The sequence below is a fragment of the Cetorhinus maximus genome, chromosome 10 (genome assembly GCF_964194155.1).
Source record: "Cetorhinus maximus chromosome 10, sCetMax3.hap1.1, whole genome shotgun sequence".
Lineage (NCBI taxonomy): Eukaryota > Metazoa > Chordata > Chondrichthyes > Lamniformes > Cetorhinidae > Cetorhinus > Cetorhinus maximus.
The window spans coordinates 76,928,514-76,992,453 of NC_135888.1; the positions used below are offsets into that span (position 1 = coordinate 76,928,514).

At 40.6% G+C, this 63,940-nt stretch overlaps 2 protein-coding genes across 5 annotated transcripts in view; one reads left to right on the forward strand and one right to left on the reverse strand.

The window, feature by feature from the left end:
* The window catches only part of prelid1a (PRELI domain containing 1a), a 17,938-nt gene extending 249 nt beyond the window's left edge, over positions 1–17,689 (reverse strand). Inside the window, exons 1-6 of one of the 3 annotated variants that reach the window (XM_078550627.1) lie at positions 17,601–17,689; positions 17,003–17,183; positions 15,731–15,953; positions 9,006–9,119; positions 6,358–6,436; positions 1–1,647 (exon numbers count right to left, since the gene is read on the reverse strand). The exon at positions 1–1,647 is cut by the window's left edge and continues 249 nt beyond it. In XM_078550627.1, coding sequence (XP_078406753.1) covers positions 1,508–1,647; positions 6,358–6,436; positions 9,006–9,119; positions 15,731–15,953; positions 17,003–17,094 — 648 coding nt within the window. In that variant the 5' untranslated portion in view covers positions 17,095–17,183; positions 17,601–17,689 and the 3' untranslated portion in view covers positions 1–1,507. Of the gene's footprint in view, positions 1,648–6,357; positions 6,437–9,005; positions 9,120–15,730; positions 15,954–17,002; positions 17,424–17,600 lie in introns of those variants that run through there. The other 2 variants (XM_078550629.1, XM_078550628.1) reach the window with 2 other exon arrangements.
* A 12,974-nt stretch (positions 17,690–30,663) lies between these two features.
* rab24 (RAB24, member RAS oncogene family) lies at positions 30,664–58,748 on the forward strand. 2 transcript variants are annotated; one of them, XM_078550636.1, is made up of 9 exons: positions 30,664–30,851; positions 37,567–37,783; positions 41,177–41,245; positions 43,457–43,535; positions 44,671–44,738; positions 45,255–45,354; positions 50,852–50,902; positions 51,127–51,189; positions 55,809–58,748. In XM_078550636.1, the coding sequence occupies exons 2-9, from the start codon at positions 37,667–37,669 to the stop codon at positions 55,874–55,876; spliced, it is 615 nt and encodes a 204-aa protein (XP_078406762.1). In that variant the 5' UTR covers positions 30,664–30,851; positions 37,567–37,666; the 3' UTR covers positions 55,877–58,748. The 2 variants fall into 2 exon arrangements, with proteins under 2 accessions (XP_078406762.1, XP_078406763.1); XM_078550637.1 differs by having other exon boundaries at positions 50,852–50,898.
* Positions 58,749–63,940: the final 5,192 nt, after the last annotated feature.

The following is a 63,940-nucleotide window of genomic DNA, read 5'->3' on the forward strand; positions in this document are numbered from 1 at the left end:
GGATCACTGACAGCAGCTTCAGTATTTCCATTGCAGATGTTGCAAATTGCTATCAGTTTCAGTTATAACGACAGTGAACACAGGTAATTTTGCCATCATTACAATTGCAAAATTTGGGCCAAAATATTGCTCACCTGACTAAGTTATATTTTTAGGTAGTAAATGCCATGATTCCCATCTGATTAATACTTTATATTCACTGGGTACATGTTAGCTCCATGTATTTAACTTGAGTTTTGTAGATTGTTAAAGAACTGAATCAAGGTCTGTCCTGATACACTTCTAAAGATGACACATGGAAATATTAAAATCAAATGTCTACCTTCTGGCGCAAGGAAGACAGCATTCATGTGGAAAGACACAAAGAAGACACAAAAAGGGTTAAAATTAAATAGAAAGTATTGGTCCCAAAATGAACTGAGAACCTCCACTATTATTTTATGGGGCGTTACATGACATTGAACATAATGGACTGTTTGATTCGTAGTTGCATAGACAATCAACAATGAATCTGTCTCTGCATGATTGCCCCATCCCAAACAGGTGATGTGGAACAAATCAATTATGATCAACTTGGTGATAAGAGTTCAAACGGTCACCTAATACAGGTACCAATCTAACTCATCACAGGGGCAGAGCTTAGGGTGGTTTCTAAATATAGGTGGTCTTTTACTGCATTTCCATTCCTGAGTCCCTAACCTGTCTTGAAAAAATTATTTTTAGATAATCCAGCAGTTTCAAATAAGATTAACCAGATATTTCAAGTACATGATCTATTTTCATTGTCTTTTCTTGTCTCCCCTGCACCCCACAAGATAACTTGTAATCCATGTGGTGCACAAGGACAACCTTGGCTGTTTTGCAACCTACCCTACTTTCTCTGAATTCCCTGCAGAGAAGCAGCTGTTTTTGTTTTCAATGATCAGAGCTCTACTTCTGTCACATTGCAATCCCACACAGCAATGAAGAAAGGTCTTTCAACAACAGTCTAAGTTACAAAGGAAGAAGAAAGCAGGGCCATTTTCTCTACCAAGGTTCACACTGTTCACTATATTTCCTTCTCGCAATTTGTCCACATGTCCTTAAAATAACATTCTGCAAACAGAACAGCTTGATGAGTTTATCCGGGGACAGAAGCATTTTTTTTTTCATTTCTTCTTGGGATGTGGGCACCACTGGCAAGGCCAGCATTTATTACCAATTCCTTTGTTAATTCATTGCTCATTATACTTAACATTGATTCTGTTGGCAGCTTCCATAGAATTCACTATTTAATCTGTAGGATTGTAATAATGATGCTTTACCAAATTTCTGGAAAATTTGATATTGAATGAAATTATGTTTAAAGGTTATTGGTCATATTTGACTGCTCTGCATGGCAGAAGCCAGCACTATTTCAGCTTTGTGTTATGGTGCACACATTTCACATCATTGTGTTGTATAAAAGTTTTATCAAGTACAGACACAGTAGACAGATCTCCCAGGTGGAAGGGTGAAAGCAGAGGTCTCAGACATAATGCTGTTTCTTCTGCGGTCCTGCTTTGCTGGCCAGATCCTTTGCTTTCTCTTTTGCTGCCAGGGCTGTTTCTTTAGCCTTCTCGGTTGCTTCTTTAGCTGTCTCTCTTAATGTCTTCGTAGGTGTTTCACCTGGAGCAATGGGAAAGAAGACACATTCTAGTCAGCTGGGGCATCTCTACAACTATGCAGACCATTAGAAAACCATTCTGCAGCAAAATTCGTTGATCAAATATTACAAAACGCCAAGCTATTATAAAAAGCTGGTACAATATCCAGCCGTTTTTCTCCCCCAATGTTGAAGCAAGGGTTTCACCCTCACAATTCCTTCTAAAATATTAAACAGTCAGAGTTATAATTATAGTTATAACTATCATCTTAGAAAGGGGTACCTATGGGCCTCAGCCTCAAAGATGTAAATATGATCTTAAGTAACCATGGCTAAAACTGTAGGCTAAATATGCTGTTAAAGGAGAATTACCGTACAAGCATGAATGTTATAAATGTTGAAATTCAAGGATCTTTCAGTCTGTCTGGCTCCTGTGTTTTGTGCTTTAAAATTGATCATTATATGCAGCCTGGGAAACAAAAAATCATTTTGTTTTGTTATCTTTAACCATTTATTAGTCATTGGAGCAAAATTTAACTGAAAGTGGTATATTTCAAGATTTTGACTTTTTCTACAAGAAGGATTTATTTTAAAAAAGTTAATTTTAAATGTTAGGTTTAAAACCAAAGCATACAACCAGCCCCAAGTTTAAAAAGAAAGTCAGAGACTGACAGTGATTAAAATACTAACACTCCAAGCTTTAACAGTGCTTTCCCAAAGATAATAAAATGATAAGCAACTAATTTCTCTGGCTCAGAAATTGCTTTGCATCTCACACACATTGTGCTGGAGAGTCACTGGTTCCTGGCATTCAGCTGGGGTAATTTGAAAGGCCTTTCTCTTCTGGCTGAGCACCACGATAAAAGTAAAAAGCATCAGATTTTAAGAGGTATAAGGGAAAGCTTTATCAAGGCTCAGGCAATGTAGGAGGGTGATTAAGAGCTATTTAAATCAAGCAAAACAACCCACTAATGTGCAAAACTACATCATGTTCATTATTTTTGTATACTTACACAAAGACAAATTGTACTGATTGAATTACAGGACTCTGATCTTGACTGTTGCACTGTACATTCACGTGCTGTGAAATAAAACAGCTCTCATGTTGACTGCTCTGTTCTTGGCCCCCTGCAGTGTTCGACCATAGTCGCGAAACAGCACCTAATTTTTCAATTAGGCACTTTACATCCTTCCAACATTGAGTTTAACAATTTCAGGATGCAATCTCTGCCCCCATTTTGTTTTCTTTTTCTATTGTTTTTGCTTTTGTTCATCAACCTGCCATTCATTCTTCCTCTAAACATATCTCTTGTTTCTTTAGTTGTCTCATTACCACTCCCTTAGGCCTTGCACCACCAACTCTTTTGCCACTTAATCTCTCCTGTCTTCCATCCCATCATTGACCTTCTATTTCGTTCTTTTTCCCCATCTTCCTCCCTTTCAATCTATTACATTTCTAATGTTTCCCAGTTCTGATGATAGGTCAACAAACTGAAATGTTAACTCCGTTTCTCTCTTCACAGATGCTGCCTGACCTGCTGAGTATTTCCAGCATTCTGTTTTTATTATTAACACCGCAGACTGTGGCTTATCACCTTACCATGAATGATCCATCATTTGTCTTCACAACAAAATTCTGAAGATACATAAAATGGGCAGGTCTCAACAAAGGAGTCCCTTCATAAAAAGTCTTAAATAGGAGTATATATCTTATTCCCTTAGTTGCGTTTAACATAACTATTGGAATGTGGTATAAACTGAATAAAGAATATTTAAGTTCCAACTCACCTACAAGGGGCAAGGAGATAAGATATGGCATTGATGGCAAAAGATGTAAAAGCAATAGGGTTGTTGTGGTGGGTGATTTTAACTTTCCCTATATTGACTGGGAATCACTTAGTTCTAGGGGTTTGGATGGTGCAGAATTTGTAAGGTGCATCCAGGAGGGTTTCCTGAGACAATATGTAGATAGTCCAACTAGGGAAGGGGCAATACTGGATCTGGTATTAGGGAATGAACCCGGCCAGGTGGTCGAAGTTTCAGTAGGGGAGCATTTCGGGAAAAGTGACCATAATTCAGTAAGTTTCAAGGTACTGGTGGATAAGGATAACAGGAGTCCTCGGGTTAAGGTGCTTAATTGGGGGAAGGCTAATTATAACAATATTAGGCAGGAACTGAGGAATCTAGACTGGAGGCGGATGTTTGAGGGCAAATCAATAACTGACATGTGGGGGGGCTTCAAACGTCAGTTGATAAGAATTCAGGACCAGCATGTTCCTGCTAGGATGAAGGATAAGCATGGCAAGTTTCAGGAACGTTGGATAACGAAGGATATTGTGAGATTAGTCAAAAAGAAAAGGGAAACATTCGTAAGGGCTAGAAGGCTGGGAACAGATGAAGCCTGTGGAGAATATAAAGAAAGTAGGAAGAAACTTAAGTAAGGAGTCAGGAGGGCTACAAGGGGACATGAAAAGTCACTGGCAACCAGGATTAAGGAAAATCCCAAGGCCTTTTATACATATGTAAAAAGCAAGAGGGTAGCCAGGGAAAGGGTAGGCCCACTCAGGGACAGAGGTGGGAATCTGTGTGTGGAGCCAGAAGAAATGGGAGAGATACTAAATGAATACTTCTCATCAGTATTCACCAAAGAGAAGGACTTAGCGGTTGATTTGTCTAGGGAAGAGTGTGTAGATAGCCTGGATCATGTTGAGATCAAAAAAGAGGTGTTAGGCGTCTTGAAGAATATTAAGGTGGATAAGTCCCCAGGGCCCGATGGGATCTACCCCAGAGTACTGAGGGAGGCAAGGGAGGAGATTGCTGGGGCCTTGACAGAAATCTTTGTATCCTCACTGGCTACGAGTGAGGTCCCAGAGGACTGGTGAATGGCCAATGTTGTTCCATTGTTTAAGAAGGGTAGCAGGGATAATCCAGGAAATTACAGGCCGGTGAGCCTTACGTCAGTGGTAGGGAAATTATTGGAGAAGATTCTTCGTGATAGGATTTACTACCATTTGGAAACAAATGGGCGTATTAGTGAGAGTCAGCATGGTTTTGTGAAGGGGAGGTCGTGTCTCACTAACTTGATCGAGTTTTTCGAGGAAGTGACAAAGATGATCGACGATGGAAGGGCAGTGGATGTTATATACATGGATTTCAGTAAGGCCTTTGACAAGGTCCCCCATGGCAGACTGGTACAGAAGGTAAAGTCGCACGGGAAGTGAGCTGGTGAGCTGGCAAGATGGATACAGAATTGGCTTGGTCATAGAAGACAGAGGGTAGCAGTGGAAGGGTGCTTTTCTGAATGGAGAGCTGTGACTAGTGGAGTTCCGCAGGGATCAGCGCTGGGACCGTTGCTGTTTGTAGTATACATAAATGATTTGGAGGAAAATGTTACTGGGCTAATTAGTAAGTTTGCAGTCGACACTAAGGTTGGAGGAGTTGCAGATAGTGAAGAGGATTGTCAAAGGATACAACGGGATATAGATCGGTTGGAGACTTGGGCGGAGAAATGGCAGATGGAGTTTAATCCGGACAAATGCGAGGTAATGCATTTTGGAAGGTCTAATACAGGCAGGAATTATACAGAAAATGGCAGAACCCTTAAGTGCATCGACAGGCAGAGGGATCTGGGCGTACAGGCCCACAGGTCACTGAAAGTGGCAACGCAGGTGGATAAGGTAGTCAGGAAGGCATATGGCATGCTTGCCTTCATTGGCAGGGGTATTGAGTATAAAAGCTGGGAAGTCATGCTGCAGCTGTATAGAACCTTGATTAGGCCACACTTGGAATATTGCATGCAATTCTGGTCGCCACATTACCAGAAGGATATGGAGACGTTGGAGAAGGTGCAGAGGAGGTTTACCAGGATGCTGCCTGGTCTGGAGGTTATTAGCTATGAGGAGAGGTTGGAGAAACTTGGACTGTTCTCACTAGAGCGACGGAGATTGAGGGGCGACTTGATAGAAGTTTACAAAATTATGAGTGGCGTGGACAGAGTAGATAGTCAGAAGCTTTTTCCCAGGGTGGAAGAGTCAATTACTAGGTGACATAGATTTAAGGTGAGGAGAAAACTATAGAGGAGATGTGCGGTGCAACTTTTTTACGCAGAGGGTAGTGAGTGTCTGGAATTCGCTGCCAGAGGAGGTGGTGGAAGCAGGCACAATAGTGGTGTTTAAGAGGCAGCTTGACAAATACATGAATAGGATGGGAATAGAGGGATACGGACCCCGGAAGTGCAAAATGTTTTAGTTGACGGGCAACATGATCAGCGCAGGCTTGGAGGGCTGAAGGGCCTGTTCCAGTGCTGTACTTTTCTTTGTTCTTTGTTCATTGTAATTTATTGACACAAAAGATTAAAATAGCTGACAAAACTTCCTAATCCAGCACCAATTCTCTTGGGAAAAATTCCGATTTTGCTACAGTAAGTTGATCATCAGTCAAGTACTCAGGGCATATAAATGGATAATAATGCTGATCTATCATCTGACTTCTATTCAATCCAACTAGATATTATTTACATAGATATTGCATGACTCAGACTGTATCTATCTGATTGTGCCTAGCTATAGTTCCTTGTATAGCCAGATTAGAAACTATAGATTCCAGTAGGCCACCAGTTGGAACAGTACTGTTTCCTTCGGTATAATTAAGTATTTTGAAATCAGCATTATTTTGGTTCAGCTCAGTTTATGATCATAGTAAAATAAATAAATGCATCTCAGTTATACACATACCTTGCATTCCAGCCAGAACGTACTCAAAACCTTTTATAGTCTTGGTTATGCTACTCTTAAAGCTGGCAAGGCCGCACTCCTGAAGAATGCAAAAGAAAAAGAACAATGACACCCTTGCAGAGAACAACTCTACAATAAATATTTAATTCAATGTTTTCTTGGTGGATGCTTTGCACTCAAAGTGAGAAACTTCAGTTTAAGGAACTTTTGACACTTTACATGCCTTAGAAATGCTTGATGCTGGTGTTAAGACAAGTAAAGAGTAAAAATTGTCCACAAATTCAGATGGGAACTGAGTGTGAATTAGAAGCCTTACAACCAGCATATAGTGCAAAACAAAATATTTGCATTTATAGTTCTCTCAAATCGTTTACTATTTAGTTCAAACATGGTAAAAAGACCTAAGCTCCTGAGGTGAGAGTGAATGCCCTTGACATCAAGGTTGCGTTTTACCAAGTGTGGCATCAAGGAGCCCTAGCAAAACTGGAGTCAATAGGAATCAGGGGGAAAACTCTCCGCTGGTTGGAGTCATATCTAGCACAAAGGAAGATGGTTGTGGTTATTGGAGATCAATCATCTCAGTTCCAGGACATCACTGCAGGAGTTCCTCAGGGTAGTGTCCAAGGCTCAACCATCTTGGCAGCTTCATCAATGACCTTCCCTGCATCATAAGGTCAGAATTGGGGATGTTCGATGATGATTGCACAATGTTCAGCACCATTTGCGACTCCTCAAATACTGAAGCAGTCCATGCCCATGTGCAGCAGGATCTGGACAACATTTAGGCTTGGGCTGATAAGTGGCAAGTAACATTTGTGCTACACAAGTGCCAGTCAATGACTATCTCCAACAAGAGAGAATCCAACCATCTCCCCTTGACATTTTATGGCATTACCATCTCTGAATACCCCACTATCAACATCCTGGGGGTTACCATTGACCAGAAACTGAACTGGACCAGCCATGTAAACACTGTCAGCAGGTTAGAAACTGGGAATTCTGCAGCAAGAAACTCACCTCCTGACTCCCCAAAGTCTGCCTGCCATGTAATGATATAGCAGGTGATATGTGCTAGGTGGACCAAATCCACAAGGGAAACTTGGCCTTGCGATCACAATGGTTTTGCAATTTGTACTTATTATGAGAAGATTTGTGCACTGAATTCTGAAATAACAAGTCCACTAACAACTTGAGATTTTAAAACAAATAAATTAAAACATTTAAGAACAAAAGAATCCAAACACATACTTACAGTTACTTATTATAACAAATCCCCAAAATTCCTAATTAACCTGATTCCCAACTATACACCCCCTTTAATGCAACAGTCCAAAATAGATTTTGAATTTAAATAAGCAAGCCAGCAAGGTTACCACAACACCCACTCGACAGTGGAACTCCAAAGGCTTTTAACACAACTTTAGTTATTGAACACAGCAGGCTTCTGCAAAAGTGACTAGAGGCTTTTCCCCAAGGCTGCTTTACACAGTGTACCTTTCAAAATATTACATGATCACACCCTACATAGCCTTCCATCCTTTATATATGTTTATCTCTCTTTAATATGTAAAATCCCATTGTTCTACATGTCTTTGGAAATTTACTTTTCCCATAATATAAAAATCTTTCATATTGTCAATATGGCCTGTTTCCTTTTGTGAAAATTAAAGATCATAACCTTGCCCTATTTATCTTGTTAGTTGTAAACATCCTAAATCAAACAACTCCTCACTTATCTTAAAATGGAAATTTCATTCACATCTTATCTACTGACTCGGACTCCAGCACATTCATTAGCATTTCAAATACCTTTTTTTACACCTAACCCTTTAGATAATTTCCACCTTGCAGTCTATCTGACTAATTCAATTAAATCAGTCACACAGAGAAAACCATCAACACTCACACCCATAAGCCTACAATAATATTACGAAAAATATTATAATCTCGTGACAGTCATCTACAAGGCACAAGTCAGGAGTATAATGGAATATTCTCTACTTGCCTGGATGAGTGCAGCTGCATCGACACTCAAGAAGCTTGACATCATCCAGGGAAAAGCAGTCTACTTGATTGGCACCCCATCCACCAACTCCAACATCCACTCCCTCCACCACCAACGCACAGTGGCAGCAGTGTGTACAAGGCTCCTTCAACAGCACCTTCCAGGCCCACGGCCTCTACCACCTAGAAGGTCAAGGGCAGCAGATGCACAGGAGCACCATCACCTGCCCCCTCCAAGCCACACCACCCTGACATGGAACTATATTGTCGTTCCTTCACTGTCACTGGACTGGGTCAAAATCATAGAACTCCCTCCCAAACAGCACTGTGGATGTTCCTAGCACAGATGGATGGCAGCGGTTCAAGAAGGTGGCTCACTACCACCACCTTCTAAAGGGCAATTAGGGATGGGCAATAAAAATGCTAGCTTAGCCAGCAACACCCACATCCCATGAACGAAGAAAGAAAACTTCACAGTGGATGAATTTGAAGTGCAAAGCTGGTTGATATGCAAGTGAAACTATATCATAATGTGATTTTTGAGCAAAGAACAAGGCCTGCAGCACAATTCCTTTTTTAACTCACAATGAAGCAGAAGCAATCATTTATGGAAATTAAATGAAAACCGAAACCTCTGCACCAACCTGAATAGCTAACGAGAAGCCGTACAAGTTTGAAGAAATCCAAGCCTCCCGTTTGATTTGAGTCCAGTTTTTATTTTCAGGATGTATGCCATATACACAACACTCTTGTACTACCTGATACAAGATAAAACACACAAACATACATGGACATTAGTGGCTGAGGAACGTTAGAACACTGCCATCATCTTTCATATGGATAAATAGCTTTCACCACTTTCCACCTGCACTGGGCAAAAGACACCAATAAATGGAAGTCAGATTGTATAAACTTGAAAATATTCTGTTACCGATTTTGGCAAAACAAATGGACAAATGACCCAAACTCATCTCTATCTTAATTTGGAGAGCAGGCTTGATGGGCCAAATTATCTTTCCACAATTCATTCTTGAATTTTCCTGATGTCATACATGGAATTACATAGAAATTAAACACAGAAACAGACAATTTGTCCTTTACAGTGTTGCCATTTCTCCTCCACAAGCAGTAATCCAAATCCTAGGTGCCTGCCCTGCTCCCACATGCCTATATTTGCCTTTCTTTCAACCACCTATTGAATCAATTCTTAATTGTTGACATGGACTCTAAATCCAGAACTGCATTCCACAGCTTCACAAGCCCGTGCTGTTATGACCGATGCAGTGGTGCAGCTGAGTTATTGAAAAATCCCAGAGGGAAACTTTAAACAACTGTCATAACCTATAACTTTAAGTGGTATGTTTGAGATGCGACTCTAAATTCAGGAATCAGACCACCAGTTCTCGAGGTTTTACATTAAACTAAATGAAACATTTTATTAATTTACAAAGGTTAAAATGTATATACAAATGGCTACAAATTACTACTATCAGAACTTTTAACAAATTCCCAAACTAATCTCCATTAAGGCAACAGCAACTCAGACTTAACCAAACACCAGGCAAAGCATTTTCACCTTCCGAATTCAAAATGAGGGTCTTATCACTTTGGTTCCTGTGGAGACAGTTGGAGGCTTACAGTTGCCTTTTGATCTCACATTGCCTCTGCTCTGCACACCTGAAAACTGAAGTTATACCTACCACCGCCCATTGAATGTAAATTCTCATTGTATCACTAGTCTCTTCTAACAATAAAACCCCTTTCACAGTACCAATTTTATTAGTAAAACAAACATATTGCTTGGTATCTGCTAGGTAGGTGTCAGTTTTCACCCCACTTCTTGAATGCTCTATTTACAAAATGCAAATACACTTATTTACAAAATGCAAATACACTATCTCTCTTACATGTCAAAACTAGTACACATCAAAGCACCCAGACTAGCTGGCTTTAATCAAATTAAGACACACCCACAGACTAAATCTCTATTTTAAAAGAAAAATATTTTCCAATAATATTATATACATTAATAGCTTCATGACAGTGCGAAAAAAGCTTTATTACTCTCTATCCAAAATCTTTTCCAATTAATATTATATGTCCCCTCAAGCAATACTTTTTAATCACTGAAGACAGTATGTTTCTAATAACCCTGTCTCATGTAATCATAAAAACATAAAAAAATAAGAGTAGGCCCTCAAGCCTACCCCACCATTCAATAAGATCATGGCTGATCTGATCTTGGCCTCCACTCCGCTTTCCTGCCTGTTCCTATAACCCTTCATTCTTCATTTCCCTATTGTTCAAAAACCTATTTCAGCTTTGAATATATTCAATGATCCAGCCTCCACAGCTCTCTGGGGTAGAGAATTCCAAATATTCACGACCTCTGGAAATAAATTCCTCCTCATCTCCATCATAAATGGGCAACCCTTATTCTGAAACTATGGCCTCTAGAATAGATTCCTCCACAAGTGGAAACATCCTATCAGCATCTACCCTCTCATGCCTTCTCAGGATCTTATGTTTCAGTAATATCACCTCTAAGTCTTCTAAATTTCAATAAGTGTAGGCTAAACCTGCTTTCTTCATATGACAACCCCTTCATTCCAGGAATCAACCTATTGAACCTTCTATGAATTGTCTCCAATCCAAGTATATCCCTCCTTAAATAAGGAGACCAAAGTGTACGCAGTATGCATTACTCTACTTGTGGTCTCACCAGCAACTGGTACAGTTGTAACAAAAAAAGTTTACAGGCATTAGTGAAATGGCAGGAATTTTTCTTACTTCAGTATTACCAGTGTTACGATTTCTGTGGAGGTCGATAATGATTTCAAGAAAAATTCCAACTTCCGATTATTAGCTGAAAGGATGACATGTCAAGATTTCACGTTTCAAAATAATTTTTCCTTTATCAATACTAAAGATAAAACTCTATTAATTAAACACTATTAACGTCATAGGCAACTTATACTTTAAACTACCAGAGTCTGCCACTTCCTATTTTTAATTACAATTGAAAACCCCAATTTTGTTACATTACTCAGTCTCTTAAGTATACTTCCAATCTCCTTGAACCAATCTAAAGAGTTTTGCAGCTTCCAAGGGTTTATTTCTGTTCTTTTCCTTTCCCAATACTATCATCCACCATGAGAGTTTTCCTTGGGGATTCTCCCTTTAGCTTCATCTAGGTGAACCCTCTCACCTTGTTTTAACTTCTCACAAACTAGGTGTGAGCTCCCATCTGCATTCTGCGTGGTGAATAATGGAGTCAGCATTTTCTCTGCTCAAGGTGCAGGCCTGGCCAACATCCACCTTCTTGCTCTCTGACCTTCCAATCAGCTGCAGATCACTCAAGACCAAAAACTGCAAAGCCCTTCTGTCTGTGATATCTCTAGGTTTAAAGGGAAGCCTGTTTTCTGATGTCAGATTGGCTCCCTTTACCTTGTAATCCATGGCAACAAGGAACACATTAGCCCCATATCCAAGTAGAAATGTTAATCAGTTCTCTCTAACCATCACTGATTTTCAATCAAAAAACAAAGTACACGTCGCATCACAACTATTTACGACTTGATACTGATAACATCTTTTTTAGGTTTTAGGAGTCTTAGGGTCTCCTTACTGTGGACTTAGAAACAACTGTCATTGTCCCCAGGTGTTAAGATTTGGCACCTCCCTTTCAATAACACAATGTAACTTTCCTTTTGATTTAACAACTAAAGCACCCAGATTTACTGTCAGACAGACTCCAGTATTGGTCAGATGATTCCATTCATTTAACCTACATTTACAATATAGTTCTAAACTATGATAATCTTATAAGCCAAAAGATACAGTTCTCAAACATAATAATCACATAAACATCACACTTGTAACAACAGGGAGGCGGATCAAATGGGCATGACACTGGAAGTCGAGCTTAGAAATGATATAACCATGTTTTAAATAAAAAGGGAAGAGATATTAAATAAACCAATCAAACTAAGAAGAAAAACCCATGGTATGGACAGATTGCATCTCTGCATTCTAGAAGAATCTAGAGAACAAATAGCAAAGGCACCAGAACACATATTTAATACTTTATTAGAGAATGGTTTAATGCCACTCCTCTAACATTATATCTATATTTAATATGTCCAGGGGACTACAGACCAGTTAGCTTATCAGTAGCAGAAAACACAATGAATACCTATGAAAGAAGATGACAGAAAATCAGGAAGCAAAAATATAATAGTCAGCATGCATTTCAAAAAGGAAAGTCTTGCTTTGCCAACCCCACTGATCTCTTTGAATCAGTAACAGAAAGAGTAGACAAGGATAAATTAGATGGAATTTATCCAGATTTCCAAAAGGCCTTTGATAAGGTATGACATAATAGGCTAATGAATAAGGTCAGAGCACAGTGAGTCCAGGGACAAGTAGCAGAATGGATAGCTAGCCAATTGATAGGAACCAGATAGTAGTGGTACAGGGTAGCTAATCAGCGTGGCAGAAGGTGGAAAATGAAGTTCCACAAAGATCGTTGCTCACAATTTCTATTAATAATTTAAAATTTGGAATCTTAAACACAATTATTAAATTTAAGATATCAAGTTGTGAGGGATAGTCAACACTAAAGAGGACAACAACAAAATACAAGACATTAATAAACTTGCAAAATGTGCATAAAACTGGCAAATGAATTTCAGCATAGGTAAATGTGAGGCATTACATTTTGATACTGTGTTGCATATGTAACAAAAAGTACTAGTAGCTGTATGTCTTTGAAAGATGCAACAACTTGCAATAATATGGCATTTTTAACAGGAAAGTGCTCCAAATTGCTTCATATAGGTGACAATGAGCGTGACAGGGTATAAAAGAGATGGCCAAAGATTTGATCAGGGACAGGCTTTGCATAGGCTTTTGAACAAGAGAAAAAAAAGAGAAGATTTGAGGAAGGTTCCAGGATGTGTGGCCAAGACAGCTGAATGGTGCATCATTGAAGGTGGAGCACAAGGAGGACGGGATTAAAAAGAAGATACATGGGTAAAGGATGTAAACTGGCTTCTAAATGTCAAGGAATTTAATTCGACAGACAGGGAACCGGTAGAGGTTGACAAAAACAGGCACAATTGGGAAACAGAACACAATGAAGGACAGATGCAAGTAGCGGATAATTGGACAAGTTAGGATTTATGTAAGATGGAGCTGTGGAGGCTAGTGAGGAATACTGGAGAACAGAAAGGTGTCATGAAGATATTAACGTCTATAATGTTACTGGAAACTATTTTTTAAAATAGAGTTTAGTGGTGTCTATGTGTGTGTCTTAATTGGATTAAAGCCAGCTAGTCTGGGTGCTTTGATGTATAGTAGTTATGATATATTAATTGGATAAACGTAACAAAGTTAAAAGTTAAAGCGAAAATTTGCATTTGTTGAATAAACTATTCAAGAGTGGGAGTAAAATCTTGCACCTAGCTGGGAGACACCAAAGTGTTTATATTATTAATAAAATTGGCGGAATGAAAGGGTTTACTGTTAGGAGAGGTAAAATTAAAAAACCTAGTGATTCAATGGAAAAATTACATTCAATGGGGAAGCTAGGTATAAACAGAAAGGAGTTTGTGTGTGTAAGTCAGAGGCATTTAAGATCTAACAAGTATGTAAACCTACAAAAATAAAAATACCTGGAAGAACTCAGCAGGTCTGACAGCATCTGCGGAGAGGAATACAGTTAACGTTTCGAGTCCGAATGACTCTTCAACAGAACTAAGGAAAAATAGAAAAGAGGTGAAATATAAGCTGGTTTAAGGAGGGGTGGGACAAGTAGAGCTGGATAGAGGGCCAGTGATAGGTGGAGATAGCCAAAAGATGTCATAGACAAAAGAACAAAGAGGTGTTGAAGGTGGTGATATTATCTAAGGAATGTGTTGATATTATCTAAGGAATGTGTTAACAGGTGACATTAAGGGTAGAAAGCAGGATGAGCAAAGTACAGATAGCCCTAGTGGGGGTGAGGTGGGGGGAAGGGATCGAAATAGGCTAAAAGGTAGAGATAAAACAATGGATGGAAATACATTTAAAAATGATGGAAATAGGTGGGAAAAGTAAAATCTATATAAATTATTGGAAAAAAGGGGTTTTGGAAAGGGGGTGGGGATGGAGGAGAGAGTTTCCTTTCTGATCCCCCTTTTTTCCAATAATTTATATAGATTTTTCTTTTTCTATTTCCTACAACTGTGTCTGCAAAGGAACCAAATTGAAAGGAACCTCATTTTGAATTCTAAGATTAAATGTGCTTTGCCTAGTGTCTGTTTAAAGTCTGTGGATTACTATTGCCTTGGTGAAGATTTACCTGGGAGCGATTAATTTGAGGATTTGTTTAAAGTTATTGTGGTAGTAATTTGTAGACATGTGTATGTGTTTAATTTGTTAAATTAACCAATGTTTGATTTAGTTTTATAAAAAACCTTTTGCAGCTCGGTGGTCTTATTCCGGAATTCAGAGCTACATCTCAAAAATACCAATTGAAAATATAGGTTATGACAGTTGTTCAAGTTTCTCTTTGGGATTTAAACAGTTCAGCCCTTACCATCGGCTGTATCATAAACAGGGGTGTTATGTTTAAAGTAACAGAAGTTTTGAAGCAAGCTCAGAAACTGAAACATGACATTGCTCGCTTAAAGTTCATTACGAACAATCTTTGTGAACAGAAATATTTGATGCTGGCTGGTTCTCAAGTAATTCTAAAGATACCGCAGTCCAGGTAAAAGACGCTGGCTAGGCTCCAATTGGAGTACTGAATGCTGCTCTGGGTGCACTATTACAAAAGGATATTAAAGCTATGGAAAGGGTGCAGTGAAGATTTCCTAGAATGACAATACCAGTTATGAGAAGTCATATTTGGAATGCTTCACTGTAAGTCGCTAATAAGTCAGAGAATATATCTGAAAAGGAAATTAAAGCATTTCAAATGAAGATGAAACAATGCATGGAAACAGGATTAGAGTAGATAGCTCCAGTTGAAAAGTTAGCACTACCAGAGTTATTTTATTATACCTCAACTTAAAAATGTCAAACAATCCTCCTTATAGCCTGATGCCCTAGTGTATTAGTGTCCCAAGTGTAAATGATTAGTCAAGGGGTCTATATCTACACTTGTCCACAGCAAGCTCCAGGCTCTCCGAGACAACATGTGAAGACTAGCCATTTTCCCAAGAGAATTCCTATGCCTCCTACCATCTAATGCCACAACCTCATTAAGAGGTATATAAAATATCCACCAGCCCACTGATTCCAGTAAGGAACAGTTGTTGAGGCACTAAATCTAGGTGTAGAAAAATCTACTTTTATTTTTAAAAATTCAAATGCTATGACATACCATAAGTCGTGCATGATTGATGTTCCATGTCAACGTGGTTAAGGTTTTGTGCTTTAAATCCACTACTGAATCTTCTAGAACGAAGGCTGAGTGTGCAACGTTAGTAGGAAACAATCTCTCTGCCCACCGAGGCACTATGCCTGTCTTGGTGAGTAATCGCCGGGAAATCACCTTGTCAGGAGTTACCTCACGGTGGATGACATCCTCCGTGAGAACATGCTTGCTGAGGGAGAAGAAACATTGAAATGGTGATGTAGAGGAAACTGCAGTTTTCATTTAAAAATTGCCAAAATGCTTTTACCTTCCATTACTCCAAACAACCACCATTGTAGAAATATAACTTTATTCCACCCAGGCAAGAAAGCAGTTAAAATATTTTGTTTAAACCAACAGCACTGACTAGCATTCCTTCCTCATTGGATAGCATAAAAATAATTAACTTATCATTCATTTCATTAATTGTGGAACATTGATAGAGCAGAATAACTGCTACGTTTTTCCACAGGACAATTACTACACTTCAAAGATGATCAATTCTCAAGTGCTTGAGACATTTCAATATTTACTGCAAGTGTTACATGTGGAATGTCTTGTTGATATGCCCTGGTCTCATGAACCAAACTCCCAGTTATGGGTGAATAGCTCCACTGCCTAGTACATCCACAGGAGAGTGAAGGCTAAAGGAGTAAGCCCTGACAAAAAAAATCTGGAATGGAGCATAAAGGCAGACTGATGCTTAAATATGTCATCTTTCTGGCAATTCCTACAATGAAGCCATAGCAATCATGACGTTCTGCATTTCTTTGGACACAACCAGGGAGGTCGAGAGAGGTGCCCTGACATTTGGCCACCCCAGGGTATCCATAGAGTTTGACCTGGCTTCTGCCCTGCAGAGGATACTCCAGTTTCATTGAACACCGATTTAAGCACCTAGGCACAAACCATCGTCTCACAAGATGGATGGCTGCTAGAGAGAGGTTTGCACCAATTTGAATTTTTCCATTTTCCACATGGGTCATCCCATTGCCTGTCAATTTGTGTGAAATTAGTGTGGTGTCGTTGTTACATGTACAAAAGGAAGGGTGTTGAGAAATTCACTCCACTTATGGTCATTGCAACCAGCAGAGCCATTTAATCGAATTGTCTGTCATCGATTCAAACCTCAAACCAAAGATGAAAAAAAAAATGTGGCAACCAACTTCCTAGTCCAGTCCCTGTTGTTTCTCACAATTCAAATGAATACATAAACCCTGAAAATTAATTTACACTCACCTGTATGGGTTTGGATAGCGCTGCCAGAATGCAGCAAATACTTGTTCCCATGAACTCTTCAGATCATTCAGACCGAGGAAATACTTCACCATTGTCCCCAGCGGATAGGAATGAACCAACGAAAGTGGAACTTGTGCCTTGGTCGAGTGGGAAGAGATTGTTAGTCCTTGATGATTATTACCTAGATTATTTTAAAACACAATTAACCATAAGGTTACTGCTGTAATTAGATTAATGGCAGTGCTATATAAATCAGGCCACATTTTCGAAATTCTAATCTCCATGTGGCTTATTTTTTTCCTGGTAGCTAACATTCCTCTGCTCATCAATTTTCCTGGAGGCTGCAAACGTTCCAGCATTCCCCCTCCTTGAGGCGCTGCAGCTTTCCCACTGCCGGTCCAGCCCCTCCACGGCCACCTCTCTAGAGGAAGGGCGGACTCATGTTTACCAAGCAACCTCCTGACTCTGTTTTTAATGTTCTCTCTTATTATTGTCCCCTCCCCGCGTCCGTTCAGGTTCAAGGTCGCAGCCGGATCTGCAGAGCAGTTCCCCCCCAGCGGGGTTGGCGTTGCACCCCGACGCCTCGGGCCACTCTCACCTGCCTCATATTCCCTTGCGGCTCGAAGACGCAGCCGCCAATCACCAGCAGCGCCCGCGCTGCGCCGCCATCTTGCTGCCAGCCCGCAACAGATCTACTTCCGGGACAAAGGACGCCGGGGACCGCGCAGGCGCAGCAGTCCCAATGAGTGGCCAATTTCTATAGCGCCAGACACGACCTCAGGTCTGTCCTGTCCCAGTGGCTTTTACAGCCACTGAAATACTTCTGGAGTGTAGCTATTGTTGCAATTCAGGGCACAGTAATTCAGATTATCCCAGTCACCAACTAGTGAAGTGTAGCTAAAAATGTAATGCAAAATCATTATATTATTAAAGGCCAGCAACAGCTCTACCTTTTCCTTAGCTTGGACTTCAATCTCTATCAGGACTGCAGGTCACATCTAGTGGATTACTGCTGATCTACACGGAAATGTATACTTTAATACTTGTTGTATAAACTAAATACTATAAAAACCAATGATTCCAATTGATTATCATACTAAGACTGCTGCTCATGAATGCCTGAACTCCAACCTGATGATGCTGGTGCTGCTTTGCTCAAGTTCTCAACTCTGCAGCACATTGTGGGCATGAACTCCAAGCCTGGCAAAAGTTTTGTGACATCAGAAATTTGTACCCACAACATTTATTAAAATAGTCGTTTGGTAGTACTGGGTGTTACATATATTAATACACAGGGCCCTGTTCTTTGCAGACAGAAAGAACGTACACACATTGCACCTGTTTCAGCTAAACAGAATAAGTGACAGCCATTCGCTAGTTCATTCCCCAGGGCAATGGCCAATCAGAGTTAAGCTTCCTAGTTTAAATCTCAAACAATGCTTGGCAGTTAACTCTCAGTCACCATCAAGTGGTGCATTCTCCATGGCAACGCCTCTACCAATCAGGGTCCACTTGCCAATGAATTAGCACTCTCTTCTCATACAGTATAAATTGTTGTTCCCTTTACATTTAGTATTCTTGTGAATTGTCCTGATGAGTGCAAGATGAAAAGCTTTGCCAAAAAAATCTAATTTTTCAGCAAGACATGTATTACCTCTCCAATGTTTTCACATCCTTCCTAAAGTGTGGTGCCCAGAACTGCACACAGTACTCCAGCTGAAGCCTAACTAGTATCCTATACAAGTTCAACATAACCTCCTTGTTCTTGTACTCTATGCCCCTATTAATAAAGCCTAGGATACCGCGTGCTTTATTAATTGCTCTCTCCGCCTGTCCTGCCACCTTTAATGACTAATGCACATATACACCCAGGTCCCTCTGCTCCTGCACACTCTTTAGAGTTGTACCCCTTATTTTATATTGTCTCTCCATGTTCTTCCTACCAAAATGAATCACCTCACACTTCTCTGCATTGAACTTCATCTGCCATCTATCTGCCCATTCCACCAACTTGTCTATGTCCTTTTGAATTTCTACACTGTCCTTCTCACAGTTTACAATGCTTCCAAGTTTTATATCATTCCCAACTTTGAAGTTGTCCCCTTCACACCAAGATCTATATAATTAATATAGATGAGGAAAAGCAAGGTTCCAATACAAAACCCTGGGGAACTCCACTACAAACCTTCCTCCAGCCCAAAAAAAACCCATTAACCATTACTCGCTGTTTCCTATTACTCGGCCAATTTTGTATCCACGTTGCTACTGTCCCTTTTATTCCATGAGCTATAACTTTCCTCGCAAGTCTGTTGTGTGGCACTGTATCGAATGCCTCCCCTGAATATATTGTCATGTAATCCTCACTGAAATATTGTCAAGTCCCTTATTATAAGAATATAAGCATATCCATACTCACCGAAACTTCTGATGACATGCTTTAAAGAAAGAAGTTGAAAAAATACTTCGGACATTCAATTTGGATTTTTGCCCAAGTACTTCACTGGATGCCTTCTAGTCCCAACATAGTCCATTTCAAATATCTTATCGCAATCCACTGTATTTAATCATTTTATAATCCAAAACAGATGTCCAATAGCATTGTCATGTTAAATTGTCAGAGACAAGAGACCCATGCCAGTGTTCAATCAATAGTACATAAACCCCAAAGTACAAAGATCCGAGAATTAAAAATATGATTATAGTTAACCTTTCACATTTCCACTTACTCATTGCTCAGCATCCAGTGTCTCTTTTCAATCTAAGATCCCATGAGATATTTTCTTAAGTCAGTATCTTAGTGAATTGCTGAGGGAAGGTCTACTTAAGGTGGCAACAGAGACTACTTTGTTCTCCACATGGAAGTGGTCCTCAACCACTCAATCCAGCGCAGCCATGTTTTCCAGTCACCTCGGCAAAAATGTTTTTATTGCAAGCTGAAGTAGGAGTCAAGGGAGTAACTGAAAAATTAGCAATTTTTGTGGTGTGTATTGTCATGCCAGCAAAACTATATTGTCATCAAGAAGTTGGAAGGGCAGGTGTGTCATCAACAGCAAACTGGGATTATTGGATATTGTACACAACTAACACGAGGGGAAAAAAAACTCTATTCTTTAAAATACAGGGCAAAATGTCACAATTTCAATTTATTTTTGTGACAATCCAGAAAGCATAAAAAATCAGAATATAGCCAAATTAAATCTTACAACTACAAAATGCATATGCAATCATAAGCCTTCCATTCACAGCATGACATTTTCTTTGCATCTATGATTACTACTGGCAGAAATTGGCTTTGCCTTTATTGAGCTGTAGGTTACCACATTATACCACCAGTAAGTACAACAAAATGTTTAGTTTTCCATTTATTCCTTGTGAAACTTTTGTGTTCTTCCATTGTTTTCCGACAATGTCTTCAGCTGCATTAAATTTATTTACACCCCACCTCTTCTATTTTCCCGCACAAGAAAAAATCAATTTCTCAAATTTCTTTTGCTCCCCTCAAAAAAACTACACCCTATGACCATGATCCTGCCCACAAGATGAATACCCATTCTGATTTGTCAGTCGGATACTACAGCCAAGTTCCATGTGGCCCTGCGGCCTGTCAATCACTTGCTGGAAGTAATTGGCGCAGTTGAACTTGTTGATTAAAGCTGGTCAAGTTTGGTCTCAGGGCAATTCAAGTCCTCCTAGCACTTCCATTCCTATCCAATTTAATAGGCAGTGGTGATAGATCTGGCTTGTTCTTAAGATAAACAAATATTACAGCACTTTCATTATTGTAGACTGCATTGTCTCTCCAAGGAAGATGGCGGGGGTGGGGGGGTGGTTGGTGGATGTGAGAGTGATTGAAAGTGGTAAGGGCCAATTGCAAAGGTCCAAGTTCTGCCACGACAGACAGCTGGGCAACCAATGAGATACAAGAATCAAGGGGCACATTCAACCAATGTCATAATAGGGTTGCCAACTCTGGCTGGACATGTTCTGGGAGCTGTCACAGAATCACATAATCATTTCAGCGCAGAAGGAAACCATTCAGCCCATCATGTCTGCACCGACTCTCCAAGTGAGCATCATGACTTAGTGTCATGCTCCTGCTTTTTCCCCGTAACCTTGCACATTGTTTCTATTCAAATAATAATCTAATGCCCTCTTGAATGCCTTGATTGAACCTGCCTCCACCACACTCCCAGGCAGTGCATCGCAGACTCAAACCACTCTCTGTGTGAAAAAGTTTTTTCTAACATCACACTTGCTTCTTTTGCAAATCATTTTAAATCTGTGCCCTCTCGTTCTCAGTACCTTGATGAATGAGAACAGTGTCTCCTTGTCTACTCTGTCCAGCCCCCTCATAACTAGAACACTTCTATCAAATCTCCTCTTAATCTTTTCCTCTCCAAGGAGAACAGTCCCAACCTCTCCAATCTATCTTCATAACTCAAGTTTCTCATCCTGGAATCATTCTTGTAAACCTCTTCTGCACTCTCTCCAATGTGTTAACATCCTTTCTATAGTGTGGCACCCAGAACTATACACATTACTCCATCTGAAGTCTAACTAGTGTCTTATATAAGCTCAGCATAATCTCCCTGCTCTTGTACTCTATGCCCCTATTAATAAACCCCAGGATACTATAAGCTTTATTAACTGCTCTCTCCACCTGTCCTGCCACCTTCAATGATCTATGCACATGTACACACAGGTCTTTCTGCTCTGCACACCCTTAAGAATTGTACCCCTTATTTTATATTGTCTCTCCATGTTCATCACTTCCCCTATACTTCTGCCATTGGTCACCCAACATGTGCATCATCTCAGATCCCTGCCTTCCCAAGGATTTTCAATGTGTCCCAGTTTTAACCTTTGAAAATTAGGTCACCCTACAGTTGCATGGCCTGAATTTAATGGTTTCTTCATGGCATATGACCTTATTTCTAACTAAACATTCATCCAGCTAAAATCCATAATTTTTAAAAATGATCACACTTTCATTTTCTCTTACTGCTCCTAGTGTGTCATCTGCATCTCCACCCAAAAGTTATATTTTGGATGGGAAGAACTTGCATTTATATCCCAAAGCATTTGACAGGCAATTAAGTACTTTTGGAGTGTAGTCACCGTTGTAAGATGGAAGATGTGTTACAAATATGAACTTTATAGGATAGTTATGCTTTAGGATTGTCTCTTCAATTTAAGGTAAAATGGAGGAATGAAGTGGGTCATGTGACCAGCTCTCAACTCTGCCCAGCAAAAAGCCTAGGTGGTTTGGTTGCTATGGGGACAAGAGAGGCCCAAGTCAAGAGACTTGCTGAAAAGCTGCAAGATGCTCACACTTGTGGACAATGGCAAAAGCATCAGTGCTGACTGTCGGTAAACAGTCTCCAAATCTCACAGGCAGGTGTCAGGAATGTCTGGTGTTATAAATAATTAAAATCAAAATTGACTGTTTCATTCCAAACTAGAATGGAGTTGGGGGTCTAGCATATAGCTAATTCACATTTCTACCTGGATACAAGACCCATGTGTTTTACATTGCCATGGAGATGGACTTTGGGAAGGAAAGACCTCATAGCAAGCCATTGTAGTATCGGGTTACAGGGTTTCCTAATATATCACCGAACCTCACAGACCCAAGTGAGTCTGCAGCCATCTGAGACGAAGAAAGCAAGAAATAGAGTCAGCTAGTCCTGCAGAGAAAATGCTAACACTATTGTTCACCACACAGAACATGGGTAGGAGCTCATGCTCAGAATGAAGACACTGAGTTTGTAAGGAGTTAAAGGAGGCTGGAAGATTTGCCAAGCTTGGGCTTGATGGAATCTCCAGTGTAACCCTCACAGTGAAAGTCCGTTCTTGGATTAGAAGTTACCCCACTGGGATAGGAAAAAAGAAGCAAGGTACCTGGAGCAGAGAATAGCCTTGGACTGGTTCCAAGGAATAAAGCATTTATGTAAGTGACAGCATGAAGTATATCATGGTGGGCATTTTCAGTAGCATTAAAAGTTAAAAGGTGGAAACATTTCTGTTCTTTAGAGTATAAATTGCCTAAACAAGTGTTTTGTCACTTTTGATTTCGGTTTGTTTGTTACAGTAAAAGTCTTAAAACTTGAACCCTTGTCACGTGATGCTGCAATCAGTCACTGGAAATTAAAAAAAAATTTTAAAAGCTATCTGTCTTCACAGGGACTATGTTAGGAAATAGAGATAGTTTAAGTAAGTTATATTGGTATTTGTGGGTGTTAGGAATGAGTTTTAGCTTTATTTGTGTGTTAGGAAAAGGTCAAGTTGAGTTTTAGTTTCACTTTAAAAGGTGCCTGCATTTCTAATGAATGTTTGCAACTGTAAGAGAGGTTAAGCAAACACAAGTGTAGAACAACTGGGCTGTTCCCTAGCAACAGGGGCCCAGAGAGGCAGGACTCCCCACCCTCCCCACCCCCCCCCCCCCCCCCCCCCCCCACCACACACACACACACACACACACACACACACACAGAAAAACTAAAGAAACAGATGTTTTGACTTTGGTTAGGAGCAGCTGCCAGGCAGAAGCAATCTAGAAGGGGCAGATAGCCAGTCCCAAGCTAAAGAAGAAAGTCCCCTATCCAGGGGAGTGGAACAGGAGAAAATCCCAAGCAGGCCTTCTAGTCAAACCTGAAGAACCTGGAAAAGGTCCTGTTAAGTGAAATTAAGAGTGAGGGGCAGGGAAAGGTTCTAAGCTTAAAGCTCCAATCTGCAGAAAGCAGGGTTAAAGCAATATAAAGGCTTGTGAGAAATCACAAGGTCCAAAGTGGCAACTGAAGGTCTGTAACTCTTTGCTATGGGCATGTGAAGGAGTGGTGTACGGTTGACAGCTGAGTCGGTGAGAGAGCTTGCGTGGATGAAAGCTTGAATGCATGTAGTGACCCGGGGAGAGGAACATCAGAAGGAGAGTTTGAAGCCTTGGAGTGGAACCCTTGCGTAAGGTGTCTGAGAGAAAGTGTTGCTTTGGGAGAAGATTCCAAAGTGAGTTCTTGGAAAGCAGAGATTGGAAATCCTCGTGTGAAAGATGGAGTTCAGTGAGACTGGTTGGCTCACGGTGTAACAAACGCTTGGGAGGAGTCGAGGAGAGATCCATAGCATCTGTCTGGGGTGGCATCTGGCACTTGGTTTCAGAGTGTGGTGTGTCTGACCACAGGTTGCCAATTGGTTTACATGAACTATACTTACTGTGAACATTGGAGTGTAAGATAGCTTTTGTAACTTGTGTTATCCTTACAAATCTGTATATATCTGTAAAGGTATAGTTGTGGGTGAAGGAGTATTGTAATATAGTTCATCTTTTCTTGTTTAATAAATGTTTCATGCTTTTGTTAACAGTTCATTAGCTGACTCCGGTGACTCTGTTTAGTAGCCCCTCTCCATGTATCTAAACAAGCAAATAAAAGTTAAGATCTATCAAGCTGGGTTCCACCCTGGGATCAGGTTTGTCCAGTTTTAACATCAGCTGGGATTATAACAAAGTGGGGGCTCTTGCAGGATTTTGAAACGTGTACAGTGGGTGAATGGTCACGGAATAATAATTGGTCTGGGATTATCATTATAAGGTGGCTGTGAATCCTTATAAAACAAGTACATGAAGGTCAACAGGTACTGGACATAGGAATTGGAGTTGCTCTGAGGTATATTGTACAGATTGGAATTCAAAATGATTCTGGACTTTTTTACAGATGGATAATGTAACCCTGACTGGTTTACAGAAATTAATCAAGAGCAAGCTAATGGAATTGGTGGATAAGTTGGAGTTAGAATTACCCAAAGGGGTGAAGAAAGCAGACATGGTTCAGATAATAGCACAGCATTTAAAACTGGGAGGGATACTACAGAGACCAAGTTCTCTAGGGGGGTGAGTCACAGCTGGAGGTTGTGAGACTTCAGTTACAAATGAAGAAGATTGAATTTGACCAAGCAAAGGAACTTTAAAAAACTTGAATTAGAGGCAAAAGAAAAGGAAAAGGAAATAAGAAAGAGAATTGGAATTGAAAAGTCTAGAGGCAAAGGAAAGAGAAAGGGTCTTTCAAAGGGAGCAAGCAGAAAGGCAGGGGAGAGAAAGGAAGCTGGAACTGGAATTTCAAGCAAGAGAAAAGGAACGAGAAAGGGAATATCAGCTTTGAAGGCTGGAAGATAAAAAAGACACTGAGACACTGAGGCAAGTTCTGATGATGAAAAATTCTCAAACCCAAAGCCCAGTGGTGAGATGTTTAAATTTGTGTCAGCTTTCCCAAAGTTTGAGGAAAGGGATGTAAGGCATTCTTTATCACATTTGAGAAGGTGGCTAAGCAAATGAAGTGGCCAAAAGAAATCTGGACATCACTTTTACAGTCTAGGTTGGTAGGTAGATCTCATGAGGTTTATGCTTCACTTTCAGAAGAGGTATCGGTGGATTATGATGTAGTAGAAAAGGCTATTCTGAGTGCATATGAGTTATTCCCTGAGGCACACAGGCAGAAATTTTGGAATATAAGGATACAGCCTGGCTAGACCTATATTGAGTTTGAAAGGGTAAAGCAAAGTAATTTTGACCATTGGACATGGGCATTAAACGTAGGGACAACGTATGGAACTCTTAGGGAAATAATCCTCTTGGAAGAATTTAAAGATTCACTTCCTCCGGTAGTTAGAGCCCATGTTGAGACCAGAGGGCTAAAATGGCTAGAAAGGCAGCAGAGATGGCAGACAATTATGAATTAATCCATAGATCTAAACCCTTTTTCCGTCATCCCCATAAACCTGAAAAGGATAGAAGTTGGGACAGTGAAAGGAAGGCAAGTAGCCAGGGAAGAGAAGGGACAGTTGGGAATTCTCAGCAAGTTTCTTCTGAGACCAGGAAGAAATGTGCTGAAGGTGGCAGTGACATTCAAAAGCCTAAGTGTTTTCACTGTAGCAAGTTGGGACATGTTAGGGCAGATTGCTGGAGATTAAATGGTAGACCTATTGCAGTAGTAGGAATGCCAAAGTAATCCTCAGGAAAGGATTGCATCAGAAAAGGAAATGGTTGTTAAAACTGTAGCAATGGTACAGTTGAAACCTGTTCCCTCAGAACATACAGGAAAGGGGGATATGGTTCAGAGAATTCTTCTTTGATTACTGGTGAAGGAAGTCAGGCTACAGAGGGTCTGGATGTTTTCTATCGAAGGGAGAAGTGTTCTCTTACTCTTCCAACAAAATAAGTAAACAGATCAAAATTTTGAGAGATACAAGGACAGATCAATCATTGATGGTGGCTGATGATACAACTTGTGTTCCGGATAGCTTTATGAGAGAAAAATATTAAGAGGTATTAATGGAATTTATGAACTTGTTTATTTGTGTAAAGTCAACTTACAAAGTCACTTTATAAATGGAATTGTTACGGTGGGAATATTCCTAGATCACCTATTGAAGGGGTAGATTTTATTCTGGGTAATGATTTCACTAGTGGGGATAGTAATATGGTAATGACTGTATTGCAGCAGGTGATTGATCATGCTGATCTTAACCAAATTCAGGAAACTACTGTGGCCAACAATGAGATGCTTGTCACTGATAACGAGAAATTGAAGAAAACCTGATTAATGTAGAAAATCAACTTTCACGTATGAAAGAGGAGTTTGCTAATGAAAAGAGAGAATTGGTGAGAACAATTGAGAATCAGTCACAGAAAGTAACACACTTGACTGAAGACTTGAAATGTCTAAATGATAAACCTGTAGAAGCAAATTTATCAAAGGCCAATCTTCAGTTAAAACTTGATGAGCTTCAAGCATCACTAGTTGCTATGAAAAATCATAGAAAAGGAATTGTTGGAAAATCAGAATAATTGGTTGTGCATAATTAAAAACCAAAACTAACGAACTTTGTCATGGAAAGAGCAATGTGATTCTCAAACTTCAACGCAAACTGGAGAAGATGAAAGAGAAAATTTGTGATATGGAGTGTCACAGTTCGAAAGTTGTTCCTATGAATAAAAATTATTTGCTGAATTGTGGTCCAGTTGAGCAGAGAACTGACCCAAGTAAAATTACTAATATATCAACCTCAGTAATGGACAATATGAAAACAGCTAAAGTGCAAGCAGAATTGGAAATCAAGAATTGCCAACAAAAAGGACTGAAAGTGCAAAATGGCCTGGAAAGGTCAATGCCCAGAGAGACAGGTTTACAAGTGCTTGCTGGTTCTAATATACAAAATGTAACAGTTGGAATCCAGTCAAGTAGACAGTTTGCAAAACACTATTCAAACCTGGAAAAGGGTGGAATTATATAGTTTGTGGATTATGCAAAAGAATTGAAGGGTTGGAACGAACTATGAAACTCCACAGGGAGAATATAATCGACTTTGCTCAAAAAGAAGTGGAAAAGACCTGTTCGAAATGGGATCTGGAGAAATAACAATATCATAAAAAGTTTAAAGATCAAACCAAGCAGGAATACAAAACCCTTTTGTGTGAACACAAGAAGCATCTCAATAGCATCTTTGAAACAATGAAAAGAGATTTTGACCAGAGAAGAAATTAGATGTTAACTCACAAAAATGCCAGTTTGACTTTGTTAAATTGAAATGAGAATTTACCACAGTTGAGTTTGGAAAATGAGCTTGGGGATGGAATTACGCCTACAGCTATTGGGCTGCAGACTTAAATGAAACATTTTGTGCTGAGTTAAAGACTGAGAATAAGAGGAAAAAGAAACATAAGAGCTGAGTTATGATAATGCTATGATGTACAAATTCTACTAAATCTTGTTACATTTATTGACTTTGTTTAAGTGCGTTTTTGTAATCGTACAATATGATGTGAAATGAAATGGAAAAGTTGTTTGTATAGTATGTAATAAGCTATTGTTAGGTTTATGATAAGTTTGTGGGAGGTGTATGTAAGGCCATTGTAAAGAAACCTTCGCTGTTGTGAAGCTTTCTTTCCTCCAAAGGGTTTGTGTTAGGAAATAGAGAAAGTTTATGTAAGTCCTGTTGGTATTTTGTGGGTGTTAGGAACGCGTTTTAGCTTTAATGTTTAAGTTTGAGTTGTATTACTGTAGCTCTGAATTAAGAAAAGGTCAAGTTGAGTTTTAGTTTCACTTTAAAAGGTGCCTGCATTTCTAATGAGCGTTTGCAACTGTAAGACAAGTTAAGCAGATGCAACAAAAGAAAAACTGGGCTGTTGCCTAACAACAGGGTTCCAGAGAGGCAGGACCACCCCCCCACACACACAGAAAAACTAAAGAAATAGCAACTTTGACTTCATTTGGGAGCAGCTGCCAAGCAGAAGCAATCTAAAAGGGGCAGATAGCCAGTCCCAAGCTAAAGAAGAAAGTCCCCAAATCCAGGGGAGTGAAACAGGAGAAAGTGCAAAGCAGGCCTTCCAGTCAAACCTGAAGAACCTGGAAAAGGTCCTGTTAAGTGAAGTTAAGCGTGAGGGGCAGAGAAAGGCTCCAAGCTTCAAGCTTAAAGCTCCAAGCTGCAGAAAGCAGAGTCGAAGCAATATAAAGGCTTGTGAGAAATCAGAATGTCCAAAGAGGCAATTGAAGATCTGTAACTCTTTGCTATGGACATGTGAAGCAGTGGTGTACTGTTGAGAGTTGAGTTGGTGAGAGAGCGTGTGTGGATGAAAGCTTGAATGCATGTGGTGACCCAGGGGAGAGGAACATCGGAAGGAGAGTTCAAAACCTAGAGGTGAACCCTTGCGGAAGGCGTCTGAGAGAAAGCATCGCTTTGGGAGAAGATTCCAAGGCGAGTTCTTGGTAAGTGGAGTTTGGAAACCTTCGTGTGAAAGACGGAGTTCAGTGAGACTGGTTGGCTCACGGTGTAACAAGCGTCTGGGGGGAGTTGAGGAGAGATCCATAGCATCTGTCTGGGGTGGCATCTGTCACTTGGTTTCAGAGTCTGACCATAGGTTGCCAACTGGTTTACATGGACTGTACTTACTGTGAACACTGGAGTGTAAGATAGCTTTTGTAATTTGTGTTATCTTTACAAATCTGCATATACCTGTAAAGGTATAGTTGTGGGTGAAGGAGTATTGTAACATTGTTTATCTTTTCTTGTTTAATAAATGTTTTATGTTTTTGTTAAATGTTTACGAGCTGACTCTGGTGAATGTGCTCAGCAACCCCTCTCCACGTATTTAAACAAACATATAAAACCCATGCAACCGCAGAAGGTGCAACACCTGCCCCTTTACTTCCCTTCTCCTCACCGTCCAAGGGCCCAAACACTCCTTTCAAGTGAAGCAGCATTTCACTTGCACTTCCCTCAACTTAATCTACTGCATTCGTTGCTCCCAATGCGGTTTCCTCTACATTGGAGAGACCAAACGCAGACTGGGTGACCGCTTTGCAGAACACCTTCGGTCTGTCCGCAAGCATTACCCAGACCTCCCTGTCGCTTGCCATTTCAACACACCACCCTGCTCTCATGCCCACATGTCTGTCCTTGGCTTGCTGCATTGTTCCAGTGAAGCTCAACGCAAACTGGAGGAACAGCACCTCATCTTCCGACTAGGCACTTTACAGCCTTCCAGACTGAATATTGAGTTCAACAATTTTAGATCATGAACTCTCTCCTCCATCCCCACCCCCTTTCCGATTTTCCCCCTTCTTTTTGTTTTTTCCAATAATTTATATAGATTTTTCTTTTCCCACCTACTTCCATTATTTTTAAGTGTATTTCCATCCATTGTTTTATCTCTACCTTTTAGCCTTTTTAGATTCCTTCACCCCACCCCACCCCCACTAGGCCTATCTGTACCTTGCTCCTCCTGCTTTCTACCCTTAATTAGCACATTCCTTTAGATAATATCACCACCTTCAACACCTCTTTGTTCTTCTGTCTGTGACATCTTTTGGTTATCTCCACCTATCACTGGCCCTCTATCCAGCTCTTCTTCTTCCACCCTCCCCCTTAAACCAGCTTATATTTCACCTCTCTTCTATTTTTACTTAGTCCTGTTGAAGGGTCATTTGGACTCAAAACGTTAACTTTGCTCTTATCCGCAGATGCTGCCAGAACTGCTGAATTTTTCCAGGTATTTTTGTTTTTGTTTTGGATTTCCAGCATCTGCAGTTTTTTGCTTTTATATTATATAAAAGTTAGGACCTATCAAGCTGGATGCCACCCTGGGATCAGGCTTGTCCAGCTGTAACATCAACTGGGATCATGACAATTGTAACAAATGCAACAGCCAATTGTGCACAAGTTCCCACAAACCGTGTTGTGATATTGATCAGATAATCTGTTTAAGTGGTGTCGGTTGAGGGATAAATATTGGTCAGAACACTGGGGAGAACTTTCCTACTCTTCTTCAAAAACTGCCATAGGATTGGTTATGTCCACCTGTTAGATTTCCAATAATTCAATTTATAAATTAAATAAAGCAATAAAATGATGACATATATACCATATAACACTTAAAAAGACAATCGCATCGCCCCGCCCTTCCACCTGGCCACGCCCACCTCCTTTGCCACGACGAAATAGCCCCGCCCTCGCCTCTCAGCTCCCATAGCCCGGCCCACTCAATGTGGCCCCGCCCACACACCCCGGGCCCCGCCCGCTCCCTCCGGGCCCCTCCCACTTCCCGTGGCGACCCCACTGGCTCTGCCCACTCCCACCTGATCCTGACGGGAATCCCGCGTGGACAGCTGCGCAATTTCCGCTGTTGGCTCCGCCCATTGCGAGGCGCCACCATTGCCGAGCTTTCGGTTCTGTCCCTGTGTAAACGGCGGCGGCGGCGGCGAGAAAGTGGAAGCTCGCTCCTTCCCACCGTCAGCAAGCCTGGTGTCAGCATCTCATCCCTGGTCTTCTCCATCAGCCAGGCACGATCTCTGCTGCGGAGAAGGTGAATGTTTCTGCAGATGTTTGCATGGAGAGTTAACTGAGGGGCTTTCATTTGGTAAAGGGTAAACCCCGGGGCAGACAACCCCCTCACCACACAGCCCCTGGAGGAGTGTGTGGAGACACACCGCCAACTCGATCCGGGGGCGTGGAGACCCCCCTCTCAACCAGCCTTGGGGTACAGGAGGGAGGAGGTGGAGACCCCCCTCACTTCTGGCCTGGGGGAGGGGGGAGGAGAAGCCTCACAGCCAGCTCAGTGCGGGGGGGTGGCCAGGAAAGGGCGTGTAAATCCCCTTACAACCAGCCCCCCACCCCAATGACCTGTGAGGAGTATTTGGAGACCCCCTGCCAAAACCACCCATGGGGAGGGTTAGAGACCCCCCCCCCCCCAAAAAAACACCCCTTGGGGGAGTGCGTGTTGACAGCTCCCTACCCCAATTGACCCGTGGGGAGCATTTGGAGACCCCTTGCCAAAACCACCCGTGGGGAGGGTTAGAAACCCCCCCCCAGACATCCTATGGATGGTGCAGAGATCCCTCCCCCCACCAGCCTTAGGGAGGGTGTGGGGGCTGCCTCCTCCTATCACACCCCCTTTCCCACGGCTACACGGAGGTGCCCTCCAACTATCCCCGCAAAAGGCATGGAGACCCCCTCCCGGCCCGGGGGAGGGCTGGAGCACTGAAGTGCTCACTCTGAGGCTCTACAGCAACTTCAGTGGAAGGTTTAATATAAGGTGATTTGGTATTTACCTCACTTACAAGTGTTGTAATTCAGTGTGAACTATGGCCGGGAGCAGTGGCAGATTACCTACCGGTTAAGGACATTCGGAGTCCAGAGGTTATGATGCATTTACTTCTAATTGAGAGTCAGGATAGTGATTTTGAGCCCTGACTAATTTTACCCCTTTCCAACCCCTGAAAAACCAAAACCATTCCACTTGGAATGGGACCAGCTTCCTCCGCAGGAATTGAACCTGATAATTTGCTGGAACGTCTTCAATGCTTCACGTTGTTGGTTAAATCGTGGTGGGCAGTGTACTTCCTCACTGGGCAGGCAATGTTATTGGCAGGATGGGATGTGTGTTGACCCTCAAGGATCAGTATTGGGGCAGCAATTATTCACCCTATTTATTAACGATTGAGATGATAAGATAAAAAGTGACGTATACAAATTTGCTGATGACAAAGAGAGGTGGCATTGTTAGTGTAGATAGAAGCATAAAATTACAAAGAGATATAGATAGATTTAGTGAATGGGCAAAAGTGTGGCAAATGGATTTTAATGTAGGCAAGTGTGAGGTCATCTACTTTGGACCTAAAAAGGGTGAAGCAGAGTACTTTATGAATGATGAAAGGCTAGAAATAATGGAAGTCCAAAGAGACTTGGGAGTCTATGTACATAGATCATTAAAATGGCATGAACAGAAAATTATGTAAAAGATCAGTGGAATGCTGGCGTTTATATCGAGAGGACTAGAATACAAGGGGGGTAGAAATTGTGGTTCAGCTATTCGAAGTCTAGCACCAGGGGCATTGTCTAATAATTAGAGCTAGACCTTCCAGGAGTGAAATTAGGAAACATTTCTACACACAAAGGGCAGCAGAAGTTTAGAACTCTTCCACAAACTGCATTTGATGCTGATTAATTGGTAATTTTAAACCTGAGATTGATAGATTTTTGCTAACCAAAGGTGTTGAGGGATATGGGGCAAAGTCGAGTAAATAGACTTGGGTCGCAGATCAGCCATGATCTCATTGAATGACTGAACATGCTCAATGGGTTGAATGGGGTACTTCTGTTCTTATATAGGTTGTGTGCTTTCTATAAGTGGGATGGTTATAGAAGGTTGTTTATGATTGAAAGGTTGCTTTTTAAAAATTCATTCAAGGGATGTAGGCTTTGCTGGCTGGGCCAGCGTTTGTTGCCCATCCCTAGATCCCTTGAGAAGGTGGTGGTGAGCTGCCTTCTTGAACTGCTGCAATCCATGTGGTGTAGGTACACCCACAGTGCCGTTAGGAAGGGAGTTCCAGGGTTTTGACCCAGCGATAGTGAAAGAACGGCGATATATTTCCAAGTCAGGATGGTGAGTTACTTGGAAGGGATCCTCCAAGTGGTGGTGTTCCCATCTATCTGCTGCCCTTATCCTTCTAGATGGTAGTGGTCATGGGTATGGAAGGTGCTGTTGAAGGAGCCTTGGTGAATTCTTGCAGTGCATCTTGTAGATGGTACACACTGCTGCTACTGAGTGGCGGTGGTGGAGGGAGTGAATGTTTGTGGATGTGGTGCCAGTCAAATGGGCTGCTTTGTCCTGGACGGTGTCCAGCTTCTTCAGTGTTGTGGGAGCTGCACTCATCCAGGCAAGTGGGGAGTATTCCATCACACTCCTGACTTGTGCCTTGAAGATGGTGGACAGGCTTTGGGGAGTCAAGAAGTGGGTTACTCATTGCACGATCCCTAGCGTCTGACCTGCTCTTGTAGCCACAGTATTTATATGGCTAGTCCAGTTCAGTTTCTGGTCAATGGTAATCCCCAGGATGTTGATAGTGGGGGATTTAGTAATGGTAGTGCCCTTGAACATCAAGGGGTGATGTTTGGATTCTCTCTTTTTGGAGATGGTCATTGCCTGACACGTATGTGGCACGAATGTTACTTGCCACCTGTCAGCCCAAGCCTGGATATTGTCCAGACCTTGCTGCATTTGGACATGGACTGCTTCAGTATCTGAGGAGTCGCGAGTGGTGCTGAACACTGTGCAATCATCAGCGAACATCCCCACTTCTGACCTTAATATGGAAGGAAGGTTATTGATGAAGCAGCCGAAGGTGGTTGGGCCGAGGACACTACCCTGAGGGACTCCTGCATTGATGTCCTGGAGCTGAGATGACTGGCCTCTAACACCCACAACCATCTTCCTTTGTGTTAGGTATGACTCCAACCAGCGGAGAGTTTTCCCCTGATTCGCATTGACTCCAGTTTTGCTAGGATTCCTTGATGCCACTTGGTCAAATGCTGCTTTGATGTCAAGGGCAGTCACTCTCACCGCACCTTGGGAATTCAGCTCTTTTGTCCATGTTTGAACCAAGGCTGTAATGAAGTCAGGAGCTAAGTGGCCCTGGCGGAACCCAAACTGGGCATCAGTAAACAGGTTATTTAGAACCATAGAACACTATAGCACAGAAAACAGGCCATTCGGCCCTTCTAGTCTGTGCCGAAATATTATTCCGCTAGTCCCATGGACCTGCACCTAGTCCATAACCCTCCAGACCTCTCCCATCCATGTATCTGTCTAATTTATTCTTAAAACTTAAGAGTGAGCCCGCATTTACCACGTCAGATGGTAGCTCGTTCCACACTCTCACCACTCTCTGAGTGAAGAAGTTCCCCCTTTCTAAGCAAGTGCCGCTTGATAGCACTGTTGAAATGAAACCTACACACAGGACTACAGTAACAAACTTGCTGCTGTAGAATATGAAACAATGCTGTTAATTAGTACTGTGTACTGCTTTCCCACACGGCTGAAGGAAAGTCAACAGACAAGTCAGAGCTTTTAGTATTTTAAAATTTCTGTATGTATTACTAGTACATGGAAAGTCGTCTTTCTGTTTTTTTGTTCCATGAGTAAGAACTGCAAGAGAGATTTGGGATGAGATGTGGAAGAGAAGCATTGAGTGGTAATGCTAATAAGGTTAGCAACAATCCTATTAATATCCCTGCCCTGAATAACAATCCCTTTCAAGAAGTATAGATCGTAGAAGTTTCAAATCTCTGTTGTTCCTTGACTTGAGTGTCTCGAATTACAACTACAAAACTTCCCAAATGTAAACAGGCCTCTCCCTCACAGCACTGTGGTAGTACCTTCACCACATGGACTGCAGTGGTTAGGAAAGTGGCGCACCACACCTTCTCAAGGGTAATTAGGGATCAGCAATAAATGTTGGTCTTGCCAGAGATGCCCACATCCCATGAACGAATCAGAAGAAAGCTGGGAGTCACAATCATCCACTACAAGTAGCAGAGTGTGGTTTGGAAGTTGTAATTTGGAAGAGGAGGAATTGGGAAGAGCCCAGTATCAGTTATGGGGGAGACCAAAGAATCTCAGATTTTGAGGGAATGAGATTTATTTTGTAAAATATGACATGACAATAGCAAATGCAAGATTCATTTTTCATTAACAATTTTCTATATCCAGAGATAATCAAAAATTCCCCTCATTCCCTTCCCCCAATGAGATGAGCAGGAACAAGCAGCCAAGTCTGGTCATTACCCCTGTGGTACTGCTATGCTGTATGGCCTGATGTCTGCAGCTGAAACAAAAGGAACAGTCTTCTTAGCAGTGGAATGTTCCATGGAGATTATGACCAGGGAATAGAGATGTGCAAGAACTGAATTGAATAAATAAATGTATAATATGGCAGTGCTGGGAAGGCTTCAAATAAAGCTTCATTAGCTGTGCTATAAATACAGGGGGTTATTCGGTGTCTATGCTAACCAGGATAGCTTTTGGATCAGGAATCTGAAATTTATTGGCTGATCCAAATAGTAAATAACGTGTTTACATTCAAAGTAACCCCCTTACCTCCATTGCACTACGTTGCCTCTTCCCCAGTAGAGCTTCCAAGTTCCCTATCCCATTTAGGGTGGATGGATCTGACTGTGCCTCCTAATTTTCCCCTTGTTCAGGCCTATTTGCAGCATTACTGCAATGAGCATTTGGGCAGTTTTCTGTGATAATATGAGGCACTTAACCTATGACTGCATTCTGTATCTACTGAAAGGGTCTGTTATTTAGGACAGGGGATATTAATAGGAATTATTACTAATAGTTGCTGAGAGTACAGAACTTGAGTATTGCTGAAAAAAGAGACATGTTGAAGCTTTTTGTCATGCACTCATGAGGACATTTCACAAGAATACCAATATAAGGGGAAAACAACTTGTACTGTATGTGAAGAGGGTGCTGATTGGTTGGCAAGTGGATTCTGGTAGAGGCGTTGCCATGTGGTTGGCAAGTGGATTCTGGTAGAGGCATTGCCATGGAGAGTGCATCAGTGATGGTGACACAGTTAACTACCAAGCATTGTTTGAAATTTAAACCAGGCAGCTTGACCCTGTCAGTCACCATCACAAGTGCATTCTCCATGGCAATGCCTCTACCAATCAGTCCACTTGCCAACCAATCAGCACTCTCTTCACACACAATATAAATTGTTGTTTTCCTTTTATATTGGTATTCTTGCGGTGTCCTGATGAGTGCAAGACGAAAAGTTTTGACGTGTCTCTTTTTTTCAGCCATTATTACTAACTGTTTGTATGATGTGCTATGACATTTGTTGTGCAATACAAGTGAAGCACAGGATACTTCCAGTTTGGAAGGGCTGATAATTGAGCATAGTTTCAAAATCATCTCTATTATAAAACATGAATATTGTTTGTAACTGTTCATTTCTCCCAACCTCACTTACGCTACAATATTGTACAATGGTTGTGGATTGTAATTGCTCATATCCGGGTTAAATGTAAAGTTCATTAAAAGGTGACACAAATTATATAATTGGGTCAGCAACTATATCTCAACACTTTTGAGAACAATTGCTGTCAACAGAAATCTGTCCGGTACATTAGGCCTTTTGTTTACCAGTTTGTTTACACTAACAGGTCAGAGGTTAATGTTTAACATCAAAGAGATTCTTTATCATGTCAAAATGGTTTTAAAATTATCTTGTAGCAGAGCAACTGCCATATGGTTGTGTAAGATGGATTTCTAACTTTGGTTAAACTCTCTAGTGTGATTGCATCGGTAATGCTTCTAATTATATTCAGGCTTTAGCAATGTAGGTGCTGGTTTGTAATCACAAGCTCTGTAGCTGTGATTATGTAGGTTGGTTTGCTACTTGTTAGTCAGGCATTGCAGCTGTGACTACAAGGAATTTATAATCACAGTCAGATTCTGTAGCTTTGACTAGGTTTTGGTTCTAATCCTGGTCAGGCATCGTCTTTGTACAGTATGGGGCTCTAGTCTTGGTCAAGCTCTTTAGCTGTGACTGTTAGGTGGGATCACAAGCTAGGATGTGCAGTGTGTGATTGCAGTCTTGATTTTGTTGTTGTGACTGTGCAGGTTGGAAGTCTACATTTTGTCTCATCTTGTAACCAGTAACTGGAATGTAATGCACAAGGAACTTCAATGAAATGGATAGTATGTTCTCAGTACAATGAGATTTAGGGTATTTTTGGCTCTATTCTTTCTCACATTTTGAATGTGCTGAACATTAAAAGTTGCAGTAACTGCTGTAGAAGTGCTGCTATCAAACAGGTTGCTGGTGATAAAGCTGAAGGCAGATTGGGCACCGCCTTCTGTGCAGTACAATTGCTAACTTTTAATAAGATTAATTTTATTTGCAGAATGGGGAACTGGTTCTGGAGGCATAAAATAAGGTATTCTATTATGTCTTATTTGGCTTGAGGAACTGAGAATTGCAATTTCCTGTGTGTTCCTATTACTTCTCATCTTTACAACTGGTTTCATTAATCTGCACCTAGCAATGCATGATGAGAGTGTGAGGCAATACAGAAAGGGGCACTTGTAAAGGTAAAGCTGGGGTGCAATTTTATAAAAATGTGTTGAAGGACTTGATAGTCTTCTCTTAATAGCATTCTTTTAGTTACCTGAAAAGGCAATTCCACATATGACCATAACAATCTCCTTTCTTTCTTGTCCCCAGGTGAAGCCATTTTAGCTGACAACCACGTTGCTGTTGTGTATGGTGAAAATTACCCCTCATACTATACCGAACGTAGACTGTGGGCAGCAGAGGTCTCAGAATGAGTGGACAGCGGGTTGATGTGAAGGTGGTAATGCTGGGAAAGGAGTTTGTGGGAAAGACTAGTCTGGTGGAGAGATATGTACACAATCGTTTCCTCAATGGCCCATATCAGAATGTGAGTATGGTTTAAACTGATGGTGCTCCGGGCAAAGTTGAACTGGATGCCTTTATCCATGGACGTGCAGTTTATTTTGGAGGATTGTGCTATAAGAAATGCTGTCAGATTTACTAATGATGCAAAGCAAGTGCCCACTGTGCAGCTGATTGGTAGCATAGAGTGGAGAAATTAAGTAATTTAGGTGAGGAATGGCTGATGGAAATTCATGTGTGAAGACTATAAAGTAATTTATAGTTCCTTGAAACATGTAAAGAAATCTTATTATAGGTGGACTTCTGCATTTTTCAAGCCCAACCCTACAGACGTACATCACCCTTGGCAGTAACCGTTGCTATGCACAGACACTTAATGGATTTGTACCCAATTCCTCCCTGCACTATGTTAATGTAGGCATTAACCCACTTAAAATAATCAGGTTAGTGCTTCTGTTAAAATCGAGAAATTTGCTCCATGTGTTTTGTTCCTGTAATAACAGGCTGCAAATTATTATCATCCACCAGCTTGTAACTGTACCTGCATTAGCCAAAGACATTTCCAATAATTCAGGGAGGGCTTGACTAACCCAAACTGATTGTCCAAAACAAATATAACAGCAACAAAAATGTTGAACTGAAATGATTGATGGTCACCTCCTGGGAAGCATCTTGAGAGCATTGGCTCACAAGTCAACAGTTTATGCTCCCTCAACCGGCAACTTTGACGTTCTGTGGGAGTGCACCAGAGAGAATCGGGGGGGCACATTACCATAGAGAAGTTATTGATGGTGAGGTTAAGATGAATAATCCTTTATTCTAATAGCACATATGCTACGGTATCAAATATAATTTTCAATTGTTCAAAGTTGCAACAACATTCATTTATATAGCACCTTTAATGAAATAAAACATCCAGGATGCTGCACAAAACAAAATCAGACACAATTGGTGTTTCCGGGCTACTGTATCTCTCTTCTTGTATGTCAAGGATTAGTAATTGCAATGATCGTGGTGGTAAATCCAAGATGCTAGTTCCTCTCCCAATCAGACTCCAGTAGTATCTATGTGTCCAATGAAAGAAGGTAGGGAAATTATTGCATGGTAATAAGCTATTTGTGTTTTGTTTGCAATGATTATGGCTCAGAATCTGATCCATTGCAGAGTCTGCTTCCATCTCTGGTATCCGGCAGATAGGCTCGGTTTATAGTGGTGTACTGAGCAGAAGCCCCACTGCGCCTGAAACCTGCCTTCATTAAGCAATGCGCACTGTTAAAATCTGTGTCTGCCTGCTGCACAGAATGACAACGTAATGCCAGAAAAAATTTCATTGCACTGAGAGATTGGAAAGTGCTGTGGGGCAAGGTTTCATTGCCAGGATTAAATGTAGCCTTTGGCCTGTGCCAGATTTAGTCCACCCTTAGCTTCACTTCATAAGTTCACCCTTAGCTTCACTGCATAACACGAGTGTTGAGTTTCGAAAATTCAGTTGGAGGCTTCCATCATGGCCAACTTTGTCAGTCGTTGACTTTGGGGGGGCAGTTGTTATGGCCTCGTGTTCTGGAGGGTAACAGTCATGGTGTTTAAATGGAGTCTGAGTTACAGTTGTAGAGTTTTGGCTCATTTAGGCCAGCAATATCAATGCAATCTGAAAGTGCAAGAAATTGGAGAATTTTAATGTAACTGAATTATGCATTGCATTGGAAGCAGTTCAGAGTTGGTTTATTAGGCTGATTCCTGGGATGAAGTGGTTGTCTTATGAGGAAAGGTTGAGCAGGTTGGGCCTGTATTCATTGGAGTCTAGAAGACTGTCACATGATCTTATTCAAAAAAAATAAGATGTTGAGGGGACTTGACTGGGTAGATGCTGGGAGGATGTTTCCCTTCGTGGTGGGAATCTGGAACTAGGTTCACAGTTTCAAAATAAGCAGTCTCCTATCGAACACAGATGAGGGGGAATTTCTTCCGTCCGAGGTCGTTAGACTTTAGAATCGTTTTCCACAAAGCAGTGGAGGCTGGGTCATTGAATGTATTTAAGGTGGAGTTAGACAGATTTTTGGTTGACGAGGGCGTCAAGGGTTATGGAGGGCAGCCAGGAAAATGGAGTTAAAGCCACAATCAGATCAGCCATGATCTTATAGAATGGTGGAGCAGGCCTACTCCTCCTATTATTATGCCCATATGCGCTTACATTCGTGTTTTCCGCAATCTTCAGCGTTGATTTAAAGTTAATTTCACCCAAATAAGGCCTAGCCCACAAAATTGGACATGTCCACAGAACAAAACCGTGAGGTTGAGCTGGCTTGAGAAAACTCTTCAAACTGAGCTAATTTTCTTACGCACAGGGGCATTAGCACATCAAAACTGTTAACTTCACTAAGAAACTGACAAGTGTACATCAAAGAAGATATTAAATGGTTCAATGTAGCTTTTAAAAGTCATTTCCAGTGACTTTTAAATTGGGTTGCTCATAGGTAGAGGACTGGGCGCTTACTAAAAATGCTTATTTTTGCTGATCAGCCCATTTTCAGCTGTATTAATAAAATTGTGCCAGTTTACCACTCTTAAATGCATCATGCAATACTTTTTAATGGAAAGGTAAGAAAATATCCCATGCCATTCTGTTAACACTATCTAATTGTGTTGGTTCACTGAAGATTTTACATTTGTATTTATGCAAATTCAATTGATTGACCACCTGAACTGTAACCAGTCCAATTTCAAGCACATTTTGGGTGTAATTTCCTAATTGTGCTCAAAGTGGAAACTTAGCCCACGATATTTAGTTTCTTCCAAATTGTTTGATCAAAAGTTGGAAACTCCAACTTCACATTCACCTCATTAAAATTGCAAACCTCAGTTTTGTCTGTCATTCACACTCAGGCTGAGGATTGCTGGTCTTGGGTATTGCCATGGGAGTAATGAAATTAAAGAGAAATGGAAAGGAAAAAAAAGTCAAGTTTCCTCATATACAACCCAATTACAGGCCTTACAGGGAAGCCAAAAAGTGCCTTTTTTGGAACCCTTTTCATCTAAGGATACCACTGGGTGGGAACTAATGAGGTGGGGCCACTGAGCTGTAAATGATGATCTTTACCCTCATTCTCCAGCTGTGTATGTGGTTCATTGGTGTTTCCACATGTTTTAGGAAATTAATGTTTAGCCCAGTCACTTTGTTCTCACCTCAGCAGCATTTCTGAGAGAAATTAAAGTCGGCATCAGGCGTAAAACAGAGTGCTGGAAAAGCTCAGCTGGTCTGGCAGCATCTGTGGAGAGAGAAACAGAATTAACGTTTTGAGCTGAATAAATCGTGTATTCACCAGGCATTTTGAACACAAGGCCGAAGAATGTAAGTTAATTTGTATTTCAGGGGTTTTCAGGGACAGGCCTATCTTTAATCCACTGGTTTCTGTTTCAGACGATTGGGGCTGCATTTGTGGCCAAGCTCATCCATGTTGGTGAAAAGGCAATCACACTTGGCATCTGGGTAAGTTGACGTCTTTAGTTCTGGAGTGGTTAGCATACTGGGTGTTATTATGGAGGGAGGGGGTTAATTTGCTTTGATTACAGAAACCATTGTTAAATGGATGGTTATATTTATGTAGTTCTATTTAATGTGGCTGAGGCTGATTGTGTGACCCCACAAATATGCAGGAGTGAGTGTTCGTCTATCTCATCAGTAAGGTTAAATATAACAGGGAATTCCCTGAAGGGTTTTTTTGGTGAACCTGCGACACTTATCAAGTGTTATTGCTCAAATGTACAATTCATCCTCTAGCAGTGGAGTGTACTGATGAATTTTACATGGAATTATATAGAATGTACAGCAGTATAACAGACCATAAGCGTCGATTGGTCTATGCCAGCGTTAATCCTGCACACAAGTTTCCTTCCACCCCCTTCATTGAACCTTATCAGAATACCCTTCTGTTCCTTTTCCCTCGTATTTATCGAGCTTCCCCTTAAAAGCCATCTAGGCTATTCACCTAAACTATTCTATTTGGTAATGAGTTCCATTATTTAACCACACTTTGAGTAAAAGAGTTCCTCAATTGGACTTATAGTGACTATCTTATATTTATGACCGTAGTCCTGGTCTCTCTCACAAATGGAAACATTTTCTCTCTCTACCCTAGCAAACCCTTTCTTAATGTTAAAGACTTTCACTTTTCTAAAGGAAAGAACCCTGTACTGTTCAGTCTTTCTTGATTAATATAAACTCTTAGTTCTGATATCATGTAAATCTTTTCTGCAATTTTGTAGTACCTCTGTAACATTTCTATAATATGGAGACCTGAACTGTCTTGCATAGGCAGAATGCAATAAGACATAAATTGCAAAAGATATCAGGGAATGATTATTCTCTTCTCTCTCACTCCTCTCCTACTGCTCTAGTTCTTTCAGCCTGCCTTTCACCTCCATTAGCGTATAGTTACACAGGAACCAGCAGCTTCCTGTAACTCACCCAAGTGGCCATTTGTCTTATTTAAGCCTAGAGAGAAATGTGGGAGTACTTGATTGTGGGAATGTATCAGAGCCAAGCCCAATCCATCTCAAGCATGTACTTTGTGGCAAATACCACTGGATAGTGATCAGACTGTGACCTTTGTCTGTGTTATAGCTTTTGGCCATTTCCTCCCTCATGAAAGATGAGACAGTTTTAGTGTTCTTACTGGCACCAAAGGATTGGATAATGTAGCATAAACCATGGATTGATCCTAGGATAATCCTTGTAGATAAAGCTTAGCATGGGTATGCTACTTCGCTACTTGGGAGCACCAGTTAAATTGATATACAGTACCTACAACCATATCAAGTGTTATTTTTCATCTATAAGTCATCCTCCGATAGTGTAGCATATTACTAGCATTTATATAGAATTACATAGAATGTGCAGTACAGAAAGAGGCCATTTGACCCAAGTAATCTAAACTGATGTCTATGCTCCACAAGAACATCCTCTTCATTGCACCCCATCAGTCTGATCTTCTGTTCTTCCCTTCCTTGTGTATATCTAGCTTATATTCAAATTAGAAAAAGGTTGCTTTTAAGGCTTAAGTCTGAGTTCAAACCACTCAGGCATCAGCACCATGGTTTATGCTCTCTTCTGGGCTTTTTGATTGGATTTCTCTGATGTGATTTCTCATGAATGTCCATTATTTGCACTATTCAATGTTCTGGTCATTTTAATTTCCTTCCTTGTTGAAGTAGTGGTTTCTGTGACTGGAGTTTAGAGTTAGAGATTGTCCTAAACCCACTTCCATCAGGAAGACACTTTGGTTAGTTTAACCATTTGTTTTGGGATCCTTGAGAATGTGCGATTGTTATTTAACTTTTGCATCTCCCATTCTGAGATAGTACGATGGTCTTCATATTTACTGGGCTAGCTGCTCTCAACTCCTCTTTTAAGTTTTTGAGGCCATAGGGCCAACTTGCCTACACTGGGCTCTTAATCAGCTGGAGAGGTGTGAGCGGGGTGGCCCTGGAATGATTAGTTGGCATGTCATGCTTCCTTTCTCTCCAACCTCTTTCCCGAAGTTAAAAGTGCTTGACCTGTGCTGTGCTGGCTAACATGACTGTCATCAGGAGCCTCTTGTCTTGATGTCAAGTCTTGCCAAGCAATTACAAGGTAGGGAGGGTGTCCAAATAAGCAATGGTATTTGTTTATTGTAAGTGGATAAATTTTATTCCCCATCAGGACACTGCAGGGTCAGAACGGTACGAATCCATGAGCAGAATCTACTATCGAGGAGCTCGAGCAGCAGTTGTGTGCTTTGGTAAGAAATTTGCAACTGCGCTGTGCTTCTGTTTGTGCTGTACATAATCTCTTAAGTGTGGAGAGTCATAATTTGTAGCGGCCAATTAGGGACTATTCACCAGAAGAAAGCTAGTGAATCTGATGATTTGGCTGTTGTTCATCATTATAAACACCATGAATTTAAATTCATACAGAATCAAAACCTGCTGCTGTTGGTAGGAGTGGTTTGTTCTATATATCTTAAATTCTAGGTTCTTCTCACATCGCAATTGGTGAGCTACACAGTTAAGTTCAGACCTGGCTGTAACTTGAGCCGTTCCAGTTTTTCTTCAAATTATTCAAAAAAGGAAATTAAAGAAAGATGTGACATAAACTACCCCATGATGGATGGCCTGTACAGCTCCTGCATGGGAGTCTGAATTGAATTGAGAGATATGGGGATAGTATGGGAAGGTGAAATTAAGGTAGGTGATCAGCCATGATCTTGTTGAATGGCATAGCAAGCTTGAAGGACCAAATGTCTTATTCCAGCTCCGTTTTCTTATGTTTTCATTGTACTAATTATCTGACCTACCATATTGGAGAAAGATGTTCTGTACAGTGTAATGACTCTCTTCACTGGTGTAGTTATTGATGCAGAGATGCTTAGTAGAGCTGTATTATTCTCGGCCCAAAACATATTTTCCAATGTACTTCAGCGCAGCCTCAATTGCATTAGAAATTGATTAGGATCTGATGTACAGAAATAATTTATAAGCTGATCTTTCACAACCTAAAGCATTTGGGAATATTATGACTTGTTCATTGAAAAGTTATTTCTATTTCCAGAAAACTCATCGGATTGTGTGTTTAATGAGCATGTTAAAGATGCTCCCCGTAGTCACCAGAGAAACCTTGTGTGGCCTTGAAGTGTGAGGATTTATTGATCAGCTTAAGTCTAACGGTGGGAAAGAAACAGAACTAAATTTTAAAATAAATGCTGCCCCTTAAACTATTAGTGTGGGGGAAGATTTCCACTGTGCTGTTAATAACAATACATAAATACGAGTCTTCAGAATGTGCTTACAATTTTGCTGTAGATTGCAAATAACAGAATCCTCCACATTTCTGAAATCCCTTTTATAATGTTCACCTTGGGTATTTCTGTCTTCCAGATCTGACTGACAGTAGCAGCTATGCAAGGGCTAGATTCTGGGTGAATGAAGTCCGGAACTGTGAAGAAGTGAGTTTTGTTATAATGCGGAGGAACTGATTTTAATCCTTACTCTGAATAGATTGGGCTCTTTGTTGTTGGTTTCCAATCATGGGTCATCATTTTGAAGTAACTCATTTGTAGTGTGGACTATGATTCTCTCACTAATAATCTTGTTTTTCATACCAGCGGGTGAAGTTATTGCAGTGTGTGTTAGATTTTCAGGGTTGAGAAAATGCAATGCAGTTTGCACATTGTGGGGATTACAGGCTCTGCTCTTCTTTGGGATTTGTGTAGTGGAGGTACCGTGGGCTCTGGGATTTCGGTAGGAGGCTTACAGTGTGGGTTATGAGACCAACTGGTTTTTGGGTTTGGTTGCTGGATTTACACTGTGGGTTTTGTCTGCTTTAGGATTTGGCATATGTATTTACAGTGGGCTGTGGGTGCTGATCTATTTTGAGATTTGAGTAACGATTTTGCAATGTGGTTCTAGGTTCTTGTGTGTTTGAGTTTACAGCTTGGGTCACAGTGTTCCCTCTCTTTCAGCATTGCAAGATATATTTGTGTGGAACCAAGAGTGATCTTGTACAGAATGATCGCAATGCACGGGGAGTCGATTACCATGATGTTCAAGATTATACAGATGGTAAAGTCTACTATTTTGCAAGATATTCACCATAAGAAGTTGATATGTTATGTTGTTTAAACTGGCAAGGAAAGAGACATTGAGTGGAAATATTATGTACTGGTATTTTCTTAGATTCTCAGTGTGGATTGGTTTAAAAAGAAAACAGAATAAATATTTGAGATGTGAAAATTGATCTGGTCAGGCTTGAGTGATGAAAGGTCTCATTTCCCATTAGTGAGACATATAGGGCAATTTTATGCAGTTCTTTTTCTGTGCTAACAGTAAGCCTAGTAACATTTTAATCATAACTTTCCAGTACTTAAAGTTGACTAAAGGTGTTTTCTACAGCTTGTATTATGAACTCCATTTTAACATCAGCAACTAAGAATTCAATCATTCAGGAGGTGTCTTCTTTCAACTGCAGTTTACTGTGTACATTTGAAAATGTCCTGAAGCTGAATTAGTTTTAAGTGGTATTCTATAATGACCTGGCTCCTCAAATGAGGGAACAGTAATTTAATGGTAATAGTTACTGCATTAGTAATCCAGAGGTCTAGACTAATATTCTGAAGATACAAGTTCAAATCCCACCATGGAAACTGGAGGAATTTAAATTCAGTTAATAAGTCTAGAATAAAAAGCTAGTCTCAGCAATAATGTTCACCAGATTATCGTCAAAACCCAATGTCATTCAGGAGACAAATTCTGCCATCCTTACTCAGTCTGGGCTACATGTGACTCCAGACCCACAGCAATGTAGTTGAATCTTAACTCGCCTAGAAGACTAGTCAGTTGTTTCAAACCACGACAGAAAAGTTGAATAAAAGAATATACCAAATGGACCACCCAGCATTGACCTAGACACTAAACATGACAGTCTGCCCAGTCGACTCTGCAAAGTCGTCCTCACTAACATCTGGGGGTTTGTGCCAAAATTGGGTCTGTTGTCTCACAAACTAGTCAAGCAGCAGCCTGACATAGTCATAATCATAGAATTATACCTTACAACCAATGTCCCAGATTCCTTTATCACCATCCCTGAGTATGTCCTGTCCCGCTGGTAGGACAAACCCACCAGAGATGGTGGGACAGTGAGTCGTCAGCGTTGACTCCAGAGAACATGATGTCTCATGGCATAAGGTTAAATGTGGACACTGTGGGTGCACCTTCACCATGTGGAATGAAGGGTGTTCTTGTGGAAAATGATCACAGTGTACAAGGAATTGATTACCACAGACGATATTCAAGATTATACAGATGGTAAAGTCTTTTATTTTGTTAATGACCATAACAAATCAATATATTGTTACGTTGAACCTGGCGTGGAAGGAGGCAATGAGTGAAAATGGTCTGTCTATCTTTTCTTAAATTCCCTGTATGGATCAGTTTAAAGAAAAGTACAGAATAAAAACTTGAGATATTAAAATTGATGTGGTCAGGGGTTAAATTTCCCATGCGGGCAGTGGAATGCAGCGGTTCAAGAAGGTGGCTCACCACCACCACCACCTTACAGATAATTAAGGATGGGCATGAAAAACTGGCCACACCAGCAATGCTCACATCCCAAGGATGCTCCCTGCAGTTGTGTGGGTGAGTATGGGTGTTTTTTTTTCAATACTTTCTGCATCCTTTCAGTTCTGCACTGAGGAGACTAACCCTTTTAAGTAGGACCTATCATAGGAGGAGTTTAATAATTTTGTTCTCTCCCTTTCTCTCTCTCTCTCTGAGCAGGTATGTATATTTTCTGAATTCCTGAGCTTGAATTATAACATTTTTATTTTGGTGGTATAGCAAGGCACTGCCAGATTCTGAACAGTTTAATGAGCATTTTTGTAACCTCTAAAAGGTTAGCTGCAAGTTCAAGTTGCAACAAATCTCTGTTACGACTGCAATATTTTCGATTCAATCTTTGAGATGAGCTGGGACAGGGAGGGGAATTGGTGTCCGTGATGTTTAAGATAAATCTCAGTACCAGCAGTGTTAGGTACACTATATTTCAATGCTGTAAGTATGTTGCATTGCACTACATGTCCATGAATTTACAGCACAGTAACCTACACACACGAACTCATCCCTTGTTCACAAGCATTCAAATGTAGAGTTACAAACTTCTCTTAACGTTCTCCTGCCCTAGCCCTGAACTCTCATATTTCTCTAGATTCTCTCCTATCTCCCCTTATGTCCTCTCCAAGCTCATCTTGCCCATGAAGACCCACCTCCTTCTCTCACTATATCCTATTCTCTTTAATCTCTGACCATGCAACTTCACCTTCTGGCCCCCATGTTAGCCAATATTGTTAACTGTTTTCTGCTGTTGTCCCCCTCTCCTTCAAATTTTCCATCGTTCCTCTCCTCAAAAAAAGTAATACTTGACCCACCATCCTTGCAAACTAACACCCCATCTCCAACTTCCCTTTCCTCTCAAGTCCTTGATCATGTTGCCACCTTTCAAATCTGTGCCCACCTTTCTCAGAACTCCATGTTTGGATTCCTGTTGTATACTGAAACTGCTCTTACCAAAGTCACAAAGGACATCCTGTGTGACTGTGACAAAGGTAAACCTTCCCTCTTTGCCCTTCTCGACTGTCTGCAGCCTTTAACACAGTTGAACACACCATCCTTCTCCATGTCAAGCAACCTCTCATCCCTGTTTTCAGTTCCCTCCATAGCCTCACCCACCCTATTTCTGTTATCTCCTCCAGCCCCACAACTCTCTGAGATACCTGCACTCATCTAATTCTGGCCTCTTGAGCATCATGATTTTAATCGCTCCACCATTGTGGCTGTGCCTTCCATTCTTGTTCATAAGTCACTGAAAGTTTACATGCAGGTGCAACAAGCAATTAGGAAGACAAATGGTATGTTAGCCTTTATTGCAAAAGGATTTGAGTACAGGAGTAAGGAAGTCTTGCTGAAGTTATTTAGAGCTTTGGTGAGACCACACGTGGAGTATAGTGTGCTGCTTTGGACTCCTAACCTAAGGAAGGATATACTAGCTATAGAGGGAGTGAAACCAAGGTTCACCACACCAATCCCTGGGATGGCGATATTGTCCTATGAAGAGAGATTGAGGAAACTGTGCCTGTATTCTCTAAGTTTAGAAGAATGAATGGTGATCTCACTGAAGTGTGCAAAATTCTTACAGGCTCAACAGGGTAGGTGCAGGAATGATATGTCCCCCTTGTTGGGGTGTCCAGAACCAGGAGAGAGAGTATCAGAATAAGGGGTAAGCCGTTTAGGACCGAGATGAGGAGGAATTTCTTCAGCCAGAGGGTGGTGAATCGTTGGAATTCTCTACCCCAGAGGGCTCTGGAGGTTCAGTCACTGAGTATGTTCAAAGCAGAGGTCGATAGATTTTTGGATACCAATAGCATCAAGGGATTATGGGGATAATGTGCAAAAATGGCATTGAGGTTAGAAGATCAACCATAATTTAGTTAAATGGCAGAGCAGGTTCAAAGGGCCACAAGGCCTACTCCTCCTACGTTCCATTGCCTAGGCCCTAAGCTCTGGAATTCCCTCCCAACATCTGTGTCTCTACCTCACTCTCCTCCCTACATGTTTCCTCCTTTAAGAAACTTTTTAAAGCTTTTGGTCATCAGATGTAATTATTCTCATGTGGCTTGATGTCACTTTTTGTTTTATAATCCTGTGAAGCATCTTGGGACATTTTATGCTAAAAGCACTATATAAATACAAGCTGTTAATCAGTTACTGAACCAGGGTTACTGGGGTATGCATTAGGCAATGGGAAAGCCCATTGCTGGCCCAATCTAAATTTAGGTGAGCATGTGAGAAGGATAGGGAAAAGTTCATGCAGTCACTAACCCCCATCTGATTGTCTCCTTAAAACAGTTGAGCAAGGTTCCGGGAGACAGCAGCAATCCGTAAATTCTCAGCTAACTCTGTTTACCTTCTATAACTGGAAGTGTCCTCTCCTCTCTCGAAGTTGTGAAATTTCCATTTGAAGGGTTCTAAGAGAACCGTACTCAACACACACTTTAGTGATCTGCCTCAGAAGCCAAACATTTTCTGCACTGGCTAAGGATTGAATGTACATGTTCTATAGTTGTACTATCATTCTCCATTCCAAATAACCTACCCATTTGGGCAGAATCTAACCCTTTCACCATTTTAAACCTCAAGCATAACCGGTCCAGTCCTGTGTTGCTCTGTAGAAAATATAATGCACCCCGAAACAAAGTGTTTAATTTTCCTCATTTTGATCACTGCTGACTAACAGACCACTGAGCGCCACTTGAATCTGACCGGATAATTAATTGCTGGAATCACTGGAGCATTTGGAAAAGTCTGTGCATTTTTGTTTGACTCTCTCTGGTTATAAAACACACAAAAACAAATCTTGCAATTACGTTGTGCCTTTTGCATCAGAATGCTCCAAGATGTTTTACAGCTGATTATGAACAGTCATCGATGTTCCACTGCAGCAAATGCAACAGCCAATACATCTACAGCAAGCTTCCACCTCCAGCAGTGAGATGTATGATCAGAGAAACTGTTTGTTGAAGGAGAAATATTGGCTAGGAGATTTATGTGCATCTGAGAGGGCAGATGGGGCCTGAGTATAATAGCTCATTTCAAAGACTGTACATGCAACAGCAGAAATTTCCTCAGTACTGCACTGGTGTTGAGTGTTGAACCATTAGTATTTTTTGGCTTAGAAGTGTCCTTGTACCTGCATAGATGTTGTGGCCCTCTATCTCAGAATTTCAGAATGGTGCATGTATTTGACTAAATTGTGAATGTTTTGTGAATGATGGAATTTGGATTTGTATCTTTCATTATTCTGTTGTTCCTGGGTAGCACCTCAAAGGAATTATAACATATATCTCACTAGACTTCCCCCGGTTTAGCAGTCCTTCTGAGTGAATTTTTAAATATAGGAGAGGATTATATGGAAGGATAACAGTAGAATTAATGGCCATGTACCTTTTCGGGTACAGCTTTACTATGTTTCTTTCGCACAGGGAAATTAACTTTTATATCCAGAAAGGGAGAATGTCCTGTACATTAAGAACACTAATAGCTTCTTTCTGTTAACCTACCTGTTTCTAATCAATTTTTCAGATAGTTTATAGCCTAAGCCACTTTTGACTGTGTTTAACTTACCACTTCTTAAAGCCCAGTTAGGCCCTGTGATAAATCCAGTAGGCCAAATACAACAACAATAGTTTCTGTTCAACTCTTGGGCTTTCTTCTGTTGCCCAGGTACTGAACAGATAAAAGCATGTTCTGTTTTTCTTAGGAGTGAGGCTTGCTTATAGAAGTGGTCTCTGATAGTGAGCGCAAGAAAAGCATCTAAGCCAAAAGTCCAAAATGTAACATTGTTGCATAATCCCATTATCACACATGTTTTATCATAATGGTGATTTCAGACATTTAGTGAATACAACAAAGTTAAGAACGTTGGGCAGTTGTATTTTCTTACTGATTTCTGCTTTGTGAGATTAGATCCTCATCACTGTGCCATTCACGTGCAATATTTATTTTTCAGAGATCAAAGCCAAGCTGTTTGAAACCTCCAGTAAGACGGGGCAGAATGTTGGTAAGTTTCTATTTTCTGTATCTCTCTCTGTGTCACATCATTTCTTTCTCATTCACCCTTCCCTCTGAAACATCACAATAACGTTTTGATGAGCAGAGGAGGTGTAAAGAAGTCTTGATGAAGATTGGAGGATTTTGCAATCAGATTGTAATGAGGAGTTGAGGGGTGCAATCTATAGGAGCTTGAACGCAACAAACCAAAATCCTTTTGTTCTCTTGTTTCAGATGAACTCTTTCAGATAGTAGCAGAAGATTACGTGAATGTAACAGCCTTTCAGGTGATGACAGGTAAATAAATGAGAACTAGGGATTTATCAGATATCAACAGGAAAGCTGTCTACACGTTGACTATGTGGAAAGATCTGGGCATTCAAAGTGTGAGAGAGAATAACAAAGTCTGGGGTATATACTTGGCATGTTTTTACATCCCAAATTCTGGATCTTTTACAGTATGTATGTGAATAACTGGAGCTGGAGCAGTGGCTGTCTGAGTGTTAGTGAATCCCCAGATCCCGTGTGAGCCATTAGTAGGTGATTTGTCATCTACAAGTATTGGTGTATAGGTCGTAGTATATGATGGGGTCTAGGGTATTTGTTGTATTTGAGAGTTAGTATATGACAGGGTCTGAGGTATTCTTACGAATATACGTACATATAGACATACGAATTGGGAGCCTGAGTAGGCCACTTGACCCCTCAAGCCTGCTCTGCCATTCAATAAGATCATGGCTGATCTGATTTTAATCTCACGTCCCTGCCTAACCCTGATAACCTTTCACCCCGTTATCAAGAATCTATCTACATCTGCCTTAAAGATATTTAAGAACTCTGCCTCAACCATCTTTTGAGGAAGAGAATTCCAAAGTCTCTCAAACCTTAGAGAATTTTTCCTCATCTCTGTCCTAAATGAGCAACCTCTTATTTTGAAACTGTGACCCCAAGTTCTAGATTCTCCCACAAGAGGAAATATCGTTTCCTCATCAACCCTGCCAAGTCCCCTCAGGATCTTATGTTTCAATCAAGTCACCTCTTATTCTTCTTAACTCCAGCGGATACAAGCCTTTCCTCATAAGGTAACTCACCCATTACACGTTGTAATCTAGTAAACCTTCTCTGAACTGCTAATGCATTTACATCTTTCCTTAAATAAGGAGACCAATACTGTACACAGTACTCTAGATGTGGTCTCACCAATGCCCTGTATAATTGAAGCATAACCTCCTTGCTCTTGTATTCAATTTCCATTGCAATAAATGATAACATTCTTTTAGCTAATTACTTGCTGCACCCTCATACTAACCTTTTGTGATGCATGCACTAGGACACCCAGATCCCTCTACATCTCAGAGCTCTGCAGTCTCTCACCGTTCACATAATATGGCCCTTTTTTATTCGTCCTGTCAAAATGGACAACCTCGCATTTTCCTACATTATACTCCAGATGCCAGATCTTTGCCCATTCACCTAACCTATCTATATCCTTTTGTAACCTCATGTTCTCTTCATAGCTTACTTTCCTACTTATCAACCATACCATTGATCCCTTCATCCAAATCATTTATATAATTTGTAAAGAGTTGAGGCCCCAGCACTGATCCCTGTGGCACCACTGGTCACATCCTACGAACCAGAAAATGAGCCATTTATGCCTACTGTTTCCTGTTAGTTGGCCAATTTTCTATCCATGCCAATATGTTACCCCCTACACCATAAGCTTTTATTTTCCACAATAACTTTTGATGAGGCACCTTATCAAATGCCTTCTGAAAATCTAAGTATAACACATCCACCAGTTCCCCATTATCTACAGCACCTGTTAACTTCTTCAAAGAACTCTAATAAATTGGTTAAACATGACTCCCCTGTCACAAAGCCATGTTGACCCTGAGTGATTGCCTTGAATTTATCTAAGTGCCCTGTTATAACATCTTTAATAATAGCTTCTAACATCTTCCCTATGACAGATGTTAAGCTAATTGACCTATAATTTCCTGCTTTCTGTTTCCCTCCCTTTAGCTATTTTCCAATCTAATGGAACCTTCCCCAAATCTAGTGAATTTTGGAAAATTAAAACCAATGCATCAACTATCTCTCTAGCCACTTCTTTTAAGACCCTAGGATGAAAACCATCAGGCCCCAGGGTCTTGTCAACCCTCAGTTCCAACAAATTTGCTAAGTACCACTTCCCTGGTGATTGTAATTTTCTTGAGTTCCTCCCTCTCTTTCAATTCCTGATTTACAACTATTTCTGGGATGTTACTTGCATTGGCCTTCAATAGAGGATACTAAATACCTATTCAATTCATCTGCCATCTTATTTTGTTAACTTTTCTTTTTTAAATATCTACAGAAACTTACTATCTGTCTTTATTTTTCTAGCTAGCTTTCTCTTAGACTCTAATTTTTCCCTCCTTTTCAATCTTTTGGCCATTCTTTTCTGTTTTCTATATTCTGCCCAATCTTCTGATCTGCCACCCATCTTTGCACAATTATGTTTTTTCTTTCAGTTTGATACTATATTTAACTTTCTTAGTTAACCATAGATGGTGGATCCTCCTCTTGGAATTTTTCTTTCATCTATTCTGTGTATTATGAAATATCTCCTTAAATGTCTGCCACTTGCTCTCTACTGAACTATCCCATAACCTAAATTGCTAGTTCACTTTCGCTAGCTCTGCTTTCATGCCGTCATAATTGTGCTTATTTAAGTTTAGTGTTAGACCCAGTCTCTCTCAAACTGAATGTAAAATTCAATCATATTATGATCACTGCTGCCTAGGGGTGCTTTCACTATGCGGTCATTAATCTAATCTCACTGCACAATACCAGGTCTAGTGTGGCTTGCTCCCTGGTTGGCTCTGGAATTTGCTGATCTAAGAAATTATCCCTAAAACATTCTATGAAGTTGTCATCTATGCTACCTTTGCCCATCTGGTTGTTCCAGTCTATATGTAGATTAAAATCCCTGATGATAATTGCTGTACCTTTCTGATGAGCTCCCACAATTTCTTCTTTGATACCCTGTCCTACCATGTGATTACTGTTAGGGAGCCTGTACACCGCTCCCACAAGTGACTTCTTGCCTTTATCATTCCTCATCTCTACCCAAACCGCTCCTATGTCCTGGTTTCCTGTACTTAAGCCATCCCCGTTTATTGTGTTAATTTCATCTTTAATTAACAGTGCCACCCCTCCACTTTTTCCTAACTTCCTTTCCTTCCTAAAAGTCATGCCCTTCTCTGTTCAGGTCCCAATCTATCCCATCCTGTAGCCATGATTCTGTAATAACTAATAGATCGTGCTTATTTATCTCCATTTGCACTACTAGTTGATCTGTTTTGTTTCGAAAGCTCCGTGTATTCAGATGCAGAGCCTTAAGTTTAGTCCCTTTATTATTTTTGTAACTTCTGGCCTTATCTATTGGCTCACTCTTTGACTTGTAGTCTCTATCCCTTCCTGTTATGGTCTGTTTATCATTTCCCACATTAATACCTTCCGCTCTTACCTTGTCTCTACTTTTTACTTTACCACATCTTCCCACATTTGATCCCTTGCCCCCATGATTTAGTTTAAAACCTTTTCTACTTCCCTAGTTACATGATTCGCAAGAATACTCATCCCAGCATGGTTCAGGTATAGACTGTCCCATCGGTACAGCCCCCAATTTCCCTAGTACTGGTGCCAGTGCCCCACGAACTGGGACCCACTTCTCTCACACCAGTCTTTTGAGCCACACATTCATTTCTCTAATCTTTTTTGCGCTATGCCAATTTGCACGTGGCTCAGGTAATAATCCAGAGATTATTACCTTTGATCTGCTTTTTAATTTTGGCACCTTGCACCTCATACTTACCATGCAGAACCTCTTTTCTTTTCCTGCCTATGTGGACCACGATGACTGGATCCTCCCCCTCCCATTGCAAGTTCCTCTCCAGCCCTAAGCAGATGTCCTGAGCCGTGGCACCGGGCAGGCAACACAGCCTTCTGGACTCCTCTTTTCTGCAGAGAACTGTCATTCTCCCTCACTATACTGCCCCCAACTACCATTACATTCCTGTTTGCTGCCCCCGCTTGAACAGCTTCCTGTACCATGGTGCCACAGCCAGCCTGCTCATCCACCTTGTCGACATTTCTTTCGTCCACACAGGTTGTGAGCAATTCAAAACTGTTTGACAATTGCAAAGTCTGAAGCTCCTCCACTACTGTCTGCTTGGTCCCTTTACCTGCCACACTCACGGTCACATCCTCCTGTCCCTCATTGCTGACGACCCTATTCTAAGATGCGTGACCATCTTCTGTTACAAAGTGTCCAGGTATTTCTCACCCTCCCTTATGTTGCGCAGTATCTGCAGTTCGGCTTCCAGATCAATATCCTGATCCAGCATTCCTCTAGCTGCTTGCACTTTATGTAGACGTGTTTGTCCCTAACACTAAGCACTTACCAGCCAATCAAATTACTATCAACTTACAAAAGTACAGTGCCTATACAATTTTAAACCCTAGGAAAAATAAACCTCAACCACTTACTAGATATTCACCAAATGCTCACAAAACAGCTAGCTTCTTCTCCAACCAATTAGATTGCTTCTTTGCTCTGATATCACTTTGTTTTCTCGCGCCGCTTTGAGACTCGCGACCGTCTCTCCCCTCGCACCGCTTTGAGACTCGCGACAGTCTCTCCCCTTGCGCCGCTTTGAGACTCGCGACCGTCTCTCCCCTCGCGCCGCTTTGAGACTCGCGACCGTCTCTCCCCTCGCGCCGCTTTGCGACTCGCGACCGTCTCTCCCCTCGCGCCGCTTTGAGACTCGCGAGTCAGGAGTCTATTATATTCTCATGGGTCTCCAGAGTCTCATTCGCTGTATTATATTCTCATGGGTCTTTATAGACTATTTTCTGTTTGTTTTTAGAAGGTGATGCTGTGAACCTGGCTGAGAAGAAGAAACCAACTTATTTATTTGGCTGTTGTCACCAATAGCATCTGATTTCTAAAGACCCATTTGCCAATATTTTAAGGAGGAATTCTACGCAGATTCACTGGACTGAGACTCCTTATTCACAAAACTGTTTGAATATCATGGTCTTGAAATTTTTCTGAGACTGGATCCATTGTAATGTGACTACTAGGGAACTGCAGTGTCCAAAAGACAGTCGTCTGACCCTTGAACTGAAGTGACCTTTCTTGCTGGAATACTACAGCACATCTCTGAACTTATTGTGGAGACTGCCTCAGGGCAGTCCTTCTCGCACAGCTAAATATGTATGGCTTTTTATATTTTAGAACTTCGCCAAGATTTTGTGCATGATGTACCTATCTTTTTGCCTTTACTGATTTTGTGATAATTTAATTTTTTTTTGTGTTGCCTATTGAAAGTGGCGGCAGATGTGTTATTTACCACACCAAGCAAGGTGCTCCACACCTATTATGTGACATCCATGGCACCAAGATTTCAGGGTCCACCTTTCTACGTCTGTTCGCCATAATATTATGTTGAATTTTTAACAAACATGCATTAAGTTTTGATTTATTTTTTGAGTCTGCTCCTCAACCGTTTTTCATAGGATACTATGTTACACAACTAATCATATTAGTATTGGACCTCCACTCGCCCTGACAGTCTTGGAAGGACAGCCTGTGTTGAGCAGTTGTTTTCGGTTTTTGTTCATGTTCTCTTTTGGTGCATAATGTTTACAAATATTCTCCAACAGAACTATGGCAGTGTTTTAGAATCAGAATGCACTGGGTTTTGGTTACTGGTCTTGCTAATGGGAGGGAATTACTTGTAAATTGCTGCCTCAGTTATAGTACTGACCAAAACTAGCCAGTCACAATATATAGGCAATGCTGCCTATTTTGTAGACTGAGGGAAGGGAAACACTGCACACAGGAAATGAGATACCAAGCTATGTTTCATATGGAGGATGCTGATTGCAGCTGAATTTTTGTGCCAGGAAAAAACTGACTTCATAAACTATGGGTGGTCTTCCAATTCAGTTGCTTGGATTCAAAAGTATAGCAATGTTGGAAAATGTGCAACAAGTGAAGGTTGTGCCCACCTTATCCCAGATGCAAGTTTGGAGTAGGCTGTGACCTTTATCTGATATGGGGTTATATATTTGGTGATAAGATCTCATTGCCATATAATATGGACCTCACACTTCACAGATAAGAACCACTGTGTCATAGGCACTACAATCAATATGTCTGTTTTAGGTATCAATGTTCTCTTGCATTCCAGTTCCTTTGTCCTGGTTAGTTGGTTTTCACACAGTAATTTTTAGCATTACAGGTAGCATTTTATATCATCATCCCAGTACCACCGACCATGCAAGTGGTAGCAGCAAATTCCGTAATCGTAAAACAGTATTAAAGCTATTTGGTTGGCGAATACTAATGACTTCTGCCTGTGATTGCTGGTGCAGGACACATGGTTGTAGGCACAGATTACATCTCTATTCTTATCATCTGATGATAATATTTAAAGTGACAAATAAACTCCAACGGTGGCTTGTTGCTTTATTACTGTAATCCTTGCAGCACCATTTTACAATTTGTATTTCTAAATTTATCTCCTTTCTACTCTCAATGTTCCCACCATATTCTTCAGCTACAAGGAAAGCATGTAACAGTCCTTTGGTAGAAGATGCAGGATCTTATGACAAGGCAACATTTGCAATCCCACTCCAGTTTGAAGATTCCTGACACAATCACAAACCTCAATCTGAAAGTTCTTTGTCTGTATTTAGAGTAATATTCAAGTTGAGCTCACTGGTGTACAATTTAACATTGGAGAATATAAGATATTAAGAGTTTGAAAATTAAATCATGTGCTACCTTGGATTAATTTGAATACAGGCTTTTTGAATTTGGACTGTAGAAATGTGAAAATATTTGGAGTTTGGTTTGAAAACAGATGGTGCTTCAAACACTAAGTTAGCTTAATTTTAGAGCATGATGATAGCTCTATTTGTATAACTGAGTTGAAACTGTCAGGTTCAACAGCTAAAATTTTCTTTGAACTGAACTCCGATTGGAATGATGTGTGACTTTAGCTGGGACCTCCTCTCTGCTCTGAACAACTGTATATTCCTCATTATTGATGCATTTAAAGCTGTATATGTGCAACAGTTCAGCTCTTTTAATGCATTAAAAGGTCAGAGGTGCAAAGTGATCTTTCAGAAAGACAGGAGAGAATACTCAAGAGTTGACGAATGTTAATGTGATTTTTTTGAACCAAGGGCGAATGGGTTAATTCCCACTTAGGGCAGAGCACAGGTATGGATTTAAAAAAGGTGCCACTGATAACCAAGTTTTCAACCACTGCACCCAAAATATTTTGTCAGGATCTTTAAAAATAACTTTCAAACTGAAGGAATATTTGCTGTTTGATTGCACAGTACTTGCAGTATTTTCTGGAATGACATGAGATATTGTCTCACTATAGTGAGCACATTTGTTGATCTAAAGCGAATGCTTGTGTGGTTGAGATTCACCTTCACATAGTGTAGCAGCTCAAGGGAATTCAGGTGAGTAAGGACTGTCTAAAGGTTCTGTCACAGCCAGATCTGAGGCACTGCTTCTTGATCAAAGACTTATTTAATTTGTATGTGTAAGTGACTGCAATGCATCGTGGGAACCCAACACTTGGTGCTGTGGAGTCAGTGCATCTTATAATGCGCTGGTCCTCTGTGAATAAACCTAATAAAGCTGGTTATCTTATCAGTTGTAAACACTACCATCTGTATTCATTACTGTCCATTTGAATTTTGTGTTAAAACTTTTGTTACAAAGGCATTCTCTTTTGATTTTAATGTAAGAATATGATTAAATGCACAAAGCTTCAACATTACTGTTTGTGTGAATCACTTTATTTGAAGTAATTGTCATTATTGTATTTGAGAATGTTTATTTTTGTACTTGTAAGATAATGGACTCTCTCCCGCAAGCCCTGGTCTGGCAGCTGGTGTAAGTGTTGTGCTTAGTTACAATAATATGTTGTTTCATAGCAATATGGATATTTTTGCCAGGTTTCGTTCCTTGTATGTGCTGAGTTGCATAACCTCAGCAGCCAGAAGGGTGTTCACAATTGGCCTTACTAAGTTAGCTGTAGATCTCGTTCTTAATCATTATTCAATTATCTAGGTTGAGGAATGGCTGTGAAATCCTGCAATCATAAAATATCCTGCAAGTGCTCAATGTCCAAATTCACATGGAGAGATTGTTTACATGATGCACTGAAGGGCTACAGCTACCCATTGAACTTTGTCTTGCTCAGTTTTTTTGATATTACTATGATCATTGCTTATTTCAAGTTTCCTGTATTCGTCCTAAACCCCAAAATATCTGGTCTTGTGTGCTCTTCCTCTTGCTGTATCTTTGTGTTGAAATCCAGACTCTGTACCCTTGCTAAATACAACTTGTAGACTTCTAAAACCCAAGCATAATATTTTCCAACTATTATTTGATTTACCATGTCTTACTTTTCAGGTTGGCCTGCATTATGGATGTTCATTTAAGTTTCTCAGTTTACCACAAATACTTCTTTGCCATTTCTTCCCATGCTTCTCCTCTAACTCGGTCTCCTCTCCTGTTCACCTTAGGATTATCCCTGCACTGCATTCTACAAGAATTAGATGTTTGCTGGAATTCTGGGAAAACATAACGAATAGCATTTTTAGTTTTATTAATAAGGGCATAGAGTACGCAAGCTAGGAAAGAACTTGTATTTATATAACATCTTACATGTTCTCAACATGTTTCATAGCCACTAAATTACTTTTTAAGTGTAACCATTGGTGTGGCATAGGAAGACACTTCTTTCAGGCAATGACTAGGCCACAGCGTACCATGTTCAGTTTTGAAATGTAGAAAGGACATAAACTATAAGGAACATATGGCATAGATTCATCAGGATGACACCAGGGTTGAGACATTATGGTTAGGAGGAACTATTTCTGTTGCAGCAGAGAAAGCAAAAGAAGAATTTTAATATGGAGGCAAATGTACAAACTTTCACCTGGTTGGCAAATCAGTGACAAGCGGCTGGTGATTTCAAATTGTCGCTGAAAATGAGAGAACTGTTTCAGCTAAACAAAATAAATTACATCTATTCAGTGGGTCATTCCCTAGGGCACTGTCTTGACCAGAGTTAAGCTGTCTGGTTTAAATTTCAAACAATGCCTCACAGTTAACCGTCAGTCAACATCAACTGGTGCATTTTCTGTTGCAACAGCTCTACCAATCATAGTCCATTTGCCAACCACTCAGCACTCTTCTCATACAGTATATGTTTCCTCTGACGTTGGTATTTTTTTTGTGAATTGTTCTTATGAGTGCAAGACAAAAAGCTTTGACAAAAAATTTCTCTTTTTCAGCAATACTCAAGATCTGTACTACCAAACAACTATTAGGATTAGGAGATTTGTTTGATGCAGAGTTTTTGGAATATGGAATACTTTAACATATAAACAGTTCAGACAACTTTAGAACATTTTAAATAAAATGTGGGTAACTCTTTAATACAGAAGAAGAAACGGGCCAATTGGGAAAATGCAGGGTAGTGGGATTTTGTTTTGGATTGCTCTGGCAAAGGCCCTGTACAAACACACTGGGTGGAATAGTCTTTCCCCTGTGCTGTAAATTTCTATGGTTCTGCAGTTCTGAAAAGCTGAAATACAAAAAAAATTAATTTTTCCAGTATTGACAGGTACTTCCAACAAAGGATGGTGCCAAATTCAACTGAATTGATCTATCAAGGTCGCAGGCCATTAGACTTAATGCATTACATTGCGTGGACAAACAGAAATGATGGATAAAGAATGCTAGTACAACTCACCAATAGTGTTTTTTTCCCAGTTCCATTTAAGCACCTGGAAAAGGAAAAATGCACAGCACCTAGTTGAAGACCTGCACTGTATCAAAATCAATAATAATCAAAATTATGGTTTCTAATGCATGTCTATCTATTCAAATAGAATTGATCCTCTTGATTAGTGTCTGATGGTTATGTTCTTTTACCTGAGGCTTAATTAGCCAAAATAAACTGTATATTAAAGCTATCTTTCCCAAGACTTAAAATGTTCAAAAAGGCTAGAGGATTAATGATTTAAAGAGATTTCAAAAGAAATCTTTCATGTGACAACAGTTTGCATTTACAAAGCACTTCCAACATAGTAAAATGTCCCAAGGTGCTTCACAGAAGCATTATCAAACAAAATTTGGCACAGATGATGATGTTAGGATTGGTGACTGAAACTTTGGTCAAAGAGTTTTAAGGAGTGTCTTAAAGGAGAGATAGATGGGCTGAAAGGTTTAGAGACAGAATTCCAGAGAAAGGCCTTGGCAGCTGATGCATTATTGCCAATGATGGAGTGATGAAAATGGGTGATCATGTGAGAAAGTATGATATGGGGAACTGAGATCTCAAAGAATTTTAGGGCTGGTGGAGATTGTAGAGATAGGGGCAAACCATGAATGGATTGGAAACCTATGATAAAAATTTTGCAAACAAGGTAACACCAAACTTGGAGCTCGTGTATGTCAGCCAGCACAGGAGTATTGGGTGAATGGTTTCTTGGGCCGGGATTTTCTGGCCCTGTCATGGGCAGGACCTGCAGTGGGCAAGTCGGTGCCCTAGCTAGAAGTCCATTGACTTGCGGCAGGACCAGAAGATTCTGGCAGTGGGCAGGTGCAGAAAATCTCGCCCTTGGTGCAAGTTAGGATGCAGGCAGCAGGAGTTTTGGATGAGCTCAAGATTAAAAAGATGTAAGGTGGGAGGCTAACCGGAAGAATGTTAGAATAGTGAAGTCTAGATGGAAAAGCATGGATGAGGGTTTTAGCAGCAGATACACTGAAGCAGGGCAAGTTTTAAGAGTGAGGAAAGGAAGAGGTTAACTGTTATAGGAAAAACTATGAAAAACATTGTAAAATAGCAATATAATCATGGAATAAAACATCACAGAATGAGGCCATATGGTTCATTCTCACTATGTGGCTCTTTGGCAGAGCTATCTAATTAGTCCTGCTTCCCTATTCTTTCCCCATAGCCCTGTAATTTTTTTATCCAAGTATTTATCTATTTGTAAGTTATATTGAATCCAACATACCATCAATTCTTTTTTAACTCTGTGGCGATTTGTTTAAATGTGCAGGCTCTTTAGATTTTATTGCGTGGTCACATACTCTTTAATTGAAAGGGGTCGACTTATGTGTGGCCTGTGGGGGAAGTTTTGGGTTGCTCCATGGCTACACAGCTTAGATGGAACATTGATTGAATCTGCTTCCATCACCCTTTCAGACAGTGCATAATAACTTGCTGTCTAATTTTTTCTTCCTTTCATAAATCTTTGGTTCATTTGTCAAACAACTTAAATCTGTGCCCTCTGGTTACCAACCATTTTGCCACTGGAAACAATTCCTCTTTATTTGACAAAAGTTCATGATTTTGAACACCTCTATCCAATCTCACCTTCTTCTCTGTTGTAAGGAGAACAATTCCATATTCTCCTGTCTCTCCGCATAACTGGAGACCCTCATTGCTGGTGCCATTCTAGTAAATTTTTTCTACCTTGACATCCTTCCTAATGTGTGGTGTCAAATTCATCACTGTCTGAACCAGTGTTTTATAAGGTTTAATAATGGGAGAAACATGTCTCTCCAAGCTTACTTAGGGCAAGAAGATATGATGGCAACCACAGGTAACAACTCACCATTAGCATCGCCGAGAATGAGGCCTGAGCATCCCAGAAGAAACCAAAATCACCCGAAGCTATAACAGCCAACCTAGTAAAAGGATGAAATTGTTTTATATTCATATCACAAAGATATCCTAATTTTAGAAATTTATCATGATCTGTTGAATACAAACTTAAAACAACTTTGCTGTCCTATAATCTTTGAGCTTTGGCACATTACTGTGTTATGTTGTTACTAAGCAAAACCCTGCTAAAGCTGCACACAACTCATGGTTGTGCCTATGCTGAACTAGATTCTGTTGAGAACAAACATCCAATTGGTATCTCGTGAAAGGTCAGCGACCTAAAATGTTAACTTTATTTCTCTCTCCAAAGATGCCTCCTGGCCTGTCGAGTGTTTCCAGCATTTTCTATTTTTAATCCAATTGGCTATTGAGGTATGGAAGAGTGTTCCAAGGAATTTGGCTAATTCTGAAGCTTTTAGAAGGACCCAATCCGCAAGAGCAAGTGGCTCAATCTGACAATCTCTTACTCATGTAAAAATATCTACCTGAGGACAATGTCCTTCTGGGAGTTCCTTGTCATAGAGGACTAAGGAAGGAGCTGATGAGCCCAGTATGTTCTGGCTTTATGTTAGCCTCTACTGAGGATGTGCAGTAGACATTACAAATGTATGATAATGGTGGACAGGGAAAGACCAGCTCATCCATCAATACATCTGTCCCATGTTATTCTAGTGAAAGTTATGCGCACCAGGACCCAAACCACCTGTCAGCCAATTTTCTGGGAAAGGCAAAAAAAAAGAAAAATCTCTATGTTTATAGCACCCATAATGTGAGGGGCTCTACACTATATACAGTATTATATATGAGGTCCAACCAAGGGAAAATTCAGGTATTTTTTGTTTTATATTTAATTGTCCAAGCAATAGACTGAAGTACTTTATTTGCTTTTGAATTAACCTTACATCACTTGTGAACCTTTAGTGATTGATCTATAATGCCTGGGTCTTTTCTAAATCATTGATAAAGATGTTTAAGAGCAACAGTCCTAACCTGCAGGACTCTATTCATTAAGTAGCCTATAGTGCAGAATCTTGTTTCAGGCCTTTTGACATAATGTGAACCAGGATCCCTCTTTACATTTATATAGAAAATTCAATGCAGAAAAATACCCCAAGGTGCTTCACAAAGGCAAAATCAGACAAAAAGCTTAATCAGACAAAAGATGAATGCCAAGACAAAGTCAATATGAAAAACACTGACCAAAAGCTGGGTCAAAGAGCTAAGTTTTAAAGCAATATAGAGAGATGGTGAGGAGTTGGGAGGGAATTCCAGAGCATAGTGCT

Excerpts from the sequence above, each read along its gene's own strand:
- rab24 (XM_078550636.1), top strand. The coding sequence starts at position 37,667 with ATGAGTGGACAGCGGGTTGATGTGAAGGTGGTAATGCTGGGAAAGGAG. Across the intron at positions 43,536-44,670 it reads AGCAGCAGTTGTGTGCTTTG|ATCTGACTGACAGTAGCAGC; the intron begins GTAAGAAATTTG and ends TCTGTCTTCCAG. Across the intron at positions 44,739-45,254 it reads AAGTCCGGAACTGTGAAGAA|CATTGCAAGATATATTTGTG; the intron begins GTGAGTTTTGTT and ends CCTCTCTTTCAG.